At 46.5% G+C, this 71,089-nt stretch overlaps 1 protein-coding gene across 2 annotated transcripts; it reads left to right on the plus strand.

Annotated features, from left to right (window-relative positions):
* Window positions 1-1,631: 1,631 nt before the first annotated feature.
* On the plus strand, window positions 1,632-59,721 carry G3bp2 (G3BP stress granule assembly factor 2). Of its 2 annotated transcripts, XM_048363987.1 has the most exons (13): window positions 1,632-1,667; window positions 20,815-20,886; window positions 39,406-39,524; window positions 42,652-42,733; window positions 43,917-44,090; window positions 44,524-44,614; window positions 46,058-46,160; window positions 47,471-47,651; window positions 48,555-48,653; window positions 53,947-54,049; window positions 55,472-55,600; window positions 56,338-56,456; window positions 56,787-59,721. In XM_048363987.1, the coding sequence occupies exons 1-13, from the start codon at window positions 1,656-1,658 to the stop codon at window positions 57,057-57,059; spliced, it is 1,557 nt and encodes a 518-aa protein (XP_048219944.1). In that variant the 5' UTR covers window positions 1,632-1,655; the 3' UTR covers window positions 57,060-59,721. The 2 variants fall into 2 exon arrangements, with proteins under 2 accessions (XP_048219944.1, XP_048219945.1); XM_048363988.1 differs by lacking the exon at window positions 48,555-48,653.
* The last annotated feature ends 11,368 nt before the right edge of the window (window positions 59,722-71,089 follow it).

Genomic DNA, 71,089 nt, shown 5'->3' on the forward strand with positions numbered 1-71,089 from the left:
ATTACATACCAACTTTACTCAAGCTCTATCACTCAAACTTTCTGGGGTTTGTCTTACTTTCTACCTTTTATCATGGAAGACACCTATAAGACAACTGTTACTTACCAAATCCTTTCTTATCTGGACAGTTTCCCTTTCTAAGGCTCTCTTTACTAACTTTCCTCTTTGTTTACATTTTCCTTACTGGTTTTCTTAATCCCTGTTCTCCAGAAGGAGCTAGGTCTCTTTCCTTTTACTACTTTCCTTGATAAAGATGTTGTTTGCCTTTAGCAAAGAGCACACTTGATGATTCAATTCCTTTGATACAAGGTTAACTGCAGTCAGGGAACAAATAATTTCTGGAGGGCTGGGAATATGGCCTAGTGGTAAAAGTGCTCACCTCGTATACATGAAGCCCTAGGTTCGATTCCCCAGCACCACATATATAGAAAACGGCCAGAAGTGGCGCTGTGGCTCAAGTTGGCAGAGTGCTAGCCTTGAGCAAAAAGAAGCCAGGGACAGGCCCTGAGTCCAAGCCCCAGGACTGGCAACAAAAACAAAACAAATAAAACACTTTCTGGAAATACCAGTACCAAAAAGTAGAAAGATTACTTTTACAGGGCTGGGGATATGGCCTAGTGGCAAGAGAGCTTGCCTCATATACATGAGGCCCTGGGTTCGATTCCCCAGCACCACATATACAGAAAACGGCCAGAAGGGGCGCTGTGGCTCAAGTGGCAGAGTGCTAGCCTTGAGCAAGAAGCCAGGGACAGTGCTCAGGCCCTGAGCACTGCCCCCCACCCCCACAAAAAAATGAAAATAGGCCATAAGTTCTCTTGGAATTATTTTGTCCAATATGATAGAACCATGTGGTCAGGCAATACGAAACAAAATATAAGACAAAACTTAAATTTAGCATATAGAATTTAACAGACTCTCCATCTTAAACACACATTGATAACAAGAACAGAAAACCTTTCAAACGATTTTGATGCTGAAGCACTTGAGTATGAATTGGATGTTTTAACACCTAGAAGAGAGGAAGAGTGGTCTTGGTGGAAGAGTGGGGGGTTGCAGAACCCTCTCCAGTGTCCTTTGTCTGTTCCTAGGTGTCAGTCTCCAAGAGGGAGGGATTTTTATCCTGCAGCCTCCTAGGAGGCTTAAAGGAGAAACCAAGAATCCAGATTTTGAAGTGAGTAGGCTCAGGAAAGAGAAAATGAAAGGTTTAGTGTCTAGAATCCCAAAGGCCAAAAGGATAGGTTTGTTTTGGGGTGTGCTGTGGGGTTTTTTTTTTTTTTTGGCCAGTCCTGGGCCTTGGACTCAGGGCCTGAGCACTGTCCCTGGCTTCTTCCCGCTCAAGGCTAGCACTCTGCCACTTGAGCCACAGCGCCGCTTCTGGCCGTTTTCTGTATATGTGGTGCTGGGGAATCGAACCTAGGGCCTCGTGTATCCCAGGCAGGCACTCTTGCCACTAGGCTATATCCCCAGTCCCTGCTGTGGGGTTTTTGAGGTGGAGGAAAGAGGAGAGAAGAGAGGGCATGTGCCTCACTCTCAAGGGCACGAGTCCAAGGGGAATGGATGCAATGCAATGGTATGTGGGGGGGGGGGGGGAGGAGAGAAGGATAGACACAGAGGGAGGGAGGGAGGGGAGGAGGGAGGAAGGAAGGGAGGAGGAGATGGAGGAGGAAGGAAGGAAGGAGAAGAGGGAGGGAGGAAGGAAGGAAGGAGAAGAGGGAGGAAGGAAGGAGGAGAGGGAGGGAGGGAGGGAGGAAGGAGAAGAGGGGGAGAGGGAGGAAGGAAGGAGGAGAGGGAGGGAGGAAGGAGGAGAGGGAGGGAGGGAGGAGGAGAGGGAGGGAGGCAGGAAGGAGAGGGAGGGAGGGAGGGAGGGAGGAAGGAAGGAAGGAGAAGAGGGAGGAAGGAAGGAACGAGGAGAGGGAGGGAGGAAGGAAGGAAGGAAGGAGGGGAGGGAGGAAGGAAGGAAGGAAGGAGGGGAGGGAGATGGAGATGGAGATGATGGAGATGATGGAGATGGAGTTGATGGAGATGATGGAGATGATGGAGATGGCGATGGCTACCGGGCCAGGAAAGCTCCCTTTCTGGAGGGGGAGCTGGGGGGCTTCCTGCAGGGGAGGGAGCCCGGGGACGGGGCGGGCCGGGTCTCTGGAGTGGGGGCCTCCTTGGAGAGGTGTTGAGGACCCCCCAGGCTTTGGGGGGCTAGGAGGGGGGGCGTCCCCCAAGGTCCTCATGAAGGGGGCCGGGGGCCGGGGGTGCGGAGCGGGGGAGACCCCGGGGGCCGGGGGAGGAGGACGGAGGCTCCGGGAGGGGCGGGCAGGAGGGGGGCGGGGCCCCGTCACCCCGGCGCCCTTCCCTCCCCCGGGGGACCGCGAGGGCCACGCACCCCGCCAGGCCTGGCGAGCGGGAGGCTGCTCCCCGGGCCCGGGTGGGGGCCCCGGCAGAGCCCCGGGGGCCGCAGGGCCGGGTGGGTGCCGGTCCTCCGAAGCCCCCGCAGCCGCGGAGCTGCCCTCGCCACGGTCTCGAGTCCTCCGGTCTGTAGGTACAAGGAAAATGTGCACTCTCCTCCGTAGCCTTTCTTTCGCAGACTTCTTTTCACTGCTCTCCTGGTTTCTCTCTTGTCCTTTTCCTTTGTGCCAGTCCTGGGGCTTGAACTCCGGGCCTGAGCACTGTCCCTGCCTGGCAAAAGGAAGCTCAGGGCTAAATCTCCCCCCACCCCACCCCACCCCCCCCACCCCTGCCCCAGGGCTTCACTCGCCCAGCTGCGGCCTAGTGGCTCCAAATCTGAACCAGAGGGCACCCACTGGCAACGGCCCTTTCGTTTGTATCTGTAAAAATAAGCTTTCCAGCTCTGACCCGGGCTCAACAGCCGACTGGGGACAATGGACCGGGAAATCCCCTGGGAAAGTACAAAGGGGACTTCATTTGCTTTGGCCAATGTGCTTGATTTCTGTTGAAATGGTAAAACAGGAATTTACTATTTTGTTTCTCTTCCTGGCCCTGACCTCCCAGGGAGTCGGGAGGTGCCGCCAGGGCTTTTGTTGGTATTCTCTTTCCCTTAGTGAGCAATTTGCATCTCTGAAGAAGGACTGGAGGAAAGAACGGTCAGGTAGTGGTGGAGAATATTATCCCAGATGGCCTTTTTTTCTTTCTTTTGTCAGTCCTGAGTGCTGTCCCTGTGCTTTTATTTTGTTCAAGGCTAGTGCTATACCATTTAAGTCACTGCTCTGGCCTTTTTTGGTACTTAATTGGAGAAAAGAGTCTCATAATTTCCTGCCCAGGTTGCCTTCAAACCACTACCCATAGAACTCAACCTCCAGAGTTGGTAGGACTATCGATGTGAGCCACCAGTGCCCAGCCTAGGTAGGCCTTTTCATCTTACACTCTCTCAGTACTGAGGGCAAATCTCAAGAGAGGCCAAAAGGTCAAATAAGTAAATAAATATTTACTAAAATTACCAAAAATTATCTAGCATGTCTGAAGATCTCAAATTAATCAAGGGAAAGACAGAATTATTGTCACAAAATAGAATTGTGTTTAGGTCGAAATGATCCTTTTAATTGAATTCACCAAGAAAATAAGAAAATGAAATGGCCTTTGCTGGAAGCCTCTTATGAATCAAACAAATAGCACAGGAAAGGAGATAAAACCTTACACTACCCGCCCTCTGTAGTGCCTGTTGTCCTCAAGGTAAAATTTAAGATTTTTTTGTTTTGGCCAGTCCTGGGGCTTGGACTCAGGGCCTGAGCACTGCCCCTGGCTTCTTTTTGCTCAATGCTAGTACTCTACCACTTGTGCCACAGCGCCACTTGTGGCTTTTTTGGTAGTTAGAATCTCATGGGCTTTCCTACCTAGGCTGGCTTCAAACCCTATCTTCAGATCTCGGCTTCCTGAATAGCTATGATTACAGGCATGAGCCACTCCTACCTGGTCTTGTGCTGCCCATTTTAAACCCCATCCTGACTGAGCAGTCAGTCTTCAGTTCCTGAGTGTTCTGATGCCCAGGATTTGCCTCTGTGGTATCCTTCCCTGGACTATTTTCCATCCTCAAAGTTGCTTCTAATCCTTCTTTAGTTTAGACCTCTCCCCCATCCCCACCAGAAGAGCAGGCCCCACTTCTCTATCGTAGCTTTCTTCCTATTTTCTACCCCTGTTCCTAGACAGGCAAATCTCCTCCCCTTCCTCCCTGTGTGTTGGGGTATGAATTAAGGGTCAGGCTGCTTTCCCTTAGCTTTTTCAGCTCAAAGCAGGTGCTCTACCCCTTGAGCTATACCTCTGTTTTAGCTTTTTTGGTGGCTAATTGGAGGTAAGTGTCTCACAGACTTTTCTGCTCAGGTTGGCTTTCAGTGGGAATTGTCAGACCGGTTTCCTGAGTGGGAAACAGATGCTAGGATCATAGGCATAAAGCAACAGCATCCCACCCCAGTTTTTCAGTCTGAGGCTAAAAACACTATTTTTCATTCCCATGTATTTTATTTAGTATTGGTCCTAAGTGGAAACTTAGCAAATACTGAATGAAAGGTTTGGGGGAGGAAAAATCACTAAACATTGCATAATGGCCCATGTTGAAGTGCTGTTGGTTGGAAGACTGAAAGGTAGTGCTGCTTGATCCAGTCCAGAAACTGGTTTAAAACCCTGTGAATCATGCTATTCAGTATACACTATTTAGAAAATGAACTCTGTAACTTGTGGTCTGGGACAGGAAGGGAAAATAGGGAAAAACCAAGGGACAGTATTGTCCAACAAAAGAAATATACTCATCGCCTAACTTATGAAATGCTAATAACCCCTATATATACCACTTTAATAATAAAAATAAAATTATATTTAAAAAAAACACCAAAACCCTGTGAAACTTGCTTCTGCCAAATGAACTTTGTACCACACTCAGATTTTACTCACTTGTTAATATTTCAGGAGAAAGTAACTCTTGGAAGAAGGGACTCCGATTAGCACTTTCTCTTCCCACAGGAAGTTACAAGGAGTGAAATTACAATCAAAAGATTGTCTACGGAATCCCCCTTCCTTCCTTCTTCAGTATCATTTACTAAGTGTGGCAATGAAAGAATGTTCACAGTCTAAGGAATATCCTCAGCTAAGGCAACATAGAAAGATACTCCTCTTTTCTTCTATGGATAGTGTTCCCAGATGAGTAGCCCAGTGGCCTTCTGACTGGATAATGCAAGAATCCTCCCAGAATGGTACCCTGGACTCCACTTTTACCTTTTCAGGGTTGACCAGTTGTCCTGATTCTTGTAGACAGTTTTACATTTCATCTAATAGTGGTTCAAGTTGACCTTGTGGGGGGAGTACTTGGAAATTTCTTCTGAATCCCTTGCCAAAGTTCTAATTTTTGATACAGATATTTCCACACTGAAGGGTTAGGAAATAAACAAGGGTGGTCTGCAGGCCAGCCAATTACAAAAAGAATCAATTTCCTTGACTTTTCCAGCTTCCACTGACCACCTGGATTCCTTGGTCAAAGCCATTAGCAAAATGCCCATTATATCTTCTTCACCGACTGCTTCCTTCCTCATGCAGTCATCTCTCAACACCAGCACACTTGCTTTCCTCTTATTGTTGTGCGGTAAAATATACCTTAAATCAGATATAAAAACCAGTCATGAGGAAATAGAGAAGCCATATCTTGAAAGTCCGAATTTTGGAGTCTTTATAGGGATGCTAGCTGTCAGCAGGCGGGCCAATTACAAAAACCTGTGGCCCGGAACAAAGCTTGCACCAAGCTTTTAAAGACAAAAGTTACAAGTTGGGTAGCGATCAAGCCTTAACAAGCTTTATACAGAAACACAGCACGAGGAGCAGAGCTCATGTTGGGCTAAACAACACTATCTACATATTCCTCAAAGCTAGGACCTACAGACTCTACTGGTGGAGCCAGGCATCCGCAATTCCAAGGATGGTTCCTCTCCCCTGGAGGCCTTGGAGCTGGGTGAAAGTCCCCCTCCCCCTTTTCCCCCTCCCCCATCTCCTGGCTAGGCTCCAGGATGTCAGTGAAAGCAGCAGCCCCAGGTGCTAGGCCAGGGATGGCTGTGACTCAGTTTCTGCATTACATTATGAAAACTATCATGATTACCTTGGGCTTCCCCACACTGTCTCAAGATCCTTCATTTGATATTTATCTATTACAAAGTCTTTTTTGCCTTATAAGATATTCATAAGTCTGCTGGTTCGGACCAGGGTGTGTTTGAGGGAGGTTATTACTTGGTCTTCCATGATCAGTAAAGTTGAATGTTTTCAACGGATTGACTTTTCTTATTTCTTCTTTTTCTTTTTCTTTTTTTTTGCCAGTCCTGGGCCTTGGACTCAGGGCCTGAGCACTGTCCCAGGCTTCTTTTTGCTCAAGGCTAGCACTCTGCCACTTGAGCCACAGCGCCACTTCTGGCCGTTTTCTAGATATGTGGTGCTGAGGAATCGAACCCAGGGCTTCATGTATATGAGGCAAGCACTCTTGCCACTAGGCCATATTCCCAGCCCTCTTTTATAAATTACCCGTTCATGACATTTTTTTTCCTATCAGCTACATTGAACCCAAAGCTTTATGTATACGAGGCGAGCACTTTGCCACTAGGCCATATTCCCAGCTGCCTTACAACTTTTAAGGAAGACATTTCACTTTTCTTCAACTTATCTTTATTAGAATCAGCCACATTCTATCTTGTTAAGCATATTAAGACCACTTGCCATATAGAAAACGACATTAGGGTAACTTCGCATGTGCTTGTGTGTGTGCCAATCAAGAACTGTACAACAGAATTACATTTCTGAAATTAGCAGGCTGCCCACTACTGCTTTGGTTCTCTTTCCATGACAACGTTGGTGATCAGGAGCAGCTGCTTCCAGGATTTAAATGTTCTAACGCCAAGGCGACTGGGCACCTGGAGGTAAAAGCAAATGTGCAAACAGAAAGGAAGATGGAGACCCCCTCTTCATGGGCAGTCTGCTCTTAGATGACTCTCACACACTACCCAAACAATGGGCTCTAGAATCTGCTGACCACAGATTGAGGCTGCCAAGGAGAGAGAGGAAGAGAGATACTGAAGTCCCCCTTGAAACACAAGATCAGTTTTTACTTAGTACTAGGTGAGCATAGGTGATGCAGGTGATTATAAGTTCTGGACATAAAGGAGGGTCACGGAGCAGTGCACTGTGTGCGTGTCATAGCCTAGCAACTCCACGGCCAAAACAAGCACAGCTCCAACCTCACTGCCATAAATACCAACAGATTTGCTTGGCACCTCTGACTTCTTCCCCACCTACTCTCTCAGAGCTTTGCAGAAGGCTTAACCCCTTCTGTCAAAAGTCTTTGGATGGTTACCAGCCATGTCCTGGGCATGATTTTCAGTCTCCGTCTCTTGTATCTTTTCCTCCATAAGTGACGGTTAGCCATCCCTTTCATTGAAGCTCCTTGGCCCTCTTAGCTTCTATGCTATGAGATGCTTCTGCTCTGTTCTATTGTGCCTTTGTGCACCTTTGCTATGGTGACAGAAAGCAGTTAAATGTGACTTCTCTGTTGATAACAGTCAACTCTTTTTCTCTCAAGTCAGTGTTTTAAAGCTAGCCTCCCATTTCTAAGGTTTACATTACTTTTTTTTTTTTAATTGTATTTTTTTTGTCTTTTTTTTTTTTTTTTTTTTTTTTGGTACTGGGGATTGAACCCAGGACATTGCACTTGCTAGGCAAGTGCTTTGCCACTGAGCTTACATCCCAGCCCATACATTTGAACTCAGAGCTTGGACTTTGACCCTTAACCTTTTTGCTCAAGGCTGGAGCTCTACCACTTGAGCCACAGATCCACTTCTGGCTTTTTGTTGTTGTTGTTTTCTTTGTTTTTGCCAGTCCTGGGGCTTGAACCCAGGGCCTGAGCACTGTCCCTGGCTTCTTTTTGCTCAAGGCTAGCACTCTACCTCTTTTTTTTTTTTTTTTTGGCCAGTCCTGGGCCTTGGACTCAGGGCCTGAGCACTGTCCCTGGCTTCTTCCCGCTCAAGGCTAGCACTCTGCCACTTGAGCCACTGCGCCGCTTCTGGCCGTTTTCTGTATATGTGGTGCTGGGGAATCGAACCTAGGGCCTCGTGTATCCGAGGCAGGCACTCTTGCCACTAGGCTATATCCCCAGCCCAGCACTCTACCTCTTGAATCACAGCACCACTTCTGGCTTTTTCTGTGTATGTGGTGCTGAGGAATTGGACCCAGGGCTTCGTGCATGCTAGGCAAGCGCTCTACCACTAGGCCACATTCCCAGCCATTGCTTCTGGCTTTTGTGCTGGTTAATTGGAGACCAGAGTCTCATGGGCTTTGTTGTTCCAGCTTCCCAGGCTTGATACTCAGATCTCAGTCTCTCGAGTAGCTAGGATCACAGGTTGAGCCATGGGCACCTTACCTGGGGCTTCTGTGGCCAGCTTGCTCCTCTGTCTGACTCTGGACAGCAGCAGTGCTTTCTTTTCAGGCTTATACCCACTTGTTTCAGGGGATAAGCAAGCAGCAATTGCAAAGGATCACAATGTATGGATTTCAGAATTAACTGCTCTAGCCTGGGAATATGGCTTAGTGGTAGAGTGCTTGCTTAGCAGGCATGAAAGCTCTGTTGGTCATGGGAGCTGTCCCTGAGCTTTTTTGCTCAAGACTAGTGCTCTACCACTTTGAGGTACTACTTCACTTCCGGTTATCTAGTGGTTCGTTGGAGATAAGAATCTCACATACTTTCGCTGGCTTTGAACCACAATCCTCAGATTTCAGCCTCCTGAGTTAGCTAGGTTTATAGGCAGGAGCCTCCTCATTGTCTTTTATTTCTTTCTCTCCCGCCCATCCTCCCTTTTTGTTCTTGTTTTGAGGGTGGGTGGGGCAGTATTAGGGCTTAGGGTTTAATCTTAGGGCCTGGGTGCTGTTCCTTGGCTTTTTCAGGTTTTTTTTTCTTTTCTTTTCTTTCTTTTTTGGCCAGTCCTGGGGCTTGGACTCAGGGCCTGAGCACTGTCCCTGGCTTCTTTTTGCTCAAGGCTAGCACTCTGCCACTTGAGCCACAGCGCCACGTCTGGCCATTTTTCTGTATATGTGGTGCTGGGGAATTGAACCCAGGGCCTCATATATATGAGGCAAGCACTCTTGCCACTAGGCCATATCCCCAGCCCCTTCTTTTCTTTCTTGACAGTTCTGGGGCTTTAACTCTGGGCATGGGTGCTGTCCCTGCACCTTTGTGCTCAAGGCTAGTGCTCTGCCACTTGAGTCACATCGCCCCTTCCAGATTTTTATTTTGTTTTTGTTTTTTTGCAGTTTAGTGGAGATAAGAGTCTTCCCAGGGCTGGGAATATGGCCTAGTGGCAAGAGCGCTTGCCTCATATACATGAAGCCCTGGGTTCGATTCCCCAGCACCACATATCTAGAAAACGGCCAGAAGTGGCGCTGTGGCTCAGGTGGCAGAGTGCTAGCCTTGAGCAAAAAGGAAGCCAGGGACAGTGCTCAGGCCCTGAGTCCAAGTCCCAGAGACTGGCCAAAAAAAAAAAAAAAAAAAAAAAAGAGTCTTCCCAGGGCTGGGAATGTGGCTTAGTGGTGGAGTGCTTGCCTAGCATGCATGAAGCCCTGGGTTTGATTCCTCAGTAACAGATAAACAGAAAAATCCAGAAATGGTGCTGTGGCTCACGTGGTAGAGTCCTAGCCTTGAGCAAAAAGAAGCTCAGGGATAGTTCCCACAGTTCAAGTCCCAGGACTGGCAAAAAGAGTGAGAGAGACAGAGACAGACAGAGAGAGACACTCCTGAACGGTCCTCCTCAGGGTTATCTAAGAACCATTATCCTCAGCTCTCAGCCTCCAGAGTAGATGGGGTTACAGGAAAGCGCCACGGGCTGGCTGTTCTGTGGCTTTTCCACTCAAGGCTGGCACTGCACACTGGAGCCAGCCTCCACTTTGGATTTCTTACTGCTTAAGTGGAGAGAAGAGTCCCAGAAGAGTCTCTTAGACTGGACTGGCTTTGAGCCTTGATCCTCAGGTCGTAGCCTCCTGAGTTGATAGGATTGTAGCCTCTCTCTCTCAAGACAGGGTTATATTATACTGCCTCAGCTGGCCTGGAACTCCTGGGTTCAAGGGACATAGGTACCTGTGTTTATTTATAGCTATGTACCACAGCATGGGGCTTCTCCCATTTTCAAGTATAGAAAACCTGTCTCAGTAGCAGAGATGGGCATCTTGGATGCCTGGAGAGGCGGGCCAGTACATACAATGAACCATGTGCTGGTGGTAGCTGTAAAACTAGAGGAGAGACGCCTCCTCCCGAGGGATTCCTCCTGATTCCCATAGGAAAGCCGGCTCTGGCAGCTCATCCAAGAAAAGCTGGCGGGTTTGGATTCTGAAACTCTCACCATCCTGTTCCAAAACCTTTGAAAATACCTTGAGGTCTGAACAGAACAGTTGCAAACCGGGTGGGGCCAGCTTTTCTCTAGAAGCCTCCCCCCACCTCCTTGGCATCTTGCATTTTTGCACTTTTTTTTTTTTTAACCTATCTCATCCCTTCCATTGATCCTTAAGATCCCACCAAGGCCTGCTGTGTAGCGCGCGTGGCTTCTCAGCAGCGCCAAGACCAAGCCACTCATGACTCACACCTGCTACCCTAGCTCCATAGGAAGCTGAGATCGGAGGCTGTCCCTTGGATGTCGGCCCAGGCAGCAAAGTTGGTGAGACTCTTATCTCAAGTTAACCACAAAAATAGCTAGAGGTATGGGTCAAGTGGTAAAGTGACTGTCTTGAGCAAAAAAACTAAGGGACAGCACTCAGGCCCTGAGTTCAAGCCCCAAACGGACACACACACACACACACACACACACACACACACACACACACACACACTAAGACAGAGTTAAAAGGAGAAGCTAGAATCAGAAATTGTTTGACAGATGGTCTAGATACCAAGTCTGGGAGGTCAGCCAAGGTAGGGATCAGATTCCCAATTGACAAATTCAGAGATCAGGGAGCCAGAGTACAGGAGGTTCAGCAACTTAGATTAAGGAGTTTGAACATTAGGCACAAGCTGCCAGAGAACAGAACAAAACTTGATAACAGTCACCAAAAAAAAAAATCTCCTTTGAAAAATGAAAATTATCTAGGTTCTCAAGGGAAAAAAGGGATCAAATTATAATTTTTTAAAATTTTTTATTGTCAAACTGATGTACAGAGAGAGAGGTTACAGTTTCATACGTTAAGCATTGGATACATTTCTTGTACTGTTTGTTACCTCCTCCCTCATTCCCCCCTCCCTCCTAAAATTTTTTTAAAAACTTAATATCTGCAACATAAATCTCAAAGTGATACCTAAAGTTCAGAGATATCAGATAATTTATTTGTGTCATACCACTTATAAATGGCAAAATGAGAATTTAGATTTTCTTTGTGGAAACCACTATACCAGTAGGTTTCGATCTTAGCTGTATCATAGAGTCACTGAAAATTACATGCATGTTTAGGTAATGTATGAATGAAAGACATCAATGTATAGTATTGGAAGTGTTTATGTTTTAGCAGGGCAATGGTGGTTCACGTCTGTAGTACTAACTACCCAGAAGGTTGACATCTGAGGATCTAGGTTTGAAACCAGCCCAGGCAGAAAAGTTCCTGAGAATCTTATCAAAAAGCCAGAAGTGGAGATGTAGCTCAAGCGATAGAGCATTTGCCTTGAACAAAAAAGCCAGGTAGAAGCCAAGTAGAGTGTAAAGGCCTGAATTCAAGCCCCCGTGCTTCTCTTTCTCTCTCTCTCTCTCTCTCTCTCTCTCTCTCTCTCTCTCTGTGTCTGTGTGTCTGTCTGTCTCTCACACACACACATACTTATTTTGAAATAAATTACATGTAGATTAATAGTTGCAAAGAATTTTACAGGGAGGTCTTTGGAAATATTCACTGTCTTCCCCAGTACTGACATCCTGTGTGACTGAAACAGTTCACCATTCTGTAGTTAATGGTAACCTGAGATCATTGATTAGCAGAATTTTAAATTTGACTTTTTAATAAAAATGCTATTCTATCTATTATGAAGCCTTTTATTTCAATAAATATCTGCTCAGTATATATACATTAAAATAGTGCATAGTTTAGATCATGGGTTGTTAATCATTTTAGAATACAATGAGATATGGACCCTTTCAACAAAAGAACACACACACACATATACTACGTCACATAAATGTTCATTATTTCACACATTCTCTGTACCCATCTCCCAAATGTGGGTAGACTTAAGGATAAAATGATTTAGAGCAACATTTAAAGAAATGCATTTTAGGGGGCTGGGGATACGGCCTAGTGGCAAGAGTGCTTGCCTCGCATACATGAAGCCTTGGGTTTGATTCCTCAGTACCATATATATAGAAAAAGCCAGAAGTGGCGTTGTGGCTCAAGTGGCAGAGTGCTAGCCTTGAGCAAAAAAGGAGCCAAGGACAGTGCTCAGGCCCTGAGTTCAAGCCCCAGGACTGGCAAAAAAAAAAAGCATTTTATTGAAATATAATATAAAAATGCTTTAACATCTTTATTTTAACATGCTTCTGTATCTTAATTTTCCTTACAGAAATATTTCCTTTTTAACCTTCTACCCCCAAATATCTTACTGCTCTTCTATTTCAGGAGCTGAAAGTCTTTTGGACTCACTACAGCACTTGCTTGCTTAGAGGAAAAGGGGAAAAAACAAAACAAAAACAAAAGCAAAACTTTTTACTCCCAACATTATTGTCTCTTTGAACAATTTTATCGAATGCCTTTGAGCAGTAACTTTCCGTTGCAGTTTTCCTTTTCAGGTCACCACCCAGAACTTGGGTAATTTGAGGTCATGTTTCTGGAGTCAAGGCCAGGCCACACTGGGTCAGTGAAACCTAGCTAGATATAGAAAGGAAACTGGGAGCTCCTGTCAGTTCTGAGTCAGCTGCCATAAACCAGGTCATTTAGAGCCAGAGCAGACCAATATAGTGTGAATCAACAAGGCATAGGTCAGAGTGGAAGTCTGGAAGGAGGAAGGCATAGGTATTCTAAAAAGCTAGGTTCTTGGCTGGGAAATGTGGCTTAGTGGTAGAGTGCTTGCCTAGCATGCATGAAGCCCAGGGTTCGATTCCTCAGTACCACATAAACTGAAAAGGCCAGAGGTGGCACTGTGGCTCAAGTGGTAGAGTGATAGCCTGGAGCAAAAGAGCTCAGAGACAGGGTCTAGGCCCTGAGTTCAAGCTCAGAATTGATATAAATAAATGCTGGGGTCCGGGTCTAATCTGCAGAACAGGACTGACTCATCTTGAATTGGAGATGATTCCTGCCTTAGTCCTAAACCTCTTCCAAGTAGGCAGCAGAGATAAATCTAAGAGCAGTGCTCTTTTGTCCTGGGGCCAGATCCGGGAGTTTAGCTAGCTGTTAGAGGAAGTGGGATGGAGGAGTGGAAACAAGTTTGACATTGACCTGGTAGGAGGAACTCCTGGCTGTGTTCCACTCTAAACTAGCCTAAAGGTAGAAGGAAGAGGATATATGTTTTCATTCTATTAGCTTCCTAATTTCTGTAGGGAGATTTTTTTTCTAATCAGAAGTTTCATAGAGATTCTACTATCACTTTAAGTTTTCTAATGAAAACTTTCACGTGTAAACTTTCATGCTTCATGTGTAAAATCTTTTTTTTTGTTGTTTTTTTTGCCAGTCCTGGGCCTTGGACTCAGGGCCTGAGCACTGTCCCTGGCTTCTTCCCGCTCAAGGCTAGCACTCCGCCACTTGAGCCACAGCGCTGCTTCTGGCCGTTTTCTGTATATGTGGTGCTGGGGAATCGAACCTAGGGCCTCATGTATCCGAGGCAGGCACTCTTGCTACTAGGCTATATCCCCAGCCCTTTTTTTTTTTTTTAAACTACATGAAATAGCTTTACAGCCTGGTTGCTGAAAAAGATTATAGAAACAAACTTGCTCTTGAAGGTATTGCATCCTTTTCCTATTCCTTCTTAATTTGACTATCTTTAAGATAAAGATGGGCTATGATTTCTTCACTCTGCACAACAACCAAGTGTTGGTCCAAGGAAAGAATAGGGAATAAAGCAATGGAGAAGGGTTCTGTACTATCCATGACTTTATGACGTGGGGTCTTGCTTCTGTTGTCCATTGTAGCTCTGAGCTCTTGAACTCAGCCTCAGCCTCCTCAGTGCTTAGACTGCAAGTGTGAACCACCATGCCAGGCTTGACTTAGTTTTTCCACAAGAACCATATATGCATTCGTTACCAGAAACTGTGTTGAACGCTACAAACAGGCTATTTTCCATGAGGACGTTAAGGGTCAGGGAAATAATCTAACTTGTCCAGTGTCACAGAATACTTAGTGAGCTGGGCATGGTGGCTCATGCCTGTAATCCTAGCTATGGAGAGGCTGGGATCTGAGGACTGAGGTTTGAAGTCAGACTGTACAGGAAAGACTGTGAGACACTTAATTACCAAAAAGCCAGAAATGGGGCAGGCTCAAGCAGTAGAGTGCCAGCCCTGAGCAGAAAACTCAGGAACAGTGCCTAAACCCTTATGAATTCAAGCCCCAGGACTGTCAAGTACACGCACGCACGCACACAGACACAGAAAACTCTGATCAGCTCAGGAAAAAAAAGGGGGTGGGGATTTGATCCATTCGTTTTGTACTTCTATATTTAAGTGGAGAATTGGCTCCTCTGCCCTGACTCCTCTCGGTATACCTCCTCATTCTTCTAACAGAGAAATCTGGCCTAGGGACACTCTCTGACACTAACTTAACCTATGGGAGACTAATTAATGAGCCACAAGAATTCTATTTCACAAAGGGAGAGAGGCCTTCCCAGTAAACAAAAAAAAAAAAAAAAACACATAAAAATAAATAATAACTGCTGACCAGGCCTCCTCCGTGCTTGGTGAGACGAAATCAGAGAGGAGCCCATTGGATAACCTTGAGGCAACTCCTATCCAGGCAGTAAGACTTGAGGAATTAAGCACACTCTGCTGCAGCCCAATAATGGCTAGAATGTTCATATTTGACAAATGTAGTGCACTCTGAGCAGTGCGAGATAAACCCTGTTGGAATTTTTTCTCTTTTCTTTTTTTTTTGCCAGTCCTGGGCCTTGGACTCAGGGCCTGAGCATTGTCCCTGGCTTCACTCTGCCACTTGACCATTTTCTATATATGTGGTGCTGGGGAATTGAACCCAGGGCTTCATGTATACGAGACAAGCGCTCTTGCCACTAGGCCATATTCCCAGCCCGGAATTTTTTCTCTTTTCAATCATTTTGTAGACTCCAGGCTACTGTGGGCTGATGACTTCCTCACTTACAGTATTTTAGTTGCTATACTTTCCAGGATTACAGTATCTCTTAGATCTCTTAGATCAGTCAGCCTGGGGTGGTGGTTTTGGCTGTCAAGGTAACTATAAAAATTAAAGGCTGAGCTAGGAAGGTGGCTTAGCGGCAGAGTGCTTGCCTAGCATGCATGAAGCCCTGGGTTTGATTCCTCAGCACCACATACACAGAAAAAGCCACAAGTGGTGCTGTGGCTCAAGAAGTAGCGTGCTAGCCTTGAGCAAAAAGAAGCCAGGGACAGTGCTCAGGCCCTGAGTTCAAGCCCCAGGACTGGCAAAATAAATAAATGAATAAAAGCCATTGCTGGCACTGGTGGCTCACACCTGTAATCCTAGCTACTCAGGAAGCTGAGATATGAGGATCATGGTTCAAAGCCAGCTCAGGCAGGAAACTCTGTGAGACTTTTATCTCCAATTAACCAACAAGAAACCGGAAATGGCACTGTGGTTCTCGTGGTAGAGCTGAAGAGCTCAGGGACAGCACCTAGGCCCAGAGCTCAAGCCCCATGAACATCAACAACAACAACAAAATCACCAGTTCAAGTGACTTCCCTTTGGCAATGTCGTAATTTAATTCATTGTACACTGACTTTTGGTCATGATTGTCTCTAAATTCTGAAGGAGGGATAAGATAAGCAGGCAGTACAAATTTCTCATATACTTTGCTGCAAATGAGACCTATTTCACACACTCAATAATCAAATGTGGAAGAAAACAGCACCCGTTTAGCTCTCACCTGTCTAAGCCTCACAAAGAGATAATGGATGGAAAGACTGCAGAGAGAAATTCACACTTGATTCTTTCTTCAGGCTTTAACAGGCTTTCTCCTGTCTCTCTCTGTCTCAGAAAGGAAGAGACTCATCCCACTCTCGGTGCAGCGCGTGTTCAATGGGCAAGTCCTGCTCCATGGGAGTGGAAGGTTGTCATTTCATAGTAGGGCATGCTATGGTGATGGGAGTCAGAAGCTCCCGTCTCCTTTTAAATTAACCACTTTTTGTCCTGTGCAGCTTGCCTACCAGCTGACTTAGGGCATTTGAAAGTATCTTGGAACTCTTAAACCACTATGCAAGCTGTGTGCCCATGGCTCACACCTGTAATCGTAGCTACTAAGGAGGCTGAGATCTGAGGATCGAGGTTCAAAGCCAGCCGGGGCAGGAAAGGCCCCGAGACTCTTATCTCCAGGGAACCACCAGAAAACTGGAATTGGTACTGTGGCTCAAAGTGGGAGAGCCCTAGCTAGTCTTGAGCAGAAGAGCTCAGGGACAGCCTATGCCCACAGTTCAAGCCCAGGACTGGCCAAAAAAAAGGGAAAAAGTTGTAATAGGAAATGGTGGCTTGAGCTACTATCTGGCAGTACTAGTGATATGAAGTGTTTAATCCAGAATAATTGAAGGGAAAGGGAAGAGAACCCTACTGACATTGAGAACCATTCCACAGTGGGACTTCTACCTGACTTCATGAGAATAGGGGACTGAAGGTTAGGGATCTTAGTTAGGTGGCTACTGAAATCATCCTGGAAAGACAAAAGGGGTCCGAACCTGGACAGAGGCTATCACTGCGGAAAGGCATTCCAAAGGTTCTGACTCAAGAAACCTTTAGAAGGTTAAAAAAAAATTGGCCTTTAGGAGATACGTAATTTATTAAAATTGAAGAGAGCTGAGTATTTTCTCCTTCCTCTCCCAACTCCACAGTCCCCAGTATGCACTAATTAATTGTAAATACCCAAGAGCCAGAGGTGCCTGAAGCCTGCTTTTCCTGTAACCTTAGAACTAAACTAAACTAAATGTCCTGACTATTTGGAGCCAAGGTCGAGGTCTGATCATATTAATTCTCTAAAACAGGAGAATGGGAGAAAGGCTTATTAGGAAAGGAATGCACTTTCAATAGACTTGAAGTGGGCCATCTTTAACATGAGAATGACAGTAACTTTTGCCCCCATACAAGGACCAGCTCAAGAGGCAGATGCACCGTCTTGTCTCCTCCCCCGTGACCTCTAGGTCAGGGTTTACTAGATTGGATGGGCAAATGAAAGATCTAAAAATGTTAGGAGCTATCCCAGGACTCACCTTTGGCCGGAATGACGCCTATCATGAATCCTTAGGCGATGTGATACTCAAAGAACTCATCGTGTGACATTCCATCTTGACTTGTGGCAGTATAAGCTGGTTGAAAAGTTTACAGTTTTCTGAGATCTTCTGATGCCATCCTTCATTTTAGGTTTCCTTTACATTCCCCCATCATGGTTAGCTACCTACCAGCAAGTGTTTCTTGCTATTTTGTTTCTTTTCTTTTTTGGGGGGGGGAACTTAGGTTTGAACTCTGTGCTTTATGAAGGTAGTCTGCTACTGGTGCTATACTCACAATCCTTTTATATTGAAAAAATGTGGCTCACACCTGTAATCCTAGCTACTCAGGAGGCTGAGACCTGAGGATCACAGTTCAAAGCAACCTGGGCAGGAAAGTCCTCGAGATTCTTATCTCCAGTTAGCCACCAGAAAACCAAAAGTGGTGCTGTGGCTTAAGTGGTAGAGCATTAGCTGAAGAGCCTAGGCCCAGAGTTCAAGCCCCATGACCCACCTCAAAAATTGTTACTATTATGTTGTACAGAAGGGCTACCATTTCATTAGTCAGTTAATGAATTCCTTTCCTTTCCTTTTCTTTCTTTCTTTCTTTCTTTTCTTTCTCTTTCTTTCTTTCTTTCTTTCATTAGTCAGGTAATGAATTCTTTTCCCTTCCTTTCTTTCTTTCCTTCCCTTTCTTTCTCTCTCCTTCCTTTCTCTTTCTCCTTCCTTCCGTTCTTTCTTTCTTTCTTTCTTTCTTCCTTCCTTTCTTTCTTTCTTCCTTTCTTTCTTTCTTTCTCTTTCTTTGCCAGTCCTTGGGCTTGAACTCAGGCCTTGGGCTCTGTTCCCGAGCCTCTCTGTGCTCAGCTCTAGAGCTCTACCAGTAAGCCACATTTCCAGTCCTGAATATATTTCTTTTTCTGGACAATGTCATCACCTGGGAACTTGTGAGAAATGAAAATTCTCAGGCATCACCACAGTCTGGGGGAATCAGAACCTCTAGGAGACTTAGTCTAATGAGCCTTCCAGGTGATTTTGGTGCTCATTAAAAGCTCTGAGACCCATTGCCCTACAGAACTGTTTGCATCAGTATTACAGAGTTCATCCTGAAGAATGTAATAGCTTGGCAAATAAGTCCCCAGCTGAGAAGTACACTGTGGCAGCTAACACAATGACAATATTCGTGTGTGTGCGTGTGTGTGTGTTCTTGAGGTTGAACACAGGGTCTGGGTACTGTCCCTGAACTTCTTTTGCTCAAGGCTAATACTTTACAGCTTGAGCTTATTTTCAGCCTTTTTTTTTTTTTTTTTTTGATGATTAATTGGAGATAAGAGTCTCACAGACTTTCCTGCCCAGGCTGGTTTTAAACTGAAATCCTCAGATCTCAGCCTCTTGAATAGCTAGGATTGCAGGCATGAGCCACTGGACCCCAGCTCCAGGATCAGAATTCTATGAAGCTTTCAATCAAAGGCATGGTCTGTTTGAAATGAATAGCTGCTTGGGTAAATTACTTGATCTCTTAAGCCTAATTTTCTTTATCTGTAAAGTGAGCCTAAAAGACAGTCCTTCATCTGGGTATTGTGAGCCTTAATTCCATAAATTAGAAGATTGTCTGATTATGTGTTATGTTTGAAAGGCAATCTGAATGTATTATGAAAGGACAATCATCTCAGGTTCATTTCATAAAAGTGATAGTCTGCCTATGTATTTTCTGTGTTCAGAATTCACCATTTTAACCCTCATTCCAAAATTCTTCTGCAATTTGTGTGTGTGTGCGTGCATACACACACGTGCGCCACATTCGTGTGCCTACGTGCCCACATTGTGCCTGGACTGCAGCTTGAACTCAGGGCCTGGGCCTATTAGCAGTTTCACTCAGGCTGGTGCTCTTCCACTTGAACCAAAGCTCCACTTCCGCCTTTTTGTTGTTGTTGTTCTGTTTTGCCTAGGCCCTAGTGTGCCCATGTGTCCATTTGTGCCTTTACTGGGACTTGAATTCAGGGCCGGGGGTTTGGGTCCATTAGCCTTTTCACTAAAGGCTAGCGCTCTACCACTTGGACCACAGCTCCACTTCTTGCTTTTTTAGTAGTTAACTGGAGGTAAGTCTCCCAGAGTTTCTAGTCTGGACTGGCTTCAAATCATGATCCTCAGATGTCAGCCACCCGAGTAGCTAGGATTTCAGGCATGAGCCACCAGCTCCCCGCTTTGGTGGTAAATTGGAGATGAAAGTAATCACGGATTCTCTTGTCAGGGCTGCCTGTAAACCGGGATCCTCAAGATTTGAGCCTTCCAAGAAAGTAGGGTTACTGGCATGAGCTGCCTAGGTCCAGCTTTTCCCTGCTCTTTTGATATTCTCCGAAGAGACTGCCCGATTTAAGAGGCAAGTAGCATCTTGACTTATACCAGATTTGACTTTTTCCATGAATCAAGGTCAAGGGACAGTCTGGTCCGTACTAAGGGACAAATCTGGGCCTAGCTCTGAGACGAGACTGTTCTCTTCCCTGGTATTTCTAGCCCTTAGCCTTAGCTTAGGAAAGGCTTATTCATACATGGTTTTGTTACGTTTTATGTATTAAGACGCTTGAGGGCCACATTGCAGAAGCCCTTTTCCCTCTAAAGAGCCCCTAGTCCTATACGTTCCTATGTCCCCAAGGTCTGTAATAGATATGTGTGTGTACCTATGTATGTTTATGTATATATGTGTATATATGTAGATGTGTGTATACACACTCACACACACACACATCTACATATATACATATGGCTCTAAACGATGAGGGCGAATAGGACCTTTTCGGCAGGACTGGAGGCCTCCATTTCCCGATCGGGTTCACACACAGGTGAGCTGGGCAGGCCCCGGGCCGCAGACACCTGGCTGCCGCATGCAGTTCCGGGTCCGGCCAGGGCGGCCATCCGCCCGCCAGCGGCCTCACTCCCGGAGACGACGGCAGCTCGTACGGGTCGGCCCCGGGCGGCGCGCCGCGGCGGGCGGGCGGGCGGGCGGGCGGGCGGACGCCGGGCGGCGAGGCCGCAGCCTCCTTGTGACGTCACGCGAGCGGACTCCGGCCCCGGCGGCAGGCCGGTTCCGGTTCCCCGGCTTTCCGGGCGGGCGGGCGCGTGCGTGCGCGAGCGCGGCGGCGTACTGCGCGTGCTCCGCGGCGGGACGCGCGGGAGGGGGCGGGCCCGGGCCGGCGGAGGCGGCGCGTGATTGGCTGGGGCCGCGCCGGGGGGTTCCCCGGGCCCGTCGGCAGGGGTAAAACAATAAGAGGGGGCGGCGGCGAAGGGGGCGGGACGTCCGTGTGCCTCGTCGCTCGCTCGCCGCATCGCCGGGCGCCCGGGAGGAGAGGCGGTGGTGTGTCTGTGTGTGTGTGTGGCGCGGCCGAGCGGCTCGCGGCTCCCCGGCTTCCGAGGCTGCTCCGGGCTTGGAGGAGGAGGAGGAGACCGGCGGCGAGCGCCGAGCACCCCGCCGCGGCCGCCCTCCGCGCGCCTCACCCGCCGCCGCTGTTGGTTGGAGGTGTGTGCGGGGCCGGGCGGGCGGCCGGGCGGGCGGCCGGGCGGGGAGGGACGTTCCCCGCGCGCGTCGCGCCTCGCGGTAACCGTCCGGGGGGCCGGCGGGGAGCGGAGACATTGTTCTCGCCGGCGGCTGCCCACGCCGCCGAGGCGGCGCGCGCGAGGAGCCGAGCCCCGCTCCCCTCGGAGGTGAGGGCCGGGCCGGGCCGGCGGCGTGCGGAGGGCGGGAGGGGGCGGCCGCGCCGGCGCGCGTGGGGCGGACCGGGCGCCGGGGGCGGGGGGCACAGGTGGGGGGCGCCCAGGTGGGGCGGGGACGCGGCGTCCCCGGAGCCGCGGGCCGGGCCGAGGAGGGGGAGGAGGAGGAGGAGGAGGAGGAGGGGCCGCGGCGAGGCCGGGGCGCGGAGCCCACCTGCCCGGACCGCGCGCGGCTCGTGCCGGCGGCGGCGGCCGGGGCGGGCGCCCCGCCCGTGGGGGAGGGGAGGGGAGGGCAGGGGAGGGGGGCGAGGCGAGGCGGGAGCGGCGGGGCCGACGCCGACGCGAAAGTAGCGGCCTCCGGGCACCATTTCCGCGCGCGGAAGCCGAGTCTGGGTGTGAAGGCGGCCGCCGCGCCGCGCCGCCCGCCCGGGGCGCGGGTTCTCGGGTGCGCCTGCCCCGGGTCCCCCCCTTTTATCCAGGCGGTGTGCTGCACCCTGCCCGGGTGCTCTGGGGAGGGCGGGGGGGGGGGACGCGGATTTTTAAACGGTATCAGTTTTGTGAGTCGAGTCGGATCGAGTTTTTCTCGCTTCTCTAAATGATCAGATTACTCATAAGATGGCTCTGTGCTGCTGTAGTTCTCCGCAGACGCCGATTCCCGCCCTCTCCCCCCCCCCGACTAATTTATTTCAACAGAGTTTTGAGGACTCTGCCTTCTTTAAGGACAGAACACGTGCATCGAAGCCGGAATGAGAAAGTTCTCCCGCCCGTAAAGTTGGGGTGAGGTACCGATTGCGGGTTGAAGGCTTCGTACCCCCTGCGCGTCTAGTAAACATTAGCACTGTTGAGTACCTGGATCTAGGAGTCATTCACTGCTGTTAGATTATCTGTGTTGGAAGATGGTGGTAATTCCTTGACCAGCTCCTTATTTGGCAGTTAAAAATAACCCTAGACATGTGGGCCAAAATTTCTAAGTAAACATTTGGCCTTGCCAAATCCTCCGGTCCCTTTGTTATCTAAGACTCTTGGTCTTCAGGAGTAGCAGAGAGGTATGCACGATCAGTTTGAACCTTAGGGTGGAATTATGTATCTATCGTTACTTTGGCTACATTGCCTTGTGCTATGATCTAGCCTCCACGAGTTGTTTGTGGAAAGTTGTCCAGGAATTGTAGGAGGGGGAGTACCATCCCAGATGGTTCATTCAGATTGTTGAACATTCTGGGCTGAAATATTAGTGGTGGAGTACAGGCATCAAGAATACAGTGCACCAATGCCAGGCGCTTATGGCTCACACCTGTATTTCTGTCTACTCAGGAGGTTGAGATCTGAGGATCATGGGGCAGGAGAGTGTTAGACGTTCTTTTTTTTTTTTTTTGCCATTCCTGGGGCTTGTACTCAGGGCCTGAGCACTGTCCCTGGCTTCTTTTTGCTCAAAGCTAGCACTCTACCACTTGAGCCACAGTGCACTTTTGGCCTTTTTTAAAAATTTTTTAAAATATATGTGGTGCTGAGGAATCAAACCCATATATGAGGCAAGCACTCTACCACTAGGCCATATCCCCAGCCCATTAGACTTCAGAAAGAGCTAGAGTTGACACAATGGCTCAAGTGGTGGGAGTGCGAGCCTCCAGCAAAAGGAGCCCAGCAGGGACAGCACCCAGGCCCATCCCCCCCCTCTAAAAAAAGATTGAAATATAATTTTCTATGTTGCTTTAGAAGGGCCTTATTTTCCACGTATTTTTATGTTGGATGGGTGTGAAAATGGAGAACAACCCACATGGAATGTTTTGTGTGTGTAGGCGCCGTTCTTGAGGCTTGAACTCGGGGCCCTATGAATGTTTGTGCTCAAGGTTAGGGCTCTACCACTTGGCCATATCTCCACTTGTAGTTTTTTGGTGGTTAGCTGGAGAGAAGAGCTTCGTGGATTTTCCTGCCTGGCTGGCTTTGAGCTGTGTTCCTCGGATGTCAGCCTCCATGGGCCATTGGCACTTGCTTCCCAGAGCCTTTTTACTCAAGGCTAGAGCTCTACCACCTGAGCCACACAGTGCTACATCCAGTCTTTCTGGTGCTTAATTGGAGATGGGAGTTTGGAGGACTTGTTTGCTTGGACTGGCTTCTAACCTTGATCCACTGATCTCACCCTCCTGAGTAAGATGACAGACGTGAGCCACCAGCTCCTGGAAAATGCTTTATTTTTACTTTGGCAGTACTGGGAATAGAGCTCCAGGACTTTGTGCTTGTCAGGCGGGTGTACTACCACTTGAGTCAAGCCTCTAGCACACACCCCCAATTCTTTTTTGGAGGGGGGCTTGAGCACTGTCCCTGGTTTCTTTTTGCTCAAGGCTAGCATTCTACCATTTGAGCCACAGCGCCACTTCTGGCTTTTTCTGTGTATGTGGTGCTGAGGAATCAAACCCAGGGCTTTATGCATGCACTCTACCACTAAGGCACCTTCCCAGCCTCCACAATTCTTATTTTTGAAAAGCACAAATTTGGGCTGGGGAATATATATGGCTTAGTGGCAAGAATGCTTGCCTCATATACATGAAGCCCTGGCTGGGTTTGATTCCCCAGCACCACATATATAGAAAAAGAACAGAAGTGGCGCTGTGGCTCAAGTGGTAGAGTGCTAGCCTTGAGCAAGAAGAAGCCAGGGACAGTGCTCAGGCCCTGAGTCCAAGCCCCAGAACTGGGGGGGAAAAAAAAGCACAAATTTAAGTATTATTTATGAACTTATACTCACTTTAATTGACAAACCTCTAGTCATTTTCTGGTAGTCATTGCATAGCTGATAAGACAGATTGATTTTTCTTCTAGAAACCTTGGCAGAAGAATCAGTTTGTATCTCAGCTCATTTTAATCTTATAGTTTCTAAGTGTTTTACTTTGAAGTTATAGGTGTTGTTAGAAATGACTTGTACTTCCTGTTACATTACTATTCTTTTGCTCTTTTTTTTTTTTTTTTTGCCAGTCCTGGGGCTTGAAATCAGGGCCTGGGAACTGTCCCTGAGCTGCTTTTGCTTAAGGCTAGCACTACCACTTGAGCCACAGCGCCACTTCTGGCTTTTTTTGTTTATGTGGTACTTGAGGAAGCGAACCCAGGGCCTCATGTATATTAGGTAAGCACTCTTGCCACTAGGGCCATATCCCCAGCCCTCTTCTTTTTTTTTTTTTTTAACTTTCATTCTTGATTTATTTGGCTATTCTTCCAATGCCGGTGTTGGAAACCAGGTGTAAACAATGCTTCACTGGAAGCAAGAGACTCTATTTCACACCCTCTTTCTGTAACTGAGCCTTGACGTCCTTAGGTTCCATGTATCAGTTTTCTTTACTGTAATAAAGGTAATACCCTACCTATGTCTAGGCAATAATGGCTTACTTGTTATTTTTGTGGGAAGCATTTTTTTCTCTATCTTGGGGCTCACGGCCTGGGGGTTATCCCTAAGCTTCTTTGGTAAATGCTTAGTCTCTACTATTTTAGCCACAGCTCAATTCATGGACTTTTTTCCCTGGGCTGGCTTTGAACCTGTGGTCCTCAGATCTCAGCCTCCCCAGTAGCTAGGATTACAAGACTAAGGCACCAATGCCAGGCCTGAGACTCTATCTCCAGTTAGTCACCAAAAAACTACAAATGCAGCTTTATTTCCAGGGGTAGAGCACCACCTTGAGTGAAAAATCTAAGAGACCATGCCCAGGCCTTGAGTTCAAGCAATCACCAGTACATACATCACACACACAGTATTTACTTTTCTGATTGTTGAAGTCATTTTAAATGAAGACCACTAGAAATTCTGAAACATCCCAATAGACATATGGGGCTGGCAGCTGAAAATGAGTATAGTCTTTGACCCTGCACATGAACATTAGCCTGCCTCCCGAGCTGTGAGGGAGATCCTCCAGAGGGGGTAGGAGTGAGCATCGTGTGCAGAACAATCCTGTGAGTCCATCTCCAATTAGCCACTTGAAGACCAGAAGTGGAGCTGTGATTTAAAGTGTTGGAGCTCTAGTCTTGAGCAAAGGCGCTCAGGGACAGCATAGGCCCTGAGTTCAAGTCCCACATCCACAAAAAAAAAATCCTGCAATCTGTATTTTTTAAAACTTTTTAGTATTTTTGTGCTGGCACTTAGGTTTGAATTCAGGGTCTCACACTCTCTTTGCTTTCTTCCTTAAAGCCGTGGCTCTACCACTAAGCCATGTGTCCACTTAGGCATTTTTGGTGGTTAATTGGAGATGAGTATTATGACTTGTTTGCCCTAGCTGACTTTGCACTGAGTTCCTTGCATCTTGGCCTCCTGAGTAGCTAGGATTACAGGCCTGCACCACTAGAGCCCAGCTTAAATACGTTTTTTTTCATAATAAGGTTCTCAGGGCTACAATTTTATTTTACTTGATTCCCCCCCCCTTGTGTGGATGACATTTTATTTTGCTTTCTGGTGTGTGCGTGTGCGTGCGCGCTGCGCGCACCCGCTAGTACTAGGGCTTGATTTCAGGGCCTGGGAACTTTTCCATATTCAAGGCTAGTGCTGTACCACTTGAGCCACTCATCTTCTGGCTTTTTACTGGTTAATTGGAGGTAAAGACTCACAGACTTTTCTGGCTAGGCTAGCTTTGAATCTTGATTCTGAGATCTCAGCCATCTGAGGAGGTAGGATTACTGGTGTGAGGTACCAGTTAGTGCTTGGATTTATTTTGCTCTGTTGAGGCTGTGTTTCTTATAACTCTGGTTGGTCTTGAACTCATCCTCCTGCCTTAGACAACTAAGTGTTTTAGTCATTTATTTACTTATTTATTGGTTATGGGGCTTGAACTCTGGGCCTAGACACTGTCCCTGAGCCTCTTAGTGCTGAATGCTAGCACTCTACCAGTTGAGCCATAGCACCACTTCTCCAGCATCTGTTTTAAAACTAATGTGTTTCCCATGTCAACTTCTTTACATACTTTTCTTTCTCTCTTGTCCTGGGGCTTGGACTCAGGGCCTGAGCACTGTTCCTGGCTTCGTTTTGCTCCAGGCTAGCCCTCTTCCACTTGACCCACAGCGTCACTTCTGGTCTTTTCTGTTTATGTGGTACTGAGGAATCAAACCCAGGGCTTCACCCATGCTAGGCAAGCACTCTACCACAAAGCCACATTCCCAGCCCTTCCCTGAGTTTCTTTTTTGTTTTTGTCAGTCCTGGAGCTTGGGACTCAGGGCCTGAGCACTGTCCCTGCCTTTTTGCTCAAGGTTAGCACTCTGCCACAAGTGTCACTTCTGGCTTTTTCTATATATGTGGTGCTGGGAAATCGAACCCAGGGCTTCAAGCACTCTACCACTGGGCCATATTCCCAGCCCCTCCCTTAGCTTTTTTTTATGCTCAAGTCATGTTCTGTCACTTGAGCCACAGCTCCACTCCATCATTTTGATGATTGAATTAACTGGAGATAAGAGTCTCATGGACTTTCCTGCTAGGACTGGCTTTCAACTGTAATCCTCACATCTTAGCCTCCTGAGTAGCTACCTCCTGGTAGACACTAGCTTCGGACAGCACTTCCTTTTTTTTCTTCTTCTTTTTTTTTTTTTTTGAGTTTAAGTTACTTCATATATTTCACAGTACACATTTTAACCTTCACAGTGACGAAAGTCATTATTTTACCCTACAAAGCTTACAAACTCTATGGACTTTAACAATAAAACCATTTCTTCCAATTCAGGTGATGCATACATTTCTTTCCTTTTGTTTAGTAACATCTGTGCCCTCTTTCTCTTATTCCTTCCTTCCCATCACCGCTCAAGAGTTGCTTAGTTCACTCATCAATGTCCAATATAGCTGACCTGGGTCCTTCTGCTATATTAGTATTTTTTCATCTACTTTCCACTCATTCACTACTCTCCTTGGGTGTGCTTATGTATACCCCTATATGAGGTAGGGGATATAGAGTCATCTAAAAATAATAGAACATTTGTTTCCTTATCTTTGGGGTTATAAGAGGTGCTTGGGTCTTGCTATTTGGGTGCTTTTCACCCAAGGCTGTTCTCTTTTGTTCTCACTATATCTTTTTTTTTGGGCCAGTCCTGGGGCTTGGACTCAGGGCCTGAGCACTGTCCCTGGCTTCTTGCTCAAGGCTAGCACTCTGCCACTTGAGCCACAGCGCCACTTCTGGCCGTTTTCTGTATATGTGGTGCTGGGGAATCGAACCCAGGGCCTCAATGTTTACAAGGCAAGCACTCTTGCCACTAGGCCATATCCCCAGCCCTCTCACTATATCTTATTGAGTTCGATTTACTTTGTTATATGTCATTGTGTTTTAAATCTAACACCCACATATCAGAGAGGCCATACACTATACACTGCTTATCTCTGTTCTTGGCTTATCTCGCTCAACATGATTTGCAATAGTTCCATCCATCTCCCTGCACATGCTATTATTTTATTCCTTCTAATGGCAGTGTAAAATACCATTGTCTATAGGTACCACGTTTTTTAGATCCATTCATCTGTAGTGGAGCATTTAGGTTGTTTCCGTATCTTGGCTGTTGCACTTCTTATTGTTGCATACTAGTCAATTTTAGAGTTTTTTTTTTTTTCCATCTGGCTAACGGATATTTGTTTCCATTTGGAGGTGTTTATTAATGAACTACTGTAAGCAACTTGAAACTCTTTGGAAGTAATGCCTTTTATTTGTTTTGGATAAGTGTATTGGCATCCAGATTACTAAATAATGTGGGGGTGGTTGCCTGTTTGATTTTTTTTTTATAAGAAACAAAGTTGGAGATAGTGCTCAGTGATAGAACACTTGCCTAGTATATACAAGGCTCTATATTTGTACATCCTCAGCAGAACAAACAGGAAATGAACACAAGAACTACTGTCTTCATAGTGTTATCTTTTCTGACAATTACTTTTCTTCCTTGCAGCTAGTTGTGTGTGTGCGCGCCCTTTCTTGGGTGCCAGACTAGAGCTTGAACTCAGGACCTGAGGGCTGTCCCTGACCTGCTTTGCTCCAGGCCAGCTCTCTACCATTTGATCTGGAGCTTTACTTCTGGCTTTTGGTGGTTATTTGGGAGGTAAGAGTCTCACTGGATTTCCTGCTTGTGCTGGCTTTGAACTGTGATCTTCAGAACTCAGCTTCCTGAGTAGCTAGGATTACATGCATGAGCCACTAGTCCCTGGCTTATGTTTAGATTTTTTTTAGTGGTTAGGCATTATTTTAGGTACATAGAAAATGTCATTGTGTTGGACTGGGAATGTGGCTTAGTGGTAGAGTGCTTGCCTAGCATGCATGAAGTCCTGGATTCAATTCCTCAGTACCACATAAACCGAAGTGGTGCAGTGGCTCAAGTGGTAGAGTGCTAGCCTTGAGCAAAAGGAAGCTCAGGAACAGTGCCTAGGCCCTGAGTTCAAGCCCCAGGATTGCCCCCCCCCCCAATAAAAAAGAGGAAATAGAAAGAAAATAATTGTGGTTTTATAGCATTTTTCTAATGATTAGTGATTTTGTCATTGTGTTTGTTATGGTGGTGCATATACAAGCCTTTTGAATTGAGCTTTTAATTATTTTTTCCCTGTCATGGTGCTTGAACTCTGTGCCTGGGCACTGTCACTAAGCTCTTTAGCTCATGGCTAGCACTGTACCACTTGAGCCACAGCGCCACTTCGGGTTTCCTGGTGGTTAATTGGAGATCAGTCTAATGGACTTTCCTGCCTAGGCTGGCTTTGAACCATGATCCTTGGATCTCAGCCTCCTGAGTAGCTAGGATTACAGGCGCGAGCCACCAGCAGACAGCTGGATTTTACTTTTTTGAATTAAGTTGTAAGTTCTTCAAATTATTTAGCCAGTCCTGGGGCTTGAACTCAGGGCCTGAGCACTGTCCATGGCTTCTTTTTGCTCAAGGCTAGCACTCTACCACTTGAGCCACAGCGCCACCTGGCCTTTTCTATGTATGTGGTGCTGAGGAATGGAACCTAGGGCTTTATGCAAGCTAGGCAAGCACTCTACTACTAAGCCACGTTCCCAGCCCCTAAAATACTTTTTTTAAAAAATCATAACAGGTTGTGCGTATGTTCTCTTTTTGGCTTGTCTTTTCATTTTCTTGATAATGACTTTGTTTTGTACATGTAATATGTGTGCACTTCTGTGTTCCTGTGCCATGAGTGTGTGTCTTGGTCCAAGAAATTGAACTCAGAGCCTGGGTGCTGTCCTTGAGATTCTTTTGCTTAAGTTTAGTGCTCTGCTACTTGAGTCACAGCTATACTTCTGCTCTTTCTGAGTAGTTTGTTGGAGATATGTCTCGTGGACTTGTCTGACCCAGGTAGCTTGGAACCACAATTCTCAAGCGTTTAGCTTTTTTTTTTTTTTTTTTTGGCCAGTCCTGGGGCTTGGACTCAGGGCCTGAGCACTGTCTCTGGCTTCTTCTTGCTCAAGGCTAGCACTCTGCCACTTGAGCCACAGCGCCCCTTCTGGCCATTTTGTGTATATGTGGTGCTGGAGAATCGAACCCAGGGCCTCATGTATACGAGGCAAGCACTCTTGCCACTAGGCCATATCCCCAGCCCCGCATTTAGCTTTTTGAGTAGCTGGGATTATAGCTGTGAGCCACCAATGTCCAGTTAAATTTGGGGGTACATCAATCAGCTTGTTTTTGTTTAGGTAATGGAACTTTAACTAGGGGAATTGGCCTTTTGATTGGTTTACTTGCTCATAGCTGGTGTTTTACCATTTGACCATACCTCCAGTTTTACATTTTGCTCCTTAATGGAAGATGGAATGAGGACTTTTCTACCTGGGTTGGCTTTGAACCACTAACCTTCAGGTCTCAGCCTCCTAAATAACTAGGATTGTAGGTGTGAGCCACTGGTACCTAGCTCTAGCCTCCTTCCTGACTTTAACATGTAAATGTATGTTCATGCCTCACAGTCATTAGCTTGGCTCCTTGAAAACACATATATGTCTCTCTCTTTTTTTTTTTTTTTGGCCAGTTCTGGGGCTTGGACTCAGGGCCTGAGCACTGTCCCTGGCTTCTTTTTGCTCAAGGCTAGCACTCTGCCACTTGAGCCACAGCACCACTTCTGGCCATTTTCTGTATATGTGGTGCTGGGGAATTGAACCCAGAGCTTCATGTATACGAGGCAGACACTCTTGCCACTAGGCCATATCCCCAGCCCCACATATATGTCTCTTGAAATACTAAATTCAGAGATTTCACTATCCAAAATTCTTGTTTTGTGTTATCTTGCTCCACTTTATTTGAGTCTTTAATCTCAAAACTCATTGTTATAGGGATAACATGCATTTTTAGAAATATGGATCTATATAGAAGATGGGGTTTAAAAATACTTTGGAGTTGCATAGCTAATGATTTAACTTTTCTTCTATCAGTCTCCCATTCAGTAGGTTGTTTTTCCTGAAGAGGTCTTGAGTATCAAGTCCATTATGTTATGTGTGGTGTCATGGTGGATGCTGCAAGGAACTGTTTTTTGTGGAGTTTTGAGGAGACAGTCATTTCCTAAAAAAATTTTTTTTTTTGGCCAGTCCTGGGCCTTGGACTCAGGGCCTGAGCACTGTCCCTGGCTTCTTTTTACTCAAGACTAGCACTCTGCCACTTGAGTCACAGTGCCACTTCTGGCCATTTTCTGTATATGTGGTGCTGGGGAATCGAACCCAGGGCTTCATGTATACGAGGCAAGTGCTCTTGCCACTAGGCTATATCCCCAGCCCCCCCCCTTTACTTATTTTGTGCTTGAATGGAGTTAATGTGTGGTCCATGGAATGAAAATTTCAGAGAGTATGTGATAGAATGTTACCAGAGAGAGTAGCCTAGTGGAAAGTTGTTTAGGACCTTAGATGTCAGTCTGCATTTCTTTGGTAGACTTATTTTACCAAACGGAATGCAGATGTTTGGATTTTTTTTTGCCCGTCCTGGGACTTGAACTCGGCCTGGGCACTGTTCCGCAGCTACTTTTTGTTTAAGGCTAGTACTCTACCACTTGAGACACAGCCCCACTTACGGCTTTTCCTGCTTATGTGGTACTGAAGAATCGAACCAAGGGCTTCATGCATGTTAGGAAAACACTCTACCACTAAGCCATATTCCCAGCCCTGCAGTTTGGATTTTCTTTTTTTGTTTGTTTTTTTGGCCAGTCCTGGGCGTTGGACTCAGGGCCTGAGCACTGTCCCTGGCTTCTTTTTGTTCAAGGCTAGCACTCTGCCACTTGAGCCACAGCGCCACTTCTGGCCGTTTTCTATATGTGATGCTGGGGAATTGAACCCAGGGCCTCATGTATACGAGGCAAGCACTCTTGCCACTAGGCCGTATCCCCAGCCACCAGTTTGGACTTCCTATGGAAGATTATTTTTTTGTGCCAGTCTTTGGGATTAAAGGTTGGCATTCTACCACTTAAGCTACAGCTCAGCTTTTAGCTTTTTGAGTGCTTGATTGGAGCAGATAAGAGTTTCAAAGAGTTATTTTTTTGTTTTTTTTTTTTTGCTTGGGCTTGCTTTGAAAAGTGATCCTCAGGTCTTGGCCTCGTAAGTAGCCAGGATTATAGGTGTGAACCACTAGCACCTGGCTTATGAAAAATGTTTGAGGAAGCATACGATCTGAATTGAGCTAACCAGTCAGGAGGCTGTGATCTGAAAATTGTGATTTAAAGCTAACCCCTGCAGAAAAGTTCTTTAGACATTTAATATGTGAATTGATTGGGAATGAAAAGGAAGGCACTAGTTCTAAGAGACGACTTGTTAGGATTTCACAGTTGGCCAGGCCTTAAGAGGTAAAAGCCACTTTATTATGACTTAGCTTTCTGGAAAGCTGAGAAGGTAGACATCAAACAGCTTCCTCTAAATGAAGGTTGGCTTATGAGATTGCATGTGAGAATTCAGCACATGGATAGAAAGGAACATTTGAGCTTGTGGTGGTTAGTCTATATAAATTTAGGTAGAAGTGGGAGCTTGAAGCCATTTGAGTATGTGAAATTGTCTAGTAACAGGTTTGGAGGAAGGTTGTTGCCTTGTCATTCAACTCTTACAAAGTGAGGTAGATAGACTGGAGGCATGACTCAGTAGTAGAGCACTAGCTATAAGCAGAATAGCTGCGTGAGAGCGTGAAGTCCTGAACTCAAAATGTGCATGCATACACACACACAATCAGTCTTCTCATGTAAGGAAGGCTAAAGAAAGGTCACCAGTGATACTGGCAGAATTGAAAAGATACTGGAATTTTGAGAAGTGTGAAACTCCAGAGAATATCAGTCGAGAACAAAGGAAAATGGTGAAGGGGGATCATAAGACAGTTGTAAAATTAGAACTAAAAGTAGAATACAAATGATAAAATACTATGCTAAAGACCCAAAATACTTAGAAAATTCAGAGAAAATATTTATGATTTTCTTTTTTTAATTTTGATGTAATACCGTTTATAAATGCTTGCTCTTATTTACTGGGCTGTTCAGGAAGATGTTACCTATGATTATATAGTCGTTTTTTTCCCCCAGTCCTGGTGTTTGGACTCAGGGCCTAAACCACTCTGTCACTTGAGCCACAGCGCCACTTCTGGCCATTTTCTGTATATAGGGTGCTGGGGAATTGAACCCAGGGCCTCATGTATACGAGATAAGCACTCTTTGCCACTAGGCCATATCTCCAGCCCCCAATATTTATGATTTTCAAAGGTCACAGTATATTTAATATTTAGTATATACATCTGAATGTATAAGGCTTTAGTTATTAGATAGGAAGGTATGGAATGAGTGTTCATAAAAATAAAAAAAAAACCTGTTTCTTGGAGTCTTGAATCCCATTTCTTTGGTTGCAAAATATTTATTTGATCTTTTTGTTGGTCGTGGACTTGAACTCAAGGCCTGGGTGCTGTGCTCTCCCTGAGCTCATATGCTCAAAGCTAGCATTCTACCACTTTGAGCCACAGCATCACTTCCAGTTTTTGAGTGGTTTATTGGAGATATGAGATATGGACTTTCCTGCCTGGGCTGGCTTTGAACTGAGATCCTCAGATCCCAGCCTCCTGAGTAGCTAGGATTACAGTCATGGCCCGTCTCAAAAAATGTTTCTACTTCTCCATTACATTAACCTTTTTAGCAAAATCCTTGCCAAAACTAAAAAAAGAAAAGTGTGGATTGAAACTCACAGTGATCAGCTATTTGACATTTAAACAACTGTGGTTCGTTTTGTTTGTTTGTTTGTTTTTCCAGTCCTGGGGCTTGGACTCAGGGCCTGGGCACCATCCCTGCCTTCTTTTTGCTCAAGGCTAGCACTCTGCCACTTGAGCCACAGCGCCACTTCCAGCTTTTTCTATATATGTGGTGCTGAGGAATTGAACCCAGGGCTTTCATGTATACGAGACAAGCACTTTACCACTAGGCCATATTCCCACCCCCCTTGTGGTTCTTTTTGTATTGAACCTGAACTACCTTTTCAAATTTCAGTTTACTATATTAAGTCAGAATTGTCAGCTTTTTTTTGGCCAGTCCTGGGCTTGGACTCAGGGCCTGAGCACTGTCCCTGGCTTCTTTTTGCTCAAGGCTAGCACTCTGCCACTTGAGCCACAGCGCCACTTCTGGCCATTTTCTGTATATGTGGTGCTGGGGAATCGAACCCAGGGCCTCATGTATACGAGGCAAGGACTCTTGCCACTAGGCCATATCCCCAGCCCCAGAATTGTCAGCTTACGTTAGACACATTAGCATCCATATTAATATAGCCAAAGATTGATTTTTGCTTTGGAGACAGCCCCGCTGTGTCAGATTTGCTAAATTTACTTCACTTTTTTTTTTTTTTTGGGCCAGTCCTGGGGCTTGGACTCAGGGCCTGAGCACTGTCCCTGGCTTCTTTTTGCTCAAGGCTAGCACTCTACCACTTGAGCCACAGCGCCACTTCTGGTTGTTTTCTGTATATATGTGGTGCTGGGGAATTGAACCCAGGGCCTCATGTACACGAGGCAAACACTCTTGCCACTAGGCCATATCCCCAGCCCCTTGACTTTTAATTAAAAAGTATCACAAAAATCATAAGGGCATTAGCCCCCTACCCCCAAGCTGAAGTTTTATTCAAGGGGGGAAATACGATAACTTACTTGAATTGGAGAACTTGATGTTCTCTATTGCAGCCTCCCACATAGATAAAATGACAGGCACTTGCCACCACACCTAGTTACTGATTGAGAAAGAGTCTCTAGTGAATGGTTAGGCTATCTTGAACTGTGGTCCTGCAGATCTGTCTCCCAAGTAGTTAGATTACAAGTGTGATTAAAGAGTGGCATTCAACTTAGGAGAAACGCATATTTTCTAGGATCAGGATTGGAAGACTAGTGTGATTTTGTTTCTTATTTGTGTATTTATTTCTTCCTCCAGTACTCCATGTGTACTACTAAGAGACTTAGAGAAAATGACAATTGATTTAGAGTAATTTCCTTTGAGAGTAGAAGTGCTTCAGGAAATAGAGAGGAAACTATTTTGTCAGTATTAGAGTTTGAACTGAGAGCTTTGTGCTTGTTCTATCCATTGAGCAACACCCCCAGCCCTGAGAGACAACAGTTAAAGAAAACAGTGAGTTACAAAAGATGTTGGTGGGCTGGAAATATGGCCTAGTGGTAGAGTGCTTACCTAGTATGCGTGAAGCTGAAGCCCTGGATTCAGTTCCTCAGTAAAAACAGAAATGGTGTTGTGGCTCAAATAGTAGAGTAGTAACCTTGAGCAAAAGAATCCCAGGGACAGTATCCAGCCCTGACTTCAATCCCCAGGGCTGACCAAAAAAAAAAAAAAAAGAAAGAAAAAGGGGCTGGGGATTTAGCTCAGCGGAAGAGCGCCTGCCTGGTGAGCGCAAGGCCCCGAGTTTCGTCTTCAGCTCTGGGGGAAAATAAAAAGAGAAAGATGTTGGTAAATTCACAGGAATTTTAGGAGGGATGGGCCAGATTGGCAAATAGACTGACATCTCTAAAGGTAGTTGGTTGGCTCTGGAAGTATTGAAGAACGCTAGATAAAACATAGGGAGGGACCTGGATGAATAGATAGTATTTATGGTGTTTAACTGACTGGTAAAGATTGCTTTGTGAAAAAGCCCATGCCTCTGTGTGTAGAGCTAATGTGCAATGTGCATGCCCACATAAAGACAGTTTTCTCATTTTTAGGTGCCATTGAAAAGTTTATCCTTCCCTCCTTCCCACTCTCTCCTTCTACTGAGGTTTGAATTTAGGGCCTAGTGTTTACTAGGTGGTGCTCTACACTTCAGTTCCAGGCTGTTTGCTTTATTCTTGGACTAGAGTATTGCATTTTTGCCCAGGCTGTGACTTTTCTAGGCACATAGCATCATATCTAGTTTATTGGTTGAGATAAGGATCTCACTAGTGGGCCTTTAACCAGTTTTCCTGATTTCTGTTCTGTCTTCTGAGTAGCTGGGATTATAGGCATGAACTTGATCAGAAGTGGGGTTTCTTTCAAAGTGCGAGGATTTTATTGAGCTTAGATATCTTTTTTTTTTTTTTTTTTTGCCAGTCCTGGGGCTTGAACACCAGGGCTTGATCACTGTCCCTGAGCTTCAATATCTTTGTTTGTTTGTTTGTTTGTTTGTTTGTTTTCTGGCCAGTCCTGGGGCTTGGTTGGACTCAGGGCCTGAGCACTGTCCCTGGCTTCTTTTTTGCTCAAGGCTAGCACTCTGCCACTTGAGCCAACACGGTCTCTGGGCTTTACTGTGTATGTGGTGCTGGGGTATTGAACCCAGGGCCTCATATATACGAGGCAAGCACTCTTGCCAGTAGGCCATATCCCCAATATCTTTTTATCTTGTGTATATTTCCACCTCTCAGTGTTTTGCTTTTGTTTTTTTAAATCAAAGCTGGTGTTCTAACACTTGAGCCACACACCCAGTTTTTATTTTTATTTTTGTTGGTTAATTGGAGATAAGTGTTTTTCAACTTTTTCACATTTGTCTACTGTGGCTGCCATGAAACCGGATCCTCAGATCTCAGCCTCCTGAGCAGCAAGGCTTGCAGGCATGAGCCACCAGTCCCTGGCAGGACTATATACTCTTATGGGCTTGATCTCTTTAGAGGGTAGATCTTTCCTCAGGTAATGCATTAGGAAATGAAACTTGGAAGTTTGAGACTTACATGGTTCATGTGTAGATAGTAAAACTTTCTTCTCATAATTCTGAATTACCTATCCCCAAAAAAAGGTCCCAAATCCATGTTTACTATTTATTTACCAGTGGGATAGCTTAGCTGAGGTGAGTAAAAGCAGCAGGATTCTTTTTGTAATTAATGATATTTTGTTTGGCAGTACTGGGGTTTATGTTGTATTTGGGTATTCAGTCAGTATTAACTTATGTTGGTCTTGGGACTTGAACTCAGGGCCTGGGCACTGTCTCTGAGGTCTTGTGCTCAGGTACAGACAGGTGCTCAAGCCTAGCATTCTACCACTTGAGCCCCAGTTCTACTTCCAGCTTTCTTTTGTTGTTGTTGTTGTTGTTTTGCCAGTCCTGGGCCTTGGACTCAGGGCCTGAGCACTGTCCCTGGCTTCTTTTTGCTCAAGGCTAGCACTCTGCCACTTGAGCCACAGCGCCACTTCTGGCCGTTTTCTGTATATGTGGTGCTGGGGAATCGAACCCAGGGCCTCATGTATACGAGGCAAGCACTCTTGCCACTAGGCCATATCCCCAGCTCCTACTTCCAGCTTGCTGATGGTACATAGGGGATGAGTATCATGGACATCTGCCAGGTCTGGTTTTGAACTGTGATTCTCAAATCTCAGCCTCCCGAGGAGCTAGGATTCCATGTGTGAGCCAGCCACAGGTGCCTGGCAATATTATTATTTTTGTGGTGCTTGGGATTCAACCCATTGCTGTGCTAGGCAGGTACCAACTTAGTATGTTTTAACAGTTATTGTTACAGCATTTTACTTAAAAAAAAAAGCTGCTGGGTAAGGGCTTCATGAATGCTAGGCAAGCATTCTACCACTGAATCACATTCCCAGCACTGTTACTGTTATTTGAAGTTTCAGATTTACAGAAAACTAGTGGTAGCTGAAATCCCCGTGTCTGGATCTGCCTTGCCAATTAACTAGTTTTGGAAGTGAGTCAGCTCTTACAAATATTTAAAGAGTTGTAGATTGAACTACAGATAGATTGAACTAGAGTTTAGAAGGATAGTTGCAAATAGAATAACAAGGAACCTAATGGAGCATAATCATAATCTAAAGTCAAAAGTCACTAGAGCTAATCTCACTCCTCCAACTTTAGGACAACCTGACTCTTTTTTTTTTTAAGTTTTCTCTTTTGAAAGTAATTTTTTTTAAAGCTTTTTTTTTTATTAATTGGACATAAATTTTTTTACAAGGTGTTGTGCAAAGAGGGTGCAGTTACATAGTAGGGCAGTGTGTACATTTCTTATGATATCACAACCTGACTCTTAACATTAGGTGTCATATTGTAATGCTAACGGTGGCCAGTCTTTTGCTGTGAAATTATTTATGAGGCAAGCACTTGTTTTTGTTTTTTTTTTTCCCCTTTTCTTTTCTTTTTGCCAGTCCTGGACCTTGGACTCAGGGTTTGAGCACTGTCCCTGGCTTCTTCCCGCTCAAGGCTAGCACTCTGTCACTTGAGCCACAGCACCCCTTCTGGCCATTTTCTACATATGTGGTGCTGGGGAATCGAACCTAGGGCTTCATGTATATGAGGCAAGCACTCTTGCCACTAGGCCATATTCCCAGCCAGCTGTGAAATTATTTAAAGGAAATAAATCTACATTAACCTTTCTAGTGCTGGGGATTGAACTCAGGGCCTTTGGCACTTGTCTTTTTTCCCCTGAACACTGAAGCTAACCACTTGAACCATACCTCTTACTTCTGGCTTTTTTTTTTTTGCCAGCCCCACTCCCTGGCTTCTTTTTTGCTCAAGGCTAGCTACTCTACCTCTTGAGCCACAGAGGCCCTTCTGGCCTTTTCTGTTTATGTGGTGCTGAGGAATTGAACACAGGCTTCATGCCTGCTAGGCAAGCACTCTACTGCTAAGCCACATTCCCAGCCCACTTCTGGGTTTTTCTGAGTTAACTTTTTGGAGAGGGGAGTCTAACTGAGCCACACTGGCTCACTCCTGTAATCCTAGCTACTCATGATGCTGAGAGCTGAGGATCTTCATTCAAAGCCAGCCTGGGCAGGAAAGGCCACCAGACTATCTCTAAGTAACCACCAGAAAATTGGAGGTGGCGCTGTGGCTCAAACAGTACAGCGCTAGCCTGGAGCTGAAAAGCTCAAGGACAGTACCCAGACCCAGAGTTCAAGCCCCACGACCCACAAAAATAGTCTCGCTGAATTTCCTGCCTGGACTGGCTTGGAACCGCAATCCTCAGATCTCAGTCTCTGAGTAGCTAGGATTGCAGGTGTGAGCCACGAGTGCTGGGCTTTGAGATTTGTTTTTAAGCTGCATGCTGATCTGTTTAGTAGATAGCACATTTAGGTTTCATTCCCTTCAAGTGTAATAGGAAAGGATGCCTGACTATTTTGTGCTGAGGATTGAACCTAGGGCCATGTGGAGTCCTTGGTATACTGTAACTTACCGAGTGAACTACAGACTGATTACTTTTTTATTTTAACAAGTCTTTTTAAAATGTATGTGTTGTTCCTAGGCCTTGATCTTCAGGGGTACTGTACTGTTCCTTAGTTTTTTCTCTCTTAAGGTTGGTGCTCTGCCATTCGAGCCACTGCTCCACTTCCAGCTTTTCTGGTGGGATTTTGGAGATAAGAGTCTCATTGGATTTGGCTACCCCTGGCTGACTTGATACTGCAGTCCTTAGATTTCAACCTTCTGAATATCTAGGATTATAGGCAGGAGCTACTGCCTTTAAACCAAATTTCAGTCTGCCACTGAGCTTACCCTAGCAGTACAGGAAGATTGAAATCAGACATATCAGCCTTGAAGACTCCATCTCCAGCGAACTAGCAAAATGCTGGGACTGGATACAACCAGTGACTCAAGGAGTATCCCCATGCCTTGAACAGAAGCATAAATGCCTAGACTTTAACGCACTGGTACTTTATTTTTACAAATAAAATTTTACATTATTTTGTTCTCTCCAATTTCTAATGTTATGATTTAAAATTTTTGTATGCATAAATGAAATGTTAAATTGTGTATTAGCTTGTGCTAATTTTTCTCAAGAATAAGAACATACTTCCCCCTATACTGAAGGGTGGGGTATTAAGATAGGACAAAGGGATATGTAAACATTGGTGCTGTTGTCACTTTTTAATAAATTCTGTAAATTTTCTTTTTCTATTCATATGCCTAAGAATTTACTTCATGGTAGTTGACAAATGTGACTTTTTAACAATTTATTCTTTTGTTTGCTCCTTCAGCATTTGACATTGTGCAGCAAAGAAATGGTTATGGAGAAGCCCAGTCCGCTGCTTGTAGGGCGGGAGTTTGTGAGGCAATATTACACTTTGCTGAATAAAGCTCCAGAATATTTACACAGGTAAATTTAAAACAGATTATTTAGTATTTACTTTGATTTATGTGCTGTGATGACAGATTTTATTATTCCTCACTCATAACTTGACAGTAGTTTCACTCTCTTTTTTTTGCCAGTCCTGGGGCTTAGACTCAGGGCCTGAGCACTGTCCCTGGCTTCTTTTTGCTCAAGGCTAGCACTCTGCCACTTCAGCCACAGCGCCACTTCTGGCCTTTTCAGTTTATGTGGTGCTGAGGAATTGAATGTATACGAGGCAAGCACTCTACCACTTGGCCATCTTCCCAGCCCCCCTCTCTTTGTTTTTAAATGGTGCTGTTACTGGGGCTTGAATTCGGGATCTGGGTGCTATCCCTTAGCTTTTGCATAAGTTTAACACACTACTTGAGCAAAAGGAAGCCAGGGACAGTGCTAAAGCCCTGAGTCTTAAGCCCCAGGACTGGCTCAGTGTCTGGCTTTTTTTTTTTTTTTTTTGGTAGTGGTTAATTTCCTCCCTAGACTGATTTTGAATTGAGATCCTCCTGAGTAGGGTTACAGATTTTTTTTTTTTTTGCCAGTCCTAGGCCGTGAACTCAGGGCCTGAGCACTGTCCCTGGCTTCTTTTTGCTCAAGGCTAGCACTCTGCCACTTGAGCCACAGCGCCACTTCTGGCCATTTTCTGTATACGTGGTGCCGAGGAATCGAACTCAGGGCCTCATGTATATGAGGGAAGCACTCTTGCCACTAGGCCATATTCCCAGCCCAGGATTACAGATTTGAGCCACTGATACCTGGCGGGCATTTTCTTGTAGATTTACTATTTGCAGAGTTCCCTTTCTTAGTACTGAACAAATATAATCTTATCTCACGTAGTAATCTTTATAGATTGACTGCTGAGCCCATCTGCTCTGTTGAAATGATTTGTGGTCCCTTTTTTGTGATGATCAAAATCATTTCAAAGCCAGTGCCGATGGTTCCTGCCTATAATCATAGCTTACTCGGGAGGCTGAGATTGTAGTTCAAAACCAGTTTGGGCAGGCATATTATCTCCAATTAAATAACATAAAAAGCCAGAAGTGTTGCTGTGGTTCAAAGTGATAGAGTGCTACTCAAATGAAAAAAATTCAGGGACAGTGCCCAGGCCATGAATTCAAGCCCCATGACAGGCCAAAAATAAAAAAATTTCAAACCACTAAAGTTTCCACATCATAGTAAGTATTTCCCACCAGTCTTGGGGCTTGAACTCAGGGCCTGGCCACTGTCTCTCAGTTGCTTTTGCTTAAGGCTAGTATTCTGCCACTTGAGCTACTGTGCCATTTCTGGCCTTTGTTGTTTATGTGGTAATGAGGAATCAAACCTAGGGCTTCATGCATGCTAGGCAAGCACTCTACCACTAAGTCACATTCCTATCCTGCTTAGTTATATTATTAAGAATAGGTTCCTAACTTAAAAAAAAAGAAAAAGTATAGGTTTCTGTGAAACGTGTTAAATCAAAGGTATGCTCATGTCTTATGTTTAACACACATACATACACACAGCCAAATTGCCCTTTACAAAAATAATGCCAGTAATACGTGAGAGAAGGTATATGAATTTAAAGTATGAGGTGGTGGTTAAAAGACATAATCTGTTGAGCCACGCATGCTGTCTTGGTTCATGACTGTACCACCTGATGAGAATATGGTTGTTTACTGTAAGTATATGATAATTGAACCACTTTCAAATCTGTTTGCTTATTTTAGATAATAGCATTTGGGTTTGTTAAGAGAATTAAAAGACTCAATATAAGCTATGTATTGAAAATATTGCTTGGCACTAAGGACGCTCTTACATACATGTCTGGTGGAAGGTGAAATCTCTTAATGTAAATGATATTTTTGTGGTTTTGATCATTAATTTAGAAAGATGTTAGCTTTAGGTAATTCCAGAGAAAGTCTAATCGTGTGCTTCAAAGTAGAACAGCATGAAAATACTAATAAGAAATTCGATGCTGAAATAATTGTAGACTTACAATTTGGTCTTTGAATTATTTCAACTAATTTAGAGCCAAGCACCAATGGCTCATGCCTACAATCTTACCTAACCCTGGATACAGATCTGAGGATGAAGATTCATAGGTATCTTGGGCAGACCAACCTGAGAATCTTAGCTCTAACTAACCAGCATAAAGCCCAAACTGGAGGTATTGCTACAGTGTTCAGTCATCTACCATGAACAAAGAACAGAGCAGGAGCCTTGAGGCCCTGAGTTCACACCCAATACAGACACTTAAAAAGCCCCTACAAGTCAACTGAGTTTTTGTTGTTGTTACTGTTTTGTTTTTTCATTAGAAGTAAAAGATGGATCCATTATTAGAGAATATCTGTTTAGAATCTCTTTTCGTTTAAAATCAGTACTACAAGAATTCATTATTTGAAGTTCTATTTTAAGAGTAAATCTTTTTGACAAGAGCCAAATTTGATTAGAAAATAATTCATTGATACAAGTTGATGATTGACTAGTATGCTTGTTGCACTAGGATTCTTTTCCCCACTCCTCCCCTCCTCTGGCTAGTGCTCTACCACTTGAGCACCTGTACCATTTCTGGCCTTTTCTGTTTATATGGACTGAGGAATTGAACCCAGGGCTTCATGCATGCTAGTCACTCTACCACTAAGCCACATTCTCTGCCCCTGCACTAGGATTTCTATATGTATTACTCATTTAATCCTTGTGGCATCCCTGTGGGTGGTAGCTTTTTTATAACCAAGCAAACTGAACTTAAAGTTAAGTAACTTTTATACATTGACTTAGTTTCAGTACTGGACCTATGTGCTTAGAACATAGTGTGTCTGACATCAGAAATTTGCTGCTTTTGGGGGTGGGGGGACCTATGGGGCTTGAACTCAGGGCCTGAGTGTTGTCCATGAGCTTTTTTTACTCAATGCTAGTGCTCTGCCACTTTGAACCACAGCATCATTGCTGGTTTTCTGGTGGTTAATTAGAGATAAGAGTCCCATGGACTTTCCTGCCTGGGCTGATTTTTGAACTGCAATCCTGAGATCTCAGCCTTCTGAGTAGCTAGGATCACAGGCATGAGCCATCTGTGCCTGGCTTGCTGCTATTTCTTAAACTTGAAAATTCAGAGGTAATATTTAATTGTTTTTCACTGCAGATTTTATGGCAGGAATTCTTCCTATGTTCATGGTGGTGTAGATGCTAGTGGAAAACCCCAGGAAGCTGTTTATGGCCAAAATGTAAGTTCATATGTATATACACGTGTGTGTGTGTGCGCGCACGCATGCGTGCATCTGTGTGTGTCTGTGAGATGTTGAGGCTGAGCTGTTGACTTCTGGCTTTTTTTCTGTTACTTATTGGAGATAAGAATCTTAACAGACTTTCCCGCCTCAGCTAGCCTTGAACTGCAGTCCTCAGATCTCAGCCTCTTGAGTAGCTAGTACAGGTGTGAGCCACCAGTGCCTGGCAGAGGTGTAGGGTTTCTTTTTTCTTTTTTTGGTGCTGGTCCTGGGGTTTGAACATAAGGCCTGAGCTTCGGTTTTTGTTCAAGGCTAGCACCATACCACTTGAGGCACAGTTGCACTTTTAGCTTTGTTTTGGTAATTTATTGGAGATCTTGGCCCAGCCGCCTTCCAGACATAACTTTTTGTGCCTCTGCATTCTTTTTCGTATGATTGTTGGTTGTAAATAGAATGAGTTTCAGTAATGACCAAATGTGCTTTAACACCCATTCTGTATGCAATTACTAAACTGGAATGGATACAAAGGAGAAGTGATGTTTTCTATCTTGGATGTGTTTCATACGTTAAAAATTGAGAATGTAGTTTCTGTAAACCTGGAGGAACGCACAGAAGTAAGTTCTCTCTGTGACATAACAGGGATAGAAGATGGTTTCTTGGAATCTTAAGATTTTAGCCTTCCTTACCAAACTTAAAATTAGAATTTGAAAAATGGCATCAGCAAATATCAGGGTAAAGTAAAATTTATTAAATACTCATTACAGAAATGAATACAAAAATGGGATAACTGTAAAGCCTAGATTACTGCACAGTATCAGAACCATTCAGGTTTTTGTAGGGGTAGGAAAACTTAGCAGAGCTTTATTGAGTAAGGAAGCAAGCAAGCAGAAAGGCAGGGGCACACTGTAATAGTGTGGATGCTCTCGGAGGGAGGGAGGGAGGGTGGGAGGGAGGGAGATACCTCAGATTTCTTTTGCATGAAAATGACATGTTTAAATCGATAACTTAGGATCAGCAGTGCGGCATGGTGAAACACATTCAGATGAAGCAGAAAGGTGTAAACAAATGGTTAACACTTTAGGGTTATGAGGATATCAAGGAGGACAGATGTTACTTTGTGAAGGTAATATAGTACGACAAGAATTTCAGTTTTCTCTCCCCCCCCCCACCTCCCATTTTACAGGATATACACCACAAAGTGTTATCTCTGAACTTCAGTGAATGTCATACCAAAATTCGCCATGTGGATGCCCATGCCACCCTGAGTGACGGGGTGGTGGTCCAGGTCATGGGCTTGCTGTCTAACAGTGGACAGCCAGAGAGGAAGTTCATGCAAACCTTTGTTCTGGCTCCTGAAGTAAGTTTTCAGTCTGTCTCATTTTAGTTGGCTGAATTAATTCTCCAGGCGTTTTCCCTGATAGTTTCAATTTGCGTGTTACCAGTTTTGAGAAATTTTATGAGCCCTGTTGATAATAGTTTATTGGGGAGTAGGGAGAGACGGTTAGTGTTTGGGATTAAAAGATAGTCTGATACAAGCATATATTTTGTTGTCATGTTTAAAAGTTTACATTTTTTAAAAAGAATGGAAACGATCTAATGGGTTCTCTTGTTGAGTTTCTTGAATTCTAGTATTCTCAGTGATCTTCATTAGCATGTTCAGTTTTGAAATACAACATTGTCCAGGTTATTTCTCTGGTATTAAAATTGAGATTGTCGATAACATGTCATTTGTTCTCTCTTACCAAGTGTAAGTAGTATTTGTGGAATATTTTGATGCTGTTCTCTTACAGGGGTCTGTTCCAAATAAATTTTATGTTCACAATGATATGTTTCGTTATGAAGATGAAGTGTTTGGAGATTCAGAACCTGAACTTGATGAAGGTAAGATTACTTTGGATTCTATCAGTATTCTTTCAGTACTTTTTTGGTTTCTGTAAGGTTGAAATTTAAATATAGTAATTAACTTCTATTGTAACTGAGTCAGGACCCCCTTCCCTTTGTTCTTTGTTAAGAAAAATGTAGATGTATATTGTATGAAATAGGTAAAGACTAGTCTGAGAAGGAAACCCATTCTATATAGGTTGATAAGGAGGTTGTTGCGTATTGTAGAAAACTGTTGGATCTTATGCTTAAAAGCACATTTTATCACAACAAAATTAAATTGGTACAAAGCTTAATTTTTTTCATTTAATTTAAGTACTTAGGCTAGCTGTTCATTTTATGACTGGTGTAAATTGCTTGGTCTTGTTTTTGCTACTCCTGGGGCTTTAACTCAGGACCTGGGTACTGTCCCTGAGCTTTTATACTCAGGGCCAGTGCTCTACCACTTTGAGCCACAGTTCCAGTTCCTGCTCTTGGGTCTTTAATTGGAGATAAAGAGTCTCATGGATTTTTCCTGCCCTGGCTGGCTTTTGAACAGTGATCCCCAGGTGTCCCTAGCTACTCCGGAGGCTGAGGAGCTAGGAGTACATGGTAAGCCACTGGTGCCTGGCTAATTTTTTTTTGGCCAGTCCTGGGCCTTGGACTCAGTGCCTGAGCACTGTCTCTGGCTTCTTTTTGCTCAAGGCTAGCACTCTGCCACTTGAGCCACAGCGCCACTTCTGGCCGTTTTCTGTATACGTGGTGCTGGGGAATCAAACCCAGGGCTTCATGTATACAAGGCAAGCACTCTTGCCACTAGGCCATATCCCCAGCCCCATTTTTTTTTTTTTTTTTTTGGCCAGTCCTGGGCCTTGGACTCAGGGCCTGAGCACTGTCCCTGGCTTCTTCCCGCTCAAGGCTAGCACTCTGCCACGTGAGCCACAGCGCCGCTTCTGGCCGTTTTTTCTGTATATGTGGTGCTGGGGAATCGAACCTAGGGCCTCGTGTATCCGAGGCAGGCACTCTTGCCACTAGGCTATATCCCCAGCCCCCCAATTTTTTTTTTTAAGTTGGCGTTTATTGGTATGCTTTCCTTTTCCTTACCTGTTGTACTTCTATTACAAAGACTCAACAAAGCAAACTAGATTATGGTTTTTAACTTAGTTTTCCTTTAACTAAAACATAATAGATCACAGTGAACAAACTTTCTCCTGCTTATTCTCGTGGTATTTCAGAAATCAGGGAATATTGCTTTTGAATGCCTTTGTACCAAAAACAAAAAGACTATATTTCTATATATTTTAGAAAATACGTATACTAGAAATTATGGGTTGTCAGTGTGGTTCAGGTAGTGCCTGCCCAACAAGTTCAAGGCCCTGAATTCAAGTCCTAGTGCCACCAAAAGGAAAAGACAAGTTATTTAAACTTTCTTTAAGGAAGATGCGATATTTTATATATTATCAGAATCAGAGGATGAAGTAGAAGAGGAGCAAGAAGAAAGGCAACCATCTCCTGAACCTGTACAAGAAAATGCTAACAGTGGTTACTATGAAGCTCACCCTGTGACGTAAGAATAGTGTTTGCAAGGTTACATTTGCTCTCAACTACCGTATAGTGACAAAGTTTTTGTTCAAACAGCTAATATTACTGGGGATTGAGCCCAGGTCCTAGAGTTAGGTGCTCTACCCCTTGTGCCGTTTTTCCAACAAAAAAGGGTTCGTTTTTTTATATGGTGCTGAGAATTGAACCTAGGGCCTCATATGTGCATAAAGTATCATTAAACTTTAAGCCATTAGAGGTAGATTTTGATAGAACTACCAATTAGCCCAGTGTTTGAGTACCTGTGGTATTAGTTATTTGGAAAATTTTGCTTTACCTAATTAAACTGACTATGATTTGTAACAAAATAATTACTACTGATAATGCCAAATTTTAGGACCAACATTGGAGCGCCCATTTGAATTCTTTTTTTTTTTTTGGCCAGTCCTGGGCCTTGGACTCAGGGCCTGAGCACTGTCCCTGGCTTCTTCCCGCTCAAGGCTAGCACTCCGCCACTTGAGCCACAGCGCTGCTTCTGGCCGTTTTCTGTATATGTGGTACTGGGGAATCGAACCTAGGGCCTCGTGTATCCGAGGCAGGCACTCTTGCCACTAGGCTATATCCCCAGCCCCCCCATTTGAATTCTTTGTGATCCTTTTTTTTTTTTTTTTTTGCCAGTCCTGGGGCTTGGACTCAGGGCTTGAGCACTGTTCATGTCTTCTTTTTGCTCAAGGCTGGCACTCTGCCACTTGAGCCACAACGTCACCTCTGGCCTTTTTTGCATATGTGGCGCTGAGGAATCGAACCTAGGGCTTCCTGTATACAAGGCAAGCACTCTTGCCACTTGGCCATATTCCCAGCCCTGATCCATGTTTTCAAAATTAAATTTTATTGTCAAGGTGATGTACAGAAAGGTAGTGAGTACATTTCTTGTCTTATTTGTTATACCCTCCCTGATTTTTCTTTTCCTTCCCTAGTTCAGATAAGCATACGTACAATATCCAGTGTACCAAAATCATATACAGTGACCATGGGGGGGGGTATGCCATAGGAAGTTCACCTAGTACATTAAACATAAAGACAATAAAATTTGTGATCCTTTTTTTGTGTGTGTGATCCATTTTTAACGTGGGGCTGTGTATAGGTGTTGTTTGGTGGTAGACCGCTTGGCCTAGGCATGTGCACAGCAAGCAGGTCCTGAGTTCCATCCTCAGCACTGAAAAAACAAACATGTACAGCAGCAGTTTATTAGCACATAACTGGTTGTGCCCATTTTATTTGGTTTTATGTGACCATTTTACGTATACTTATAATGGACTAAATACTTTATTATTGTAGTAATGGCATAGAGGAGCCTTTGGAAGAGTCCTCTCATGAACCTGAACCAGAACCAGAACCAGAAACAAAGACTGAAGAGCTAAAACCACAGGTGGAGGAAAAGACCTTAGAAGAGTTGGAGGAGAAGTCTCCTCCTCCTCCCCCCACAGAGCCTGCCTCTCTGCCTCAGGAGCCACCAAAGGTTAGAGCAAAGGAAGTTTTCATACTTTACATCAGACTTTTATCTTTGGTGTGATCAATGGAACATTTGCTATGTTCAATTGCTTACTACTAAAGTGTACTTTTTTATACTTCTTTGTATTAAAGCAACTGGAGTTGTTACTGTTATCCTGAGGATATTTTGTTTTCTCTACTCCCAAACAAATGCCTCTAAGAGTGAAATTTATAAATTAAGGTTACTCTTTGTATGTAGTATTTAGCAACCTGTATGAAATTACTCAAGTCTCTGTATAAGGCTGTCAATTGCTCATCCTTTGTGATGTACCAGGAATCATGGAATTTGAGAGATTACCAATTTTGTGATTTCAATCTGATCAGTTTCCTTATAACGTAAAATAAGCTCTCTTGTAAAGATGAGTGGCACTTATACTGTATTTTATCCCGGTGAACTAGACAGTTAAAGTATATTGGGGCAGAGAAAGGAAGAGTCCTTGCCAATTGGTGAATGTCTGTTAAAGTTTCCAACTACTCTATATTCTTTTCTGTCCTTACCCTTTCTCCTTAACACCATCACACACCTTACTTTTCCTAAAAAAATGAAAAAATTGGTTCTATCAGGTTCAGGTTTCTCTAGATGTGTAGTTAGTGGTTTTGTTAGCCACTTGCTCATTTACCTAGAGTATGTAGGAATTTGCTTGTGGTTTTTATTTAGTAGTTCAGACAAAAGTTATAACTAATCTTGCATAATGAGATTTTGAAAGCTGGCACATAGACTGGCATGTGTATGTGTGCCTTTCTTGTAGGAATCTTCCAGTATTGAACAATAGTTTAGAAATGAAAAGAAAATATATATTTGGAAGTTTCCCTGTAGGAATGTTGGTGGTTTTCCATGATTAGTAGTCTAGGTTTGTTGCATTTCCTGCAGGCTTTCTCCTGGGCTTCAGTGACCAGTAAAAACCTGCCTCCTAGTGGTACTGTTTCTTCCTCTGGAATTCCACCCCATGTTAAAGCACCAGTCTCACAGGTAACCAATCTGTGAACACATTGGATTGTATCCTTGTTACATTGCCAATTGCTTACTTTTTAAAAATACTTTTTGAAATGAGTCAATCGGAAATTGTGGATTAAACATAAAAATTGAACTAAACACCAGTGCACCCACTTTAAATGCCAAATCTCCATTCATCCTCTACATAGGTGGTATTTGGGTTTTGGGTGTGTGAGAAACAGATTTAGTTGGTTTTACCAATATATGACATTGACATTTAAAAGGCTTCTTAAAATATCAAAGATATTTTAAAAATTCATTTTATATAGCAAAAGTATCTTAGATAAATTTGGAAAGCACAACATAGTATGGCATTGTAATGAATTTGTTTAGATTTTTATAGAAAACTTAAAAAAACACATATTTTCCTAAGCTCTGTCCATAATTTGTACCACTTAGTTGAAGCCTGTACCAACTTATGACTGTAGTGTTCACCTTAACTTACGATTCCAGTATTCTGCTTTTTGTCTGTCATCTTTAACCCATTACAGAGCTTTCCAAGAATATGAAAATATGACACTGGCTATTTGCAATGTTAGATATAGTTTAGATTAACTAAATTTTAAGTAAGTTTCTTGGCATAAAGGGTATCCAATTCTTTTTCTCTACATTTTGAGTTAAACTTCATTTCACTTAAATTTACACTTAAAATGGTAGTTCGTACATCTTTTGCATGCTCTAGAAAGTAATACATTGAGTTTTTACAAGTAATTACTAATGTATAGTCCTGGTAATTGTATGCATTATAATCAGTTCTATAATAGTAGAATGCATGGTATCATAATGCCTGCTTTTGTCAGTTAGATATTTTATTGAGTGGTTACCTTAGGTCCCAAACTAGAGTTCCATCTTACTGAAGAAAATTGGCTTGTATAGTGTCATTTGTGCTTTCAACTATTCAGAGACATGATGACTGACTTTTGTGGCCTTTCTTTTGAAATCTTGATTTACTATCAGTTTTGGATTGCTATTTCATTTTAAAAAGTTGATGACCTTTTAAGTGTTAAAAGTTAAATCCTGAGTCATTCTCATTGGATCCTTAAAAACCACCCATTTTGAATACCTGTGGGGAGTGCTAATATTCCCATTTCCAGAGATAGGATGATTCAGGACTAGAATAACTCACTTGTGGTCAGACTGTCAAATAGAGCTCTGGCTTTTGCATTTATGTAATGTATAGAGCACTATACTCCATATGTGACTGGAGCAAACCTATACATGTCCTCAGTGCTTGGTCTTCCTGTATTTAGTCAGCACCAAAAAAAGGTACTTTATTTAATTTATGCCTAAGCTACATGAAGCAGCCTCTTACCTAGGAAAGTAATTTTTTTTTTGGCCAGTCCTGGGCCTTGGACTCAGGGCCTGAGCACCGTCCCTGGCTTCTTCCCGCTCAAGGCTAGCACTCTGCCACCTGAGCCACAGCACCCCTTCTGGCCGTTTTCCATATATGTGGTGCTGGGGAATGGAACCGAGAGCTTCATGTGTAGGAGGCAAGCAGTCTTGCCACTAGGCCATATTCCCAGCCCGAAAGTAATTTTTTTGTACCTTAAGTTTAAAGTGTTTTTTTAGTTACTTTTCAAATTTTAGGGAAGTAGGTTGTATTTCCCACTCTACTCCTTAGAAAGATGAAATTTTAAATGTTTACATTAAACTTTCAAGGAACTTTCTGATCTCTTAATACTGTATTTACAATAAATTCATGATATTTCTACTTGGTTGAATAACCCTTTGAGTTTTATTTTAACTTTTGAAAAGCATTTGTTTCCTTACACTTTAGGTTATTGATTTAAACAAAATTATAATTCTAGGTTATTGGTAGGATTTAATTTAGAAGTAGGTAAGTTATTTCTCAGTAAAGTAGTTTTTGTGTGGGAATTGGCTCATCTTTAAATGGCTTTTATTTATTGAGGGATTTGTTTATAATTCGTTTACCTGCTTTTATTAATTTGATGGTTTCATTTTTATTTCATATTCTGTTTGACATTCATTGGTGTGATTTGTCATGAGATCAAATATACATTCTGGTTAGATAAATTAATTTTATCTGTTTAGAATAATGTGAGTCATTGAGCCTGAAGAATTATAAGTATATAGCTGGCTTAGTGGATGTTTACCATTTACTGAAGTAAATATTGCTAGCTTTTTGGTCTTGTCTTTTTACGTAGTGGCATCATCAGAAAAGTCAGGGTTCTAAAGAATGTTATGAGTTATTTGTAAAGTGTTGGAACTCATCTGGTAAATTTTAAATTCTTACAGACTGAGACTTTGTTACTTACAGTTTATTTTGGTAATCTGTTCTGTAAAGTGTAAATTTGTCAAGGTCAGGGCCCTCAAGGTCTTGGATAACATTTGGATTGGGTGAGTGTAAGGGATTTTTTTTTTTGAATTTTGAAAGTATAAATTATAGTTGCTATTTAAAAAAGTTATAAAGGTGATATAGTTACATAATATACCAGCTTAAGTGTGTGATAGTGCTTCTTCTATTCAATTCTTTTTTTGTTCAAAGGAAGTGTGTACGCTTTTAGACTACCTTAGTTAAAATTCCTAAGTAATTGCCATTCTTGCGTGTGCGCTCGCACGCTCTCTCGCGCTCTCTCTCTCTCGCGCTCTCTCTCTCTCGCGCTCTCTCTCTCTCGCGCTCTCTCTCTCTCTCTCTCTCTCTCTCTCTCTCTCTCTCTCTCTCTCTCTCTCTCTCTCTCTCTCTCATCAGTCGTGGCACTTGGGACTCAGGGCCTGAGCATTGTCCCTGGCTTCTTTTTGCTCAAGGCTAATACTCTACCTCTTGAGCCACAGTGCCACTTTTGCTTCATGCCTAGGGCTTCATGCCAGGCAAGCACTGCCACTAAGCCACATTCCCAGCCCATAATTGCCATTCTCAAAAGGCATATTTGGGGTCAAATTCATACAGCAGGGGTCTTGGGACTATCATTAGGTCTCCTTGTCAGACAGAATATCTACGGGTTTTGAATTTGCTGAGTGCCAGCAGTGCACACCTATAGTCCTAGCAACTCACGAGATTCTTAACTCTACCAGAAAACCAGAAGTGGCTCTATGACTTAAAGTGGTAGAGCACTAGCCTTGAGTGAAATATCTCAGGGACAGTGCCCAGGCCCTGACTGAGGTCAGGCCCTATGACAGCGTGCCCCCCCCCCACACACACATAAAGAAGAGTCTTAGCCAGGTACCACTGGGTCATGCCTATAATTCAGCTCAGGAGACTGAGATCTGAGAAGCATAGTTCAAAGCCAGCCCAGTAAGACAAAACTATGAGACAGCTATCTCCTATTAATGAGCTACAAGTTGAAACTGGAGTGATGTGGAAGCAAGTCATGGCTAAAAATGCCAAGGGAAAGAGCCCCAGTACTAGAGCATGTACACACACCACAAAGTAGTTTTGTTATTTGTGTGTATTCCTATAAAGACCTTAATTCCTTTTTGTATCAGCCAACGAAATAAACCGTGCTGTTAGACACACTTATTTAGCAACTGTTGGCTCTTTAAAATTATATATAGGTAGTATATATAGGTTCATCTAAATTATATTATACATATATGTGTGTGTATATATGCATACTTTTTTTGGGGGGGGGAGTGCCAGGACTGGGACTTGAACACAGAGTTTGGGTCTTGACCCTGAGCTTTTTTGCTCGAGAGAGTCTTAAGATTTTTTTTTTTCCTGCTTAGGCCGTCTTCAGACTGCAATCCTCAGATCTCAGCCTCCTGAGACTATAGTCTAGAATTACAGGCGTGAACCACTGGCACCCAGCTCTTAAGATTCTTTTTTAAACAAGCAGAATTCTACAACATGGGAAACAATTTCATCTTGAGGGAGATGGGACACTTACGTTGAAGAAAGGAGTTTGGAATACGCAGGCAATTTCGTTAAACTGTTAGTATAACATTGAACATTTGTTGATAGATTTTAGATTACACTGGCTAAAATTGTTGACAATAAATGGTGTTTTTTTTTTAAAGGAAATATTTTTTGTCCAGATCTATTCTTATAAATTATAATATCTCAGGTATATTTGTAATAAGTGGGTTTGAGCCATTAAATCCTTAGAGAGATGATTGCCCATAAATACTAAGTTTACTGCCGGGTGCTGGTGGCACATGCCTGTAATACAGCCTGGCTACTCTGGAGGCTGGTATTTAAAGATTGGGATTTGAAACCTGGGCACTGAACTCGTTTAGATCCTTATCTCCCAATTAACCACCACATGGCCAAGAAGAGCTGACCATGGCTCAAGTGATGGCACTAGTCTCAAGCAAAAAAGTTCAGGGATAGCACCAGGCCCTGAGTTGAAGCCCTATTATTGGTGTGTTCAAGTGTGAGCACATGAGCGCGCACGTGCGCGCACACACACACACACAGAGGGAAATAGATTTACTAGCCCTTTTCCTTAAGTTAAGGACATGTTCTCCGTGCCCTACTGTTGGATTTTCCTCCCATAATCCTTGACAATTGATAGACTCATTTTCTGTCATTAGAAGCCTGAAAAGGTTGGAAGCACTGAAAATACTGTTAGACGAAGGATATCATTTTATTTAGCAGACATACATATTAATATTTTGTTTGAAAGTAATGATGTGTTGTAATTAGAGTTCAGAAGACAACTTAAAACTATTCAATTCTCAGCTACCCACCCACAGTTAAGGAAAATTATCGGGTCAATACTTTAAGTAAATGTACACTTTCTCATAAGTAGAAATAATAGAAATTTTAAAAGGATTTTCTCAGCTAGTTGAGATGCCATATACATCCTTCATGCTTTTTATATGCTTTCAAACCTAGAGGTAGAGTAATCTAAGTTATATACTTTGAACTATGAAAATACTAGTTTTGAGGTTGTAGAGTAGGGTTAGGAGATAAAACTTGAACATGTAACATCTGAAGGACAGCAAACTGTATACTTAGGAATTTTGTGTCTTGTATTATTTTTTTCTAAAATAGCCTTTAATTTTGTTTATGTGGAGTGGTTCATCTTGCATTTTTGTGATTTTTTTTGTAGCAATACCTTTTATGCTATTTCACTGTAGGTATAACTTCAATGAAAAATAAGATTATTAAGAGCAGTTTATTATGAGTTAAAGAGCCTTCAATGGGAAAAAAAAACAACCTACCCTACAGTCCTAGATTGGTACAGAACATTAAAAAAATTTTTATACACATACAATTTTATTAAGAAACATTGTAAACTTAAAACTCATTGTCCCTGCTGGTGACTTGCTGATAGTCGTTATAATGTGTTTTCCCCTTGTATTCTAGCCAAGAGTTGAAGCTAAACCAGAAGTTCAATCTCAACCACCACGAGTCCGTGAACAGCGGCCTAGAGAGCGACCTGGTTTCCCTCCTAGAGGACCAAGACCAGGTGAGTTAGCTATACAAGCCTTTAGAATTTAGCACCTGGAAAACTGAAAAGACTTATTAAACTTTACAAAACCATAATGGCTTTATAAGCAGGTCCTTGAAGAATCCTCAAATGTTTAAGAGATGTGAACATGCTGAAATACATTATGGTGCAGAACAACCAATGAGAGGTAGATTTGTTATTATGCCATATCGACATGCATTTTAAGGGCATGAAAGACTGAGGCATGTTTTATTTGGTTATTGTCACTAGTTCTAAGTCACGTACAAAGTACTCTTTACACAGATCTTTCCCCTTTTTGGGGGGGGTGGGGAGGAGAGTCTGTCGTGGAGCTTGAAATGCAGGGCCTGGCACCGTCCTTGAGCTCTTTTGCTAGTGTTCTACCACTTGAGCCACAGCACCACATCTGACTTTCAGGTGGTTAATTTGCCTGCCCTGGCTGGCTTCAAACTGTGATCCTCAGATCTCAGCCTCCTGAGTAGCTAAGATTACAGGTGTGAGCCATTGGTTCCTGACAGGTATTTCGATTGTTCTTATGTATTCAGTTGCCACAATATAAAGTTGACTTACCTTGTTAAGCTAATTTATATAGTACTTTCACTTGAATTCCGTTCAAATTACTTTCAAGAGGTGGTGGGAAGTAATGTACAACAAATTTCAGAATGTTACTCTTCGACCAATAGAAAACATAGTTTTACTGAACTAGAAGTTAAACTGGAGTTGTTATCTAGCTTTGTCACTGTGATCCTATGTAAGACCTTGTATCCCATTTAGTAGTGGGAAACTTTTCTTAAGTGGTGCCTGTCTTGCATTACTATGCTATGCTGCCAGTGCTTTGGGGGAGATCAGTAACACTTCTATGTGAGAGTACCCTAAAGACCTGCAAAGTGAGATATTGATGCTTTTAGATGTACTGATTTGATTGGCTGTAATGTTGTTAAAAAGATTATGTATTGGAATTTCAAAAGGCTAAACAAATATTTAGTAGGAATGTACCTCACTGAAGTCTATTTGACTCCTGGATGATGGTAGCAGTTTGGGTAAGGAGGATTACTTATATAATAAGACAGGTCCAAAGTCAGTACCCCGACTCGACAGTTTACTGTCTTTTTTTTTTTTTTTTTTTTGACAACCTACTAGACACTTGCAGCTCATCTGAGATGATTAAACTAAAACAGATCTCATAAGCATCGACTTGTTTGTTTGTTTGTTTGTTTTTTTTTTACACATTCATTAGTTTGAACTTTTTTTGTCTCAGCAAGGCAAAATTCTGCAGAAGGGTATGCTGTCAGCCAAAAATTTGGCAAGCAGGCAGGATACTCCCTATGCATCCCTAAGGCAGCAATCCTCGGCCCCCTCTTCAGGTTGGTTAAGCTCAGCTTTGAACTCTTTTATATGGTGTTAATCAATTCCTGTTCTCAGGCAGAGGAGATATGGAGCAGAACGACTCTGACAACCGTAGAATAATCCGCTACCCAGACAGTCATCAACTTTTTGTTGGTAACTTGCCACATGATATTGATGAAAATGAACTGAAAGAATTCTTTATGAGTAAGTGGTTTGTTTTGCTTTTAAATGAAGCTTTAAAACTTATCTTGTATTAAGCAGGAATAGTACAGACCAATTTTTTTAAATGTTTATTTCCTGTGCTCTCAGTCTCACCTTAATTGTTCAGAAGGCAATAAATGACAGTCTAAATTATTTTCTAGGGTTGGCCTAGTCTAGTACAGGAGAGAGGTGAGTGAAAAGCTGGACAAATCAGTATTAAACCAGGGAATAAGACTACTTTGGCAAATAGAACTGAAGATTAGGTGGAAATAAGTTGTCTTTCTAAAACTTTGCAGGCAGCTTCCTCAAGGAAGGGATTAATACAATGCAGAACAAATATTCTGGTCAATTGCTTGATCTCGTAGGTGGTGGCCTACCAAGTGAGTGTCTTTTTTTTTTTTTTTTTTTTTGCCAGCCCTGAGCACTGTCCCTGGCTTTTCTTTTGCTCAAGGCTAGCACTCTGCCACTTGAGCCACCGCGCCACTTCTGGCCGTTTTCTGTATATGCGGTGCTGGGGAATCAAACCCAGGCCTTCACGTATACGAGGCAAGCACTCTTGCCACTAGGCCATATTCCCAGCCCCCCAAGTGAATGTATACCTTGTTACTGTATATAGCAGTCCACAACTTTGTTTTCAAATGGATCCAGAACATTAAAGTTACTCATCCTGAATAATTAAAGACAGCAGAATAATCTGTTAAAAATATTTAACACTTGGTGTAATGTGTATATTTTCACAGGTTTTGGAAACGTTGTGGAACTTCGCATCAATACCAAGGGTGTTGGGGGAAAGCTTCCAAATTTTGGTTTTGTGGTTTTTGATGACTCTGAACCAGTTCAGAGAATCTTAATTGCAAAAGTAAGTGATATAAAGGGCATAATTCAAGACCTTACTATTCTTGTTGTATATAATAATAACTTGGTGCATTTTAAAACCATAGAAAATCTTCTAATAGTAAAGCTAAAAATAGTTCACTGTGGAATGGTATTTATGCAAAGAATCAATTTTTACTAATATTAAAAGTCAGGTATGGATAATTTTAAATTTTATTTTCTGTGTTGAAGGTTTGAAATGTTGCATATAGAGTTTCATCAAAATGTTATTTCTTAAGGTTTTCTAATTTATTTGTGCAAGTTATTACATTTTTCTTACTACCTAAACTGCATATCAATATTTTTTCTCTTAAAGCCAATTATGTTTCGAGGTGAAGTACGTTTGAATGTGGAAGAGAAGAAAACGAGAGCTGCAAGAGAACGAGAAACCAGAGGTGGTGGTGACGATCGCAGGGATATCAGGCGCAGTGATCGAGGTCCCGGTGGTCCCCGTGGAATCGTGGGTGGCGGAATGATGCGTGATCGCGATGGAAGAGGACCTCCTCCAAGAGGCGGCATGGCACAGAAACTTGGCTCTGGGAGAGGAGCCGGGCAAATGGAAGGCCGCTTCACAGGGCAGCGGCGCTGAAGCTCCACTGTTGGCAGAGTCTTGGCAGTGGTACATTACTCATCGTGTTTGCATTCTTGTTAATTTTTTTTTGGCTTTGGAATGTGACACAGCCTTTTTGATCATTTCTTTGATGTGAAAAGCATCTTTGGTTATCAGTTAAATTGAGGTGGACGTTATTTCCCAATTTCACAACAGGATTCACATTGTTAATTTATAAATCTAGACTTGAAGAATTAAGGACTGAGAAATGACCATATCTTAAACTGTCTACAACAAAATGAACTTAAAAGGACATGCCCACTGAATTCAGGTCCTTTGAGTGTAAAAAATAATACTCTGCTGCACATTTTGTTTAAGTGTTAACTGTTTCTGCCTATTGTTGGAAACACAAATAGTGCAATTTGTGCAATTGGAGAACCTTGCCTTTTTTCTTGGCTTCCCCCCAAAATACAAACCAACAGAAACTCGTTATGCACTCTTCAAAATGCACTATTGGGTACTCTGAACTCATTAACATTGACATCTGCAACAGGAGGCAACAGGGAAAAAAATCTTCATCATCTTTTTGAGTAGAGAATAGTTGTGAAAGATGAGGGCATTTTATCTGCTTGCTGTGCAACCAGTGTATGTACACATATACCTTAACAAGACTACAATTATATCCCAGAAGGAAATCATTTAGTTATGAACTAAATAACAAAAATCAGAACTTGAGATGCTATGGTCTTCAACCTTAGACCAGATTTCATAGCTCCCAATCTTGAGAGTTTTCTACCTGCCCCTCTTCAGCACAGGGTGGCTGGCTCCGCAACACTCCCCCCCCCCCCTTTCCTTTCTTTAAGCTGTGTACAGTGAAAATTGTCTTTCCTGTATTTTTGTTCTTTGGTAATGTAATAAGCATGATGGTGCCTTCTATTAATACATCATTCCAGTCTTGCTGGTAATTTTGTACAGTATAGTTTATGATTGCTGTGCTGCAAAGCCAAACAGCTGCAAAATGTTGAAAAAAATCATTGGAATGTATTAAAATTGCAGTATCTTTAAAATCAGTAAAATTGACGCCAATTATTTATCTTGTTCTTCAGTTAACAACTTTTGTATTCTCTGTGGGAGGGAGTCTTGTGTGTTTTGGAAGGAGAGGGAAAGAGGAAGTCAGGTACTTAAGTCTCTAGTTGACTTTCCTCTTGTTACCTGTGAATGTGCTTGGAAAAGTCATCAACTTGATGTACATTTTTAGTGACATTTTTAAAAGCAGTTAAGATTCCATAAATGGCAAGTACACCTAAAGTAAGGATACTGCAATTTTCAGAGGAAAGAATGGCAGCTCTGAAGTGTTTGCATTTTTTATGTGGGGGGCAGGGAACTGTCATTCATTTTGCACAATTCTTGAACTGATGTCAGCACCTGAGTGGCTCCTGAATTTAAGTCTGGGAAGACACTTTTTTATTTTTTACATGAATCTTTAAAACAATTCTGTGAGCAAAGTTTGTAGCTGCTGGATTATTGTCTGTCTTTATAACACGTACCAGTAAACCACAAGTATGACACAGTTTATTCAGTTCTGTGCTTGGAGCAAGCAATCAGTACGTACCAGGTTCTGATGTTTTGGCAAGAAGTGGGGTAAAATAAGTGTGACCACTTACAGCTGCTTGTTAGCATGGAAGACTTCTCCATTCTGATCTTAGTAAAAGAAACAAAATATGCGCTTGACATAGTACCAAATTGGCTTGGAATTATGCAACTGTTGGCTATTTAGTAAACTAGCAAATGACTCGTGTATTTTGTTTATTATGAACTGGGCAGTATAAGTAAAACAAAATCTTACTTGTTTTTCTTCCCCTTCAGTGAGGTCTTCCATGTCTGAGGAAAAGTCTTGCACTATTGCATATATTTTGGGGACACAGATTTTTGTAGTTTTCATGGGGCTTGGATTTTTTTTTGTTTGTTTGAAACAGTTTTACATTTTCTGATGTATAGTACTTGAAGTTCTTACTAGAAAATTACTTTGGTGTTGAAGCTTTTAGCCAAACTACTTTTAAAGAAGTGGTTTGATTGTCAGTGTTTTTTCCCTTGGTCCCCAAATGTATATTTCCTCTATTCTCACCATATATGTAAATAAAAAGTCTCAATGTGTATGTAGGTGTGTGTATGTGTGTGTGTGAGAAACACACCTACATACACATATCCAATCCAGGATATTGCCCTGTAACCCATGAAAACTGTTCTGGCACCAAAACAAATGACAAATGTTAAATGTAATAGAAAATTAGAGCAAAGAGCCATTCAGCTTCAGTCTTACAATACCACAAATGAAACATTTAAAACATTGTATGGAGAAGTTTACATGGTGATTGCTCACCTGCAGTACTGTGGACTTTTAACATTTTGTCCCCTTTTTAGTGAATCAGTAAAATATTCACCATTTACTGTTAATTGCTGATTTTATTTTATGTTTTGATGGTAATATTCTATCCTTACAACACTATTGCAACCAAATTGGCTTTACCATCTTGGCTTTAGTAGGTATAGAAGACAATGGATTACCATCTTTAATGCTGTAATGTGTTAAGCATTATATGCTAGTAGAATCTAGTTTGTTTCAGGTGGAAAGTATTCTTTTGAGTTTCCATTTTGAATGTGTTTGGACTAAACAATAAACTACTGATGTCTGCAGCATTTATCTATCTTCCTAATTTAATCTAGTTTTGTTCCCATAGTCTCCCAGTTGCATTGCATACAGCCTGGTAAAAATATTACTTGTGACATTAGTTTGAGTAATTACTTGAATATATTTGAGTAATACTTGAATATAGTTATAGAGATGATTATCAGGACTGGTAGATAGCTGATTCTTCATTTAAATACAGTTAGATCAGAAGAGGACATAGTGTAAGGAGGGAGAGTGATCTACAGCATATCTCTAAATGGTTGGGGTCCAGAAAGTAGAGGAAATTAGTAGTTTTGTTTTTGAAACAAGGCCTTACAGTGTATTACCCAGGCTGGCTTTGAACTCATGATCCTCCTGCCTTGGCCTTAAATTCTGGTATTATAGGCTGAGACCTTGAGTCTTGAAACAAGTTTATCATGCATTATAATATTAAAAGAACTGGGCACTGGTGGCTCACACCTACCTATATTCCTAACTACTGAGATCTGAGGATCACAGTTCGAAGCCAGCCTGCGCAGAAAAAGTCTACTCAAGGACAACCTCCAGGTCTCTAGTTCAAGTCCCAGCACTGGCATACACACAGAAAACATTGTCATAGGATTTCCAAATTAATATTTAAGTTTTTATTGGAGAGAAATTACAGCTCCTGGGATCTTTGCTGGTTAATTGGAATTAACCAGTTTCAAGGACTTTTCCTGCCTCGGCTGACTTCGCACTGACTCTCAGATCTCAGTCTCCTGAGTACCTAGGACCACAGGCAGGCGCCACCAGCAACCACTGAACCAGTATTAAGGAACTAACAATTTTCTCAATGTATATCAAGCTCAATCACAATGGGATAACTACGGCTATGAAAAAATGTTTTGTTACAGAGGTTCAAATATGTATCCAAGACTAGTGAAAACAGATCGAGGTTCAAAGAAGCAAGTTACATGGGTTTGGGAATTTGTGTGTTTTGCTTTTTGGCCAAAGTTGGGGCTTTACCACTTAAGCCTATACAGCTCTGTTGGTGGCTTTTTGCTGCTTAATTGGGGGATAGTCTCAGGGACTTCCTTGTGATTCTCACATCTCAGCCTCTTGAGTAGTTAGGATTATGGGTGTAAGCTCCAAGCACCCTATTTGAAATTTGTTTTTAAGCAGCATTCTGATTTCCCAATACTGGAGAAAGTAGTACAAGTCCAAGCTCAGATATTCATGGACAAATTCTGTAAATGGTCACTTTAACCCATCTCTTGATTCTAGAATTTTATTAAAATGCTCTGCTTTCTTGAAGTGCATTGACAACAAAAGAAAAGTTCAATATCCTATTTTTTGTCGCTCACCCATACCCTAACACCTAGGTTCTTTTCTCCACAAACCGGCTAGGAAGTGCTTCAGTGTATTCTTGTTTCTTTTTGCCAGTCCTGGTGCTTGAACTCAGGGCCTGAGCACTGTCCCTGGCTTCTTTTTGCTCAAGCACTCTGCCACTTGAGCCACAGCACCACTCCTGGCCTTTTCTGTATATGTGGTGCTGAGGAATTGAACCCAAGGCTTCGTGTATACGAGGCGAGCACTTTACTGCTAGGCCATATTCCCAACCGCTTCAGTGTATTCTGTAAGTCATCCCTATGGTACAAGATGGTCAAGAGCACAGCTTTCAGTGCATGGAATGGGTTTGATTGGGAGCAACTCCCTTTTCTGTGCCTCTTTCCTGTGTTAAAGGAGATAGGTGGTTGTAAGCATGTCTGTTAGAGCTGTTAGTGACAATTGTATTTCTACTGTATCCCGTTTAACAAACGTGTCCTCTGCTTATAGCACCTTGGAAGCACAAGGTAAAATTAGAAAGTTTCATTTTTTTTCCTATGTAACTTACCTGTGTACACCTGTTTCTAGTAATGAACTTGTGATCTGTAATCAGCCGAGCAACGTTGGAAGTTTCATCTGTTACTCTTTTGTTTCCCTCCTCCATTAGCTATATTCAGAGTTACTCAGATGAGTTCAAAATTATATATATATATATTTAATATAGAATGTGTTGAATAAGGTTTAGACAGATTAAAAGGACCGAAGTTGGGTGTGGTTGCTTACACAGGTAAATCCCAGCTACTTGAGAGTCAGATGGGACAGATTTCAGTTTGGGGGCCAACTGGAACAAAGCTGTCGGTATTCCATCTCCACCAATGAGCCGGGGGCATGGTCTGGTGACATTCTGTCATCCCAGCATCGAGGAGGCATAAATAGAATCTTGATCTAGGACATCTCTACTCCCCCCCCCACCCCCGAAACCGATCTGAATGAAGCAAAAAAAGGGTCCGGGCCTTAAGTTTAAAGTTGGGCTCGTGCCGTCCCAGGAAGAAAGACAAGCCCGTGGGAAGGGGAGCATGCACATGGTATCAGGAACTACCAGCCAGGGGCAGATGGGTGACGCCTGCGCACCTGCTCTAGACGGGGAGACCTGGAGATGGCAGCTCGAAGCCACCGGGGCCGAACAGCCCCGGGAGGTTCCCGCTCCAGCTCCACCTGCCCGCGAGCCGCTCTGCCTGCGGGGGGCGGCGGGGCCTAGCGGGCCCTGGAGGCTTTCCAACTCCATCGTCGGGACGGACAAACCATTGAACACGAGGATCCGACATTGCTGAGCATCTGGCACCTCTGTTCACGGCCCCGCCTGTGTCCCGGTCCTGGGGGGGGGGGGGTCCACCAGCTGACCCCGCCTGTGTCCCGGTCCTGGGGGGGGGGTCCACCAGCTGACCCCGCCTGTGTCCCGGTCCTGGGGGGGGGGTCCACCAGCTGACCCCGCCTGTGTCCCGGTCCTGGGGGGGGGGGTCCACCAGCTGACCCCGCCTGTGTCCCGGTCCTGGGGGGGGGTCCACCAGCTGACCCCGCCTGTGTCCCGGTCCTGGGGGGGGGGGTCCACCAGCTGACCCCGCCTGTGTCCCGGTCCTGGGGGGGGGTCCACCAGCTGGCCCCGCCTGAGTCCTGGTCCTGGGGGTGGTGGTGGGGGGATGGGGGTCCACCAGCTGACCCCGCCTGTGTCCCGGTCCTGGGAGGGGTGGGGGGGGTGGGAGTCCACCAGCTGACCCCGCCTGTGTCCCGGTCCTGGGGGGGGTCCACCAGCTGACCCCGCCTGTGTCCTGGTCCTGGGGGGGGTGGTGGGGGGATGGGGGTCCACCAGCTGACCCCGCCTGTGTCCCGGTCCTGGGGGTAGGGGTGGTGGGGGGATGGGGGTCCACCAGCTGACCCCGCCTGTGTCCCGGTCCTGGGGGTGGTGGAGGGATGGGGGTCCACCAGCTGACCCCGCCTGTGTCCCGGTCCTGGGGGTGGTGGGGGGATGGGGGTCCACCAGCTGACCCCGCCTGTGTCCCGGTCCTGGGGGTGGTGGGGGGATGGGGGTCCACCAGCTGACCCCGCCTGTGTCCCGGTCCTGGGGGTGGTGGAGGGATGGGGGTCCACCAGCTGACCCCGCCTGTTTCCCGGTCCTGGGGGTGGTGGGGGGATGGGGGTCCACCAGCTGACCCCGCCTGTGTCCCGGTCCTGGGGGTGGTGGGGGGATGGGGGTCCACCAGCTGACCCCGCCTGTGTCCCGGTCCTGGGGGTGGTGGGGGGATGGGGGTCCACCAGCTGGCCCCGCCTGTGTCCCGGTCCTGGGGGTGGTGGGGGGGCGGGAGTCCACCAGCTGGCCCCGCCTGTGTCCCGGTCCTGGGGGGGGGGTCCACCAGCTGACCCCGCCTGTGTCCCGGTCCTGGGGGTGGGGGCGGTGGGGGGGCGGGAGTCCACCAGCTGACCCCGCCTGTGTCCCCGTCCTGGGGGTGGGGGTGGTGGGGGGGCGGGAGTCCACCAGCTGGCCCCGCCTGTGTCCCGGTCCTGGGGGGGGGGGTCCACCAGCTGACCCCGCCTGTGTCCCGGTCCTGGGGGTGGGGGTGGTGGAGGGATGGGGGTCCACCAGCTGACCCCGCCTGTGTCCCGGTCCTGGGGGTGGTGGGGGGATGGGGGTCCACCAGCTGGCCCCGCCTGTGTCCCGGTCCTGGGGGTGGTGGGGGGGCGGGAGTCCACCAGCTGGCCCCGCCTGTGTCCCGGTCCTGGGGGGGGGGTCCACCAGCTGACCCCGCCTGTGTCCCGGTCCTGGGGGTGGGGGCGGTGAGGGGGCGGGAGTCCACCAGCTGACCCCGCCTGTGTCCCCGTCCTGGGGGTGGGGGTGGTGGGGGGATGGGAGTCCACCAGCTGACCCCGCCTGTGTCCCAGTCCTGGGGGGGGGTCCACCAGCTGGCCCCGCCTGTGTCCCGGTCCTGGGAGGGGTGGGGGGGTGGGAGTCCACCAGCTGACCCCGCCTGTGTCCCGGTCCTGGGGGTGGTGGGGGGATGGGGGTCCACCAGCTGACCCCGCCTGTGTCCCGGTCCTGGGAGGGGTGGGGGGGGTGGGAGTCCACCAGCTGACCCCGCCTGTGTCCCGGTCCTGGGAGGGGTGGGGGGGTGGGAGTCCACCAGCTGACCCCGCCTGTGTCCCGGTCCTGGGGGGGGGGTCCACCAGCTGGCCCCGCCTGTGTCCCGGTCCTGGGGGTAGGGGTGGTGGGGGGATGGGGGTCCACCAGCTGACCCCGCCTGTGTCCCGGTCCTGGGGGTGGTGGGGGGATGGGGATCCACCAGCTGACCCCGCCTGTGTCCCGGTCCTGGGGGTGGGGGTGGTGGGGGGATGGGGGTCCACCAGCTGACCCCGCCTGTGTCCCGGTCCTGGGGGTGGGGGTGGTGGGGGGATGGGGGTCCACCAGCTGACCCCGCCTGTGTCCCGGTCCTGGGGGTGGTGGGGGGATGGGGGTCCACCAGCTGACCCCGCCTGTGTCCCGGTCCTGGGGGGGGGTCCACCAGCTGACCCCGCCTGTGTCCTGGTCCTGGGGGGGGTGGTGGGGGGATGGGGGTCCACCAGCTGACCCCGCCTGTGTCCCGGTCCTGGGGGTGGGGGTGGTGGGGGGATGGGGGTCCACCAGCTGACCCCGCCTGTGTCCCGGTCCTGGGGGTGGGGGTGGTGGGGGGATGGGGGTCCACCAGCTGACCCCGCCTGTGTCCCGGTCCTGGGGGTGGGGGTGGTGGGGGGATGGGGGTCCACCAGCTGACCCCGCCTGTGTCCCGGTCCTGGGGGTGGGGGTGGTGGGGGGATGGGGGTCCACCAGCTGACCCCGCCTGTGTCCCGGTCCTGGGGGTGGTGGGGGGATGGGGGTCCACCAGCTGACCCCGCCTGTGTCCCGGTCCTGGGGGGTGGTGGGGGGATGGGGATCCACCAGCTGGCCCCGCCTGTGTCCCAGTCCTGGGGGGGCGGTGGGGGGGTGGGAGTCCACCAGCTGGCCCCGCCTGTGTCCCAGTCCTGGGGGTGGTGGGGGGGTGGGAGTCCACCAGCTGACCCCGCCTGTGTCCCAGTCCTGGGGGTGGTGGGGGGATGGGGGTCCACCAGCTGGCCCCGCCTGTGTCCCGGTCCTGGGGGTGGGGGTGGTGGGGGGCGGGAGTCCACCAGCTGGCCCCGCCTGTGTCCCGGTCCTGGGGGTGGGGGTGGTGGGGGATGGGGGTCCACCAGCTGGCCCCGCCTGTGTCCCGGTCCTGGGGGTGGGGGTGGTGGGGGGCGGGAGTCCACCAGCTGGCCCCGCCTGTGTCCCGGTCCTGGGGGTGGGGGTGGTGGGGGGTGGGAGTCCACCAGCTGGCCCCGCCTGTGTCCCAGTCCTGGGGGTGGTGGGGGGGTGGGAGTCCACCAGCTGACCCCGCCTGTGTCCCAGTCCTGGGGGTGGTGGGGGGATGGGGGTCCACCAGCTGACCCCGCCTGTGTCCCGGTCCTGGGGGTGGGGGTGGTGGGGGGCGGGAGTCCACCAGCTGGCCCCGCCTGTGTCCCGGTCCCGGGGCCGCGCGTGGCTGGTGGCGCGGGCGGCGAGCCGGGGGCGGGTCCCGGGGGCCGGGACGATCGGGCGGGGGCGGCCTCTCGGGTGGGTTCCCCGCTGCTCCGCCCTCGCGGGCCGCTCGCGCCGCCCGTCGTGGTGCCGCGGGTGGGCGTGTCCGGGGCGGGCGTGGCAGAGATGGGCGTGTCCTTGTGGGCGTGGTCGGGATGGGCGTGTCCGGGTGGGCGTGTCCGGGTGGGCGTGCCCCCGCGCGCTCCGCCCCCTCCTGCTGGCCCTCCACCTGATTGGCTCCCGAGCCTTACGTGGGCTGCGTGTGTTTCCTCCCTGAACGAGTTCCCGCCGGCGCGTCCGGTCTCCTCCGGGAGGGAGGGCGGGGGGCGGGCGGCCAGGCGGCCCTCTCCCCTCTCGGCTCGTCCGGGTCGGGGCGTGCCCTCCCCCCTCCCCCCCGCAGGTCAGGGGAGCGCGGGGGGCTGAAAACCCCGACCCCCGGCGCCCGACGTGGAACCCTGGGCGGCCGCCCCGCTCCCACGGGGCCCCCGGGACCGCGCGGAACCACGGGGGGGTGAGGAGGCGGGAGACCCGCCCGGGGGCGGAGCCGGGGCCCCGGGCGCCCAGACCCCTTCGCGCCGAGCGCCCCGGCCGCGGGCTGGCGGCCTCGCCCTGGCCCCCCCTCCCCCCCCCGCCGGAAGCTCCGCCGCCACCGTGTGCGACCCCGGGGAAGCCCGCCCAGCCGCCGCCGGGGGAGGTCGGCTCACCCTCGGCGTGCACGGCCTGGGAGGGCGGGGGGGGGGGGGATAGACCCGCCCCGCGGCACCCCTGGGAGGCCCAGGACCTCGCTCGCCCGGGGCCCATCCGCCGTGCGCCCCCCCCAGGGCTGGAAGAACCGGACCCAGGCCGTCGGGGGGCGGAGGGGGGGTCCAGGGATCAGTTCTCCACAGGCCTCCAGCAGGCTGCCGTTCCCGCCCCCCACCCAGAGCCGGTGGGAAGAGGGTGGCGGGGGGCCCCTCGGAGCCCCCATACCGGGCGTCCCTGAGAAGGCTGCCAGGACCCGGCCACCTTCATCACACCACACAGAGGGTGGAAGAGAGCCTCCAAAGCCAGCACCCCCCGGCCCTCCACCCCCACCCCGGGCCCCCTGCGCGGGGGTGGAGGACCGAGCTGGGGGAGTGGGGACCCTGTGCCTCCCGCAGGGGAGCAAACGAGCCCACCGGCCTGAGCCTCGCAGGGCGTCCCTCAGGCCAGGCCGAGGGGCAGCCTGGGCCTGACACGCCCGCCCCCGGGGCAGGAAGGGACTTCATTGGCAAAGGGCGCGTAGGTCCCAGTGTGACACTGAGGGGAAGCCTTTAAACTGGCCAGCCCCGGCCCCCAAAGGAGGCGACCCGTCTAGTGACCCGCCTAGGGCCCCCTGGACGGTCCCAACAATCCCGGGAATTAGGCCAAAAATAGACATCTTCATAGCAGGGAACAGATTCCGATGCTTGGCTGACACCGGGGCAGACCAGATGATATTAAGGAAAGAGGAGGCCCCGCCACCAGGGAGGCTGACCCCCGGGGCCTCCGTTGCTGGGGGTGGGGGTGATGCGAGGTCTGGAGAGGCCCAGGGCTGGCCTGCCTGGAGGGGTGTAGATGGCGGGCAGGGAGCCATACGCCCCCTGGTGGCGTCTGCTGGGACCAGGTCCTCAGGGGATATGTTGTGATATCCTGGAGGATGAGGAATACCAACAACCATTTGGCCTGTCGGGTAACCTTAGCAACCATCAGGAGATCTACTTTTTGAGGCCTGGAGGCTAAAGGTTCCTGCTCCCCGTGTGAGGCTTCACCCCCAATCCTAGAGGCCACTGTTCTACAAAGGGGAGGATTGCACACACCCAATCAAGCTCCAGACCTTACCGCCCTTGAGGATTCTGGGGGCCGAGCTTAGGCTAGACTGTTTGCCCCCTTAAGCCTCAGTTATCCTTCCGGTCGTCCTATACCTTGGGGGAGTTACAAAAACTGTTAGGTGAGATTAACTGTTTAAGGCCTTGGCTTCGCCTGCCTACAGAAGATCTGCTTCCACTTCTTGACTCTTTAAAGGATGAAGCCCCCACTGATGTTATTACTATAACTCCATCACATCAAGTAATATTTCAAAAAATTCAGACAGCCCTCAATATGGCACAATTGGCTCGTAATAGGCCCGAATGCCCCCTTTGTCTTTGGATCCTTCCCAGCTCAGAGCTTTCCTCAGCCGCCATTACTCAGGCGGGCGAGCCTCTCCAATGGGTGCATGCATCAGTAGGAGGGGCTCCCAGGGTTTACTCCCAGCTAGGCCAGCTAGCTGACCTGGTAATTAAGGGCAGGGATATTTCCCTGAGACATTATGGGCGGGATCCTGATGTGCTAGTTATTCCCTACCGGCTGTCAGATTTTGAGTGGGTTAAAAGAAACCATAACCGGGTGTCTAGTGCCTTAGAGGGTCTCATGGGGAAGTTGGACTGCCATTATGGCACTTCGAGATGGGTAACCTCATTTTCAAGGTTACAGTGGACTCCCCCCATATTTTTCTCTACCAAACCTCTTATTAAAGCTGTAACTATTTTTACTGATGGAGGAAAAGCGGGATCTGCTGCAGTGATACATTCCACCTCCTCCCCTGCCAATAGAGAAGAGGGCACCCGCTACTTTGAGCCAGTTACAGGGTCTGCACAGTTTAAGGAGCTGTATGCAGTTGCCCTGGCACTAACCCATGTCCAGCAGCAGATGAACCTGTTTTCTGATAGTTTGTATGTAGTTAATTTGTTACCAACCCTAGTCTCCTCATACATTAAACTAGATAAAAATCCAGTTACTCCTTTAATGATCCACATCCAGTCTTTACTAAAGGAATGGGCTGAGCCCATCTTTTTACAGCATCTCAGGGGACACCAGGAGTTGCCCAGAATTTTGACATGGGGAAACCAAATGGCTGATGAGCTGGCTACTAATGGGACTATTATAGCCACTGCACAGTCTCAACAAAACCTCCAAATGGCTCAAGGATGTCACGAACTTGCGCATTTAAATTGGAGAGGGTTACATCAAAGATTCCCCCTGGACCCTATAAAGGACTTAAGAAAGATCATAAGGACATGCAATTTATGTGTGCCATTTTTGCAGGTCCTGCCTCTGCAGTCTCCTGGAGTTAACCCCAGAGGCCTTAGCCTAATGTTATCTGGCAAACTGATGTGACCCACTATGCTCCCTTTGGAAAATTAAAATACATATTTATGTCCATAGACACCCACTCACATGCTTGTTGGGCAACTGCCCACTCAGGTGAAAGGGCCGGGCACGCTGAAAGCCATTTCCGTGGCCGGAACCAAGCCCCCTTGCTGTTCCCAGGGTCGTCGGGGGCGGCGCACAGGCCATCCGCAGGACCAGCCAGGTCCGGTCCCTGACCGGGAGCCGTGCTAATCGAGGGAGGAAGATGGTGCCCACCAGAGGGCAGGCGGTGAGGAGGGAGGCTGACACGCACGCGGCAGAGGGGAAATTCTGAGAGGCTTGGTGTCCGCGCAGAGCCACAGCCTCCTCCCACCCGAGGAGGGCGTCCCCATGTGAATGCCGCGGACACGGACGTGCTGGGGACCAGCCGTCTGGACTTGGCGGCCAGACACAGGTCTAGGCACCGGGCGTGCGTGTGTGCACGCGTGCGTGCGCGCCTGCGCTGGCGTCGGCTGAACTCAGGGTTCGGCTCGTCCGCTCACACCTGGACACGCCGCGTCTCCCGTCCAGCGTGCGGCGGGCCCGGCGGGCGGGTCCCGGCCCAGGTGGAGGGGCGGGGCGGGGGCGGTGAGCCAATGGCGGCGCCTGGCGACAGCGACCGGCCAATCAGGGAGCGGGGCGGGGCCGGGCGCGGGCCCCGCCCCCTCGCCGCCGCCCGGCCGGGGGGGAGGCGGCGCGCCGCGCGTCCCGGCTGCGGGGAGCGGGCGGCGGCGGAGCGGGGCCGGCGGCGGCGTCCTCCCGGCCTCCCCCCCTCCCTCCCTCCCTCCCGCGGCCCCGGCACGCGTGCGGAGCGCTCGGGGCCGCCCGTCGCGGTGCGGGCACCGAGCGGGTGGCCGGGGCCGGGGGAGGCCGTTGCCTTGACGACCGCAGCATGCGGCCCGCGGGCCCCGGAAGAGCGCGCTGGCCGAGGGAGGGCCGAGGCCGGTCCGCCGCCGCCGCCGCCGCCGCCGCCGCCGCCGCCGCCGCCGGGACCCGGCGCTGACAGACCCGCCCCGGGGGGGTGGGGCGCCGGCGGGATGCGCGCGCTTCCGGGCCGAGGCCCCTCGGACCCCTCGGAACCCTCGGCGTGAGGGGCGCCGCGGCAGCCGTGAGTACCGCCCGCCCGCGGTTCAACGACCGCCCGCCGAGCCCCTGTCCCCCCCTCCCCCCGGGCCGGAGGGGGCGGGGCCGGCCGGAGGGGCGGGGCCGGCCGGAGGGGGCGGGACGCGAGGGTGCGGAGGGTGGCGGGCACCGAGGCGCCGGGCGAGCCCGGCCGGGGGGCGGGGCCGGCCGGAGGGGGCGGGGCGCGAGGGTGCGGAGGGAGGCAGGCGCCGGGCGAGCCCGGCCGGGGGGGCGGGGCCGGCCGGAGGGGGCGGGGCCGGCCGGAGGGGAACGCCCATTAGCCCCGGCACCGCTGCACTTCCACCTTTCCAGTTACCAAATACCCCAGGGTAGGTTAGAAATACGTTCCGGCTGAAGCCTGATCCCCACTAAGGTCCTCGTGCGAAGACCCCAGCGAAGGGGCGGTGTCTAGTGTCCCCCCCCGCCCTCCGTACTGGGGCAGAACTACAACAACAAAAGTCAACGGTGGCGAGAGTTGGGGTCTAGGACATAGCTATGTAAATATCTTGTAATGGTCAAAACTGCATTGCGGGGCTGGGGATATGGCCTCGTGGCAAGAGTGCCTGCCTCGGATACATGAAGCCCTGGGTTCGATTCCCCAGCACCACATATACAGAAAACGGCCAGAAGGGGCGCTGTGGCTCAAGTGGCAGAGTGCTAGCCTTGAGCAAAAAGAAGCCAGGGACAGTGCTCAGGCCCTGAGTCCAAGCCCAGGACTGGCCAAAAAAACCCAAAACAAAACAAAAAACTGTGCATTGCAATGATGAGACGATTTGAGTGGGTGTTAATTGGAACTGTTTTCATTTCCCCCCACCTCCTCCATCTATATTTGGGGGTCCTGAGTGTAGCTCAGCGGCAGCACCCCTCCTTGGCTCACGGTAGAGACTTGGGGTTCTATTCCTATCAGCACAAAAACACGCAATGCATATGACAAAACTTGACACTTAAAAGACAAGTGCTAAACCTACTCTAAGCATTGGATTCTCATAGCTTATTAGGACAAAGGGAATAATACGGCCACCAGGGTAACCAGAGGAGAAACAAATAAAACACTGCCACCATTCACAATCTGGGTAAGTTATTTTTAGATGGTCATAAGTACACAATGAAAGCCAGGCACTGGTGGCTCATGCCTGTAATCTTAGCTACTCAGGAGGCTGAGATCTGAGGATCGTGGTTCAAAGCCAG

Source organism: Perognathus longimembris, chromosome 16, assembly GCF_023159225.1.
Source record: "Perognathus longimembris pacificus isolate PPM17 chromosome 16, ASM2315922v1, whole genome shotgun sequence".
Classification (NCBI taxonomy): domain Eukaryota; kingdom Metazoa; phylum Chordata; class Mammalia; order Rodentia; family Heteromyidae; genus Perognathus; species Perognathus longimembris.

Coding starts and splice junctions, on each gene's coding strand:
- G3bp2 (XM_048363987.1), top strand. Junction 48,654..53,946: donor TTAAAGCACCAGTCTCACAG/GTAACCAATCTG, acceptor CTTGTATTCTAG/CCAAGAGTTGAAGCTAAACC. Junction 55,601..56,337: donor ACTGAAAGAATTCTTTATGA/GTAAGTGGTTTG, acceptor ATATTTTCACAG/GTTTTGGAAACGTTGTGGAA.